General features: G+C 38.0%; 1 protein-coding gene across 1 annotated transcript; it reads left to right on the plus strand.

The window, feature by feature from the left end:
- The first annotated feature begins 21954 nt into the window (after positions 1 to 21954).
- LOC140170744 (uncharacterized) lies at positions 21955 to 48839 on the plus strand. The gene is made up of 9 exons (XM_072193973.1): positions 21955 to 22095; positions 25346 to 25479; positions 30635 to 30797; positions 34026 to 34076; positions 39443 to 39639; positions 41042 to 41176; positions 42487 to 42577; positions 47168 to 47296; positions 48583 to 48839. The coding sequence occupies exons 2-9, from the start codon at positions 25366 to 25368 to the stop codon at positions 48837 to 48839; spliced, it is 1137 nt and encodes a 378-aa protein (XP_072050074.1). The 5' UTR covers positions 21955 to 22095; positions 25346 to 25365.
- The last annotated feature ends 19081 nt before the right edge of the window (positions 48840 to 67920 follow it).

Genomic DNA, 67920 nt, shown 5'->3' on the forward strand with positions numbered 1-67920 from the left:
GTTTAAATGGACAGTATGCCTAAGAAACAAAATAAAAATATAGACATAGTTTTATTTATATAATATATAAACCTATAGCCTATATTAATTTTACGTATTATTGATTTCCTCTTGCCCAACCTTTACCAAAGTTGCAGGTAGCTAACGAGGTAGAATTCCACGATCTGAGAGTAAAAAGGAGAGCACACAAATAGGCCAAATCATTGATTTGAGAGTCTCTCAGATGCGCTAAAACGTCGATCTGAGAGTCTCTCAAATGGGCTAAATCATCGATTTGAGAGTCTCTCAAATCGGCTAAATCATCGATATGAGAGTATCGCAGATTCAATGGGTTATTGATTTTAGAGGAGGAAGTACACGAACGGATCGTTGCTCCCGGATATGGCCCCATCAATGGTCTGTATTAAAGCATATCGCGACTATATAAAACATTAAATTTCAACTAAATAATTAGGTGCAAAGTTTTCAGAACATTTTTCAGTTCAACTTTAAAATTTGTTCTTTTGTTCAATAAGACTTCTGTTGTAGTCGTTTAAAATTTCGCACGTGTGATTTGACCAAGCTTTCCTTGTGTTTACGATAATATAGGCTATAAGCCTATCATAAAAATGATACCCCCGATGATACCACGTAAAATAAAAAAAAATGAAATAGGCCTACTGATATCATTGACGGCGTATTTTAAAGCTATTATATAGCATAAATATTAAATAGGCATTAAGAATTTATTTGCATCTAATTTCAAACATTGAATCATGTGTTGGAAGCATTGTATAGGCATATAATAGCGTGCAAAAAACAAACAAACAAAAAACAAAACAAAACGATGCACGGCTTCAAGTTGAGATCCTCAATAATTTTATCACTATTTTTTTCATAGACTTCCGTTGCAGTCGTTTTGGAATTCGTATGTGGTTTTTCGGTCTTTCGTCATTCCACTCTTGATGAAAATAGATCTCGAAATATTTGAATTCTGAATTTGAGAAATTTAAGAAAGGAGTTTATACAAACAAAATAATGCATCAGATCGTGCCTCTGTCCTTAATACCGAGTTGCCTAATTTGTTCATAGACTTCCGTTGCAGTCGTTTTGGAATTCGCATGTAGTTTGCAGACCGAATCAAGTTGGTATACTGGTCACTTTTGAGAAAACAAAATGGACATGATGGACGAGCAAACAATCTTTGTCAAATGAGCTAGATATTTTTCTCTTTGCACTAAATTGAATAGATACAAGGAATATCGGATCTCTTTATTTGTTTCTGTATTCCTTTCTTTCTTTTTCAGAAATCAGAATGTCATATTCATATTCATATTCAATTTATTTCCATCAAAAATCACAAACATAATAATAACACTAACGACTTAATGATAAAAACAAGATGGAGGAGGTGCAATGACTAAAAGCAAAAGCCTGAGTAAATGTTGCACCACCTGACAATTAAATTAAAACACTCATTGCAATGACAAATTGCAAATATTTTAGTCCATATTGTTATGAATTCAAGTTTTAACTTCAACACTACACTATTTTTCGCTCACCTAGCTCATGACACTAGCGTCTTCAGCAGATGGTGATGCTGTGATGATATATCTTGATATCAACTGAGATATCATCACATCATCACCATCTGCTGAAGACGCTATAATCGGACTAGTGAAAACGTTCCCGTGGCGAAAATAAGTGTAGTGTTGAAGTTAAAACTTTAATTCATTTTATCTACCACTAGGCCTACGTATGATTCAGTACCAAAATAAATATAGGCCTACATCTGGCGCAACGCTTGTAGGCCTAGTTGCCTTTACTGTCATGTTACCGTATGTTTTTCAAAAGACAAAGCAAAAACAAAGAAGCAAATCGACTTGGACCTTTCCGACAATTACCATGATAATTAAAGTCAGTATAATTATGCATGTCCATTAATGGCGTAGATGAGGTTCATGCAGGTAAAGTCAGAGTCTCCCACGTCAGGTTCTATGCTTCATGTCCATGATCCGGGATTGAGCATTATGCGCACCCCTAAAGACCCCCCTGTTTTTTGGTGTGTTTTTTTGTGTGTGTTTTTTGTTTTTGGCCCGTTTACCCCACCGTATGAGACCTCATATTACTAGTGCCCTCCCCGACACCATTTTTAGGCAAATGCTCCTAATACATGAGATTCATGCAGTCTAGACCATAATTTCACAACCAGTGTCATGTGATCCTCATGCATATTTTTTGCACCCAATACCCTACTGTAACAACACTCTGCTCCAAAAGACCCAATATTTAGCACCTGACCCTACTGAACCCATTTTATGATCTTCCGTCGAAAGACGTATAGGCCTACCCTTACATCTGCCCCGAAAGACTCGATTTGTTGCCCCCCCCCCCCCACGAAAATCGAATAGCCTTATTTTTGATAATTTGTGTTTGTTCGACATTATCCAATGGATAGTAAAACTTTTGCAAAGCAGGATACACAATAAAAGAGCAAAAAACGCACATGTCACTAAAAAGACCAATATGCACCATGCAGCATGTCAAGATAGGCATATAATCCCCGGAGGTAACATTTTCTTCGGAAGAGGGGGTCCCAAATTTACAAAAAGTCGGCGTCAATAAAATTGCCCCCCTATTTTTGCAACAAAACTCATATAATGACCCTTCCCCCAATTCTCTGTATAATTGGGACCCCACCCCCCTCAGAAGAAAATGATGATAGCCCCCTTGTGTCACAGGTGATCTGCGCATATAGTCAGACATCTTGGTCGTTTGACCATGGTCATAGGGTGAACTGAAACAAATTGACTCTGACCTACTTATTATATTCAGCTGAACATTGGAGTGGGAGAATCTCAGACTATTTTCGAACATCTCCATAGACCTCCAGTCCTTTATATGCATGCGCTCTGCATTATGCATATGATGCGCAATAATGAAGTCCCAAAGTTTCTTATTAATTTGCCCACCAAGACCATTTTGGTGTAAAGTCTTCACTGACTGCATTTTTTCTCTAAATTCCTACTATCGGAAAGGCCTACTATTTGCTGGATTTACCCTCCCCCCCCAAAAAAAAATCTTTCACAAATAAGACCAAACATTTCATAGAGGGATTTTCAACTAAGCATTCCCCCACAAGACCCCTATTTTAGCGCCTAGGACTTTCCATCATGGTAGTTCATAGCCACCACCACCACTCTAATGACCATTCTGTAATGAACAGGGAGCAATCCTGCTTGAGTATCTCCAACAGATTAATGATGCTTCTAATGCTGGTATATCACTGGTTATTTAAGTCTTATGGCCTAAATTTCATGACGGTTTATGGATGGATATGCCTCCTCTCCTATAAATCAAATGATTGAAAACATTTTGTGCAACTCGTTCTTTTCCTGTCCACACGCATAACCTTCCATATCTAGGTATATCAAATACCCAGATTTGGAAGCATAGTATAAAGTGGATCGGTTTCATGGTCAGGCTGTATAGACCCGGGGGGGGGGGCCCCCCCACTTTGGAAGTGGCCCCTATGTAGGGGTGTTAAAACCCCCTTTTTCCAGCATCGCTGTCCCCCAAAGAGCCCCTATTTTTTACGAACACATGCTCTGTCACCCGAAGAGCCCCTATTTTTCCATTTGATCTGTCACCCACAGACCCTTACAAGTTCAATTTGAACAGCAACTTTCATTTTTCACTGATTTTGTTACTTATTTTGAAAAAACATGAAATTTGAAGCCATTTAGAACTAGAAATTCGATTTTCGAGGTTTTTGTGGCGCTGTTTCGGCTCTCACCCAAAGATTCCATTTAAAAAAAAGGTCATGTTCTCACCCAATGACCCCATATTTTTTACATTTTGCTCTCACCGAATGCCAAAAATCATGCTCTCACCCAATGACCCCATATTTTTTTTACATTTTGCTCTCACCGAATGCCCCTTAGTGCGAAAGTGCCAGCCCTACACCTATATCCATTTCATATTGAAGTGCCCCCCCCCCGGGGCTGTAGACAGTAATAGCATCCATTTCTTAGATAAAGTAAGATGACTTTCTTTTTCAAATTAAAACATAAAATATATTTCTTTCTCTCTTTCATTTTGTCTTTCAGTGACTTTCTTTTAATTTTATTCCACATTTTTTAACAAAACATTGCTTTGTCTTTTTTAGCGTGTTTTTTTCCTTTTTTTCTAAACACTATCCATCAATATACTCAAACATGCTCAGCATTCAAACATGTTTAAAAAATGATTGCAATAATGTGTTTAGCGATATATAGGCCTATATACATTTCATTTTAAACTTCATATAACTCGTTATTTTTCCTGCTCACGCGCGCACATCTAAGGTCTTCCATATCTGGGTATATCAAATACCCAGATTTGGAAGCCTAGAGGTGGATCGTTTTTTTATCTTTGCAATCAAATTTGTGCCCATTTGTTTGTACTACATTATGTAACTTGACTATAATGCTTTCAAAATCAAAAAGAAAAATTGAAACATCTCATTTACTTTTTGAATTATGAATTTTTAATTAATTCCGGCAAAATGCCATGTTTGAGCATTTCCGAAACTACAACTTTGGTTAATTACAATGATTTTTTTCAAACATAGTGACCCCAAAACAGTTCCTTTTGGTTATAATAGTTAAAGAACATTCAAGGCTACTATTATACATCAAAAAATTATTTTCCTATAATTTTATATTCATTTTAAGTACAGATTTCCGAAAATCCCCTAAGGATTTCCCAAACAGGAAATATATGATATCACCAGAAGGGAAGGTGGTATGAAGATCAAACAACCACCAAAATGTGTATTTTTGCCCACACTATAATGTCATGCCAATAACTTAATTTCAGCCAACATAATAAGAAATGAAGGGCACAGAGGGTACCTGCTTTCAGTAATAACCCGGTCTTAAAACTTAGAACCGTGCACTTTCTAATAAGGAATTCTTCTGCTTAGAATTCCTAAGTTTTATCTAAATAGCCTATGTGTTGAAACCTTATCTTGGTTTCTTTGTGAAATATATATGTAACCTAAGTATACTTTCAGGTAAAAAGATATTCGGTACTTTGAATATCTAAGCAAAAGGTAATACCAATCATATCTGTCTTTTTGCGTATTGAGAACCGTTCATTCTTTGGTTCTGAAACCTATTCTGTCTCTTTTTAGAAACTTGGGGTTAATGTTAAGATTTTCTATCTTAACTTATTTATTCATAATAAGCCTAACTTGGCTTAAACATGTTTATTTATTTTTGTTAAGATTTACTATCTTAACTTATTTATTTATTTTATAAGCCTGACTTGGCTTAAAAGTTATTATTTATTTAAAGCTTTAATTAAATTTAAGTAAACTACTTAATTAATTACATATGACAACTGTCAAAGTCTCTTTTTGGAAGTTTTGGTGGCTCTGAAAAGAGCCGTTTGTTTTGGGCTTTACTGCCGCTTATTTTGGCCCGGCTTATTCTGCCAGGACCGTTTCTTCTTCTGATGTTGAGGACGATGTTGATGATGACGGGGCCGTTTACTTGGCCTTCTGGAATCTTCTTGCCGTTCTGATGACTTTCTCTTCTTTGAAGGTCGCCTTTGCTTAAGAAGCTCTTCATCTTTCATAAGCAGGTTGGCTGCTTCTTCATCGAAGTAATTCACCGTAAAAAGTGTTATAATTTTAATGGAAAGCATTCCATTTAATAAGACGCTAAGAAGTTAGCCATCTTCACGTAGACATACGAGAAATGGCGAGAAAACAGGAAGCGTCTATGATTGGCCAATAAAGCGAGCTACGCAATTGGCCGATCTGACCGTCCAATCAGACATCCGGGTTTACGGGCCAATCAGAGTGCAGCGGATAGACGATAAATAACGATGTTTTCAGTAAGAAACGTCATTCGGTATTTAGTACCAGAACCAGCAACATGGAATCGGCAAGCAAGCATAGCAAGCCAAGCTCATCATCCACCAAGAAGAGAGACTCTCTTTAGGTGACAAACGTCAACTTTCTCCAAGCAAATCAGGTCCTAGTCAGGACTTGGTACCGTCGTCTGCAGATCAAGCGCCTAAACCTAGCCAGGTTAAGCAATCTTCAAGAACACCGCCTCCATCGAATCCAAGTCAGGATTCACAACCAACACCTGGACAGAGAGTCCGGGAAACTCCCGAAGTATTTCTAGTAACAAAAGAGAACCTATCAAGGATAGCACAAACCGTAGTGACTGACGAGCTTCTCACTATTGAGAAACAAGTTGTTGCTAGGGCAATCCTTGAGGAAAAGAAGCTAAAGCTTCAAGCAATGGTCGAGAACACGCGGGAGATACCGCGTGAACTCAGTGCAGTTAGAAGTTGGCCAGGCTTAGGCCCACTCTATAAGTTCTCAGCAAAAGCTAGACTAGAAATCGACGAGTTGGTAAAAGAGCAAGACCGCAAGTATGTGGAGATGCTACTGAAAGACTTAGTTGGGGTAGTCATCCCAGAAGCCTACAAAGATTTGGAGGACGCACTGGAGTGCTGTAGAAGAAGAATCAGGCGTAAGGTCAACGAAGAAGAGGCGACGGATACGGTGAATTACTTCGATGAAGAAGCAGCCAACCTGCTTATGAAAGATGAAGAGCTTCTTAAGCAAAGGCGACCTTCAAAGAAGAGAAAGTCATCAGAACGGCAAGAAGATTCCAGAAGGCCAAGTAAACGGCCCCGTCATCATCAACATCGTCCTCAACATCAGAAGAAGAAACGGTCCTGGCAGAATAAGCCGGGCCAAAATAAGCGGCAGTAAAGCCCAAAACAAACGGCTCTTTTCAGAGCCACCAAAACTTGCAAAAAGAGACTTTGACAGTTGTCATATGTAATTAATTAAGTAGTTTACTTAAATTTAATTAAAGCTTTAAATAAATAATAACTTTTAAGCCAAGTCAGGCTTATAAAATAAATAAATAAGTTAAGATAGTAAATCTTAACAAAAATAAATAAACATGTTTAAGCCAAGTTAGGCTTATTATGAATAAATAAGTTAAGATAGAAAATCTTAACATTAACCCCAAGTTTCTAAAAAGAGACAGAATAGGTTTCAGAACCAAAGAATGAACGGTTCTCAATACGCAAAAAGACAGATATGATTGGTATTACCTTTTTGCTTAGATATTCAAAGTACCGAATATCTTTTTTACCTGAAAGTATACTTAGGTTACATATATATTTCACAAAGAAACCAAGATAAGGTTTCAACACATAGGCTATTTGTATAAAACTTAGGAATTCTAAGCAGAAGAATTCCTTATTAGAAAGTGCACGGTTCTAAGTTTTAAGACCGGGTTATTACTGAAAGCAGGTACCCTCTGTGCCCTTCATTTCTTATTATGTCTAATAAGAGACAGAATAGGTTTCAGAACCAAAGAATGAACGGTTCTCAATACGCAAAAAGACAGATATGATTGGTATTACCTTTTTGCTTAGATATTCAAAGTACCGAATATCTTTTTACCTGAAAGTATACTTAGGTTACATATATATTTCACAAAGAAACCAAGATAAGGTTTCAACACATAGGCTATTTGTATAAAACTTAGGAATTCTGAGCAGAAGAATTCCTTATTAGAAAGTGCACGGTTCTAAGTTTTAAGACCGGGTTATTACTGAAAGCAGGTACCCTCTGTGCCCTTCATTTCTTATTATTCTTATTATCATTATAGTTGATATTATTAAAGTCAGAAAATGACAAGTAGAAGTAGGCCTAGTTGAAAGTTATCTTAAAGGAGAAAATAAAATAGAAATAAAAATAAAATAATTACCCCGGTAATTATTTTGAGATTTTCAATTTTGGACACGGGCGGTAAACAGGAAACTAATAATCAAGTGCGAAGGGCCTAATGATGAATAAACAAAAAGTATAACTGCACCTGAGAGGGTGGAGAAGGAGGCGGAAGCGGAGGTGTAAAAGTAACCATTCATGTACATGTACGTACAATAATTAAATAAAATGCCGACTCCCGTCAAACTGGTTTGATAGTTGGTTGTGGTATAAAGAAAATAATAGATAATTAATAATTAAAAGTCACCTCGTCCTATTTTTAAAATCTTGAACAGTAAACTCGGTATCAATTGTGAAGGGCCTTAAATAATGATTGAAAGGCATCGATCATGATTCATGAAGTGTTAAATTGAATGAAGTTGACAAAATTTGTAAAATTTAAAGAAGTTGATATTTAATTGTTCGATATTAAGGGATAACATCTTTACTGTTTGGATTCACTTTGCATAATTATGAATTAGATCATAAAAATATCGGAACTTACATTGTACGTCGTCGTCATGGTCGTTGGTTCTCATCGGCAGAGTGACGTGAGTCAGTCATTCATGTCATTCAGTAAGCTTACGACGCCTTTGCTTTGGTTGTTGAAACACGGAACTTGCGATAAAGAAACCGCATTCTTTTTCTTCCCTTTTGACAATAGTACTACACCGTCCGTGATCATGATACAATTTAATTTTACCTGTTGACGTTGACTTCGACTTGAGGTATAATTATTTATAAATTGATATGATATTTTTTAAATTTGAACTTTAAAAATACGAAAATCGTCTCGTCGTTTTCATGCAGCTCGTAGGAATAATGAATTGTCACCGGATATGGTGATGAGGGCGCTACCACTCTCATTTGGCAGAATTCTTCGATCTGAGAGTACTCTCAAATGAGCGATTTTATGGATTTGAGAGCTCTCATATTGGACAATTCTTCGATCTGTGAGTACTCTCAAATGAGGGTTTTCCTGGATTTGAGAGACTCTCAAACTGGACATTTCATCGATTTGAGTGCTCTCAAAGCAACTCTCAGATCGAGGAAATCCTTTGCTCACATAACTCAAAGTTGAGTTAAATTGTGTTACATTACATTACGAAGTTACACTTTATAGGTAACCAAATGAGAGATGTGTAACGTTAATACCACTGAATTACATCATAATTTTCTTTTCCATGAAATAATACATTTTTTTGGATTTCTGAAATGGGCTCGCCCTAGTCTAATTAGGTCTAGGTCTCTATATTTTGTTATCTTGGTTATTATTTTATCCTTCTTTTCCCTCATTATTTAATTCTGTCTTCCTTCTTTCTTACCTTTCCTTCTTCTGTCTTTGTTTTGTTTTCGTTTCCTTTCTTCTTTTTATTCTTTCTCACTTCTTTCTGTGATCTGTCGTTGTTATTTATTTGATTGATTATATTAATATTTTTTCAGTTTCCTTTATTTTTAATTTTTTTGTTATTTCACTCTGTCTTTCTTTGTTTATCTTCATTTTATTCCTCTTTTCTTTCTTTCTTAGTTTTCTTTCTTTCTTTCTTTCTTTCTTTCTTTTCTTTCTTTCTTTCTTTCTTTCTTTCTTTCTTTCTTTCTTTCTTTCTTTCTTTCTTTCTTTCTTTCACTCCTGAACTTTTTCTTTCTTCATTTATTTCTTTAGTTATTTCTTTCCTTCTTTTCTTCTTTGTTTATCTTTCTTTCTTTTACAACAATCATTGGTAAATGGCGATGAAAACACGGTACTCTCGCGTAGCTGAACTTCTTACCAGCGCCTGGCGCACACTCCACGCAGTTTTTAGTTTGACGCGCGCGTGGTGGCAAGAACTGCGAGGACAAGATTTCACAGAAATTCAGTTAGAAACGAGTGCGTACAAGACGCGTGGATTATACCCCTTAAATGGTCTAGATATATGTTGCGAGCGCAACGAGCAGGAAAAGTTGCATATTAAAGCGTTTCCGTACCGTTTTCCTAAGCCTTTTTAGAGCGTTTTATTTAAAAGGCGCCCCATGAATGCGTGCCAAAATCGCTTGCCCCCCCAGGCTCGCCAAAATGTCTTGCCCCCTAATTTTACCCTCCCCAGGGCTCATAATTATTGCACAGCCCCTTATAAGCAAGCAAGCCATGGATTTATTTCAGTCATAAACATTGCACAAATTTTCCCTCGAATTTGGTTATCTCTCTCTCTGTGTCAGGTGGCGCTGTGTAGCGCTGCTGTGGTCTTCACAAGAGTACGCCATCTCACTCGATCTGATGCCAAGTGCGTTGCACCTTGCATTCCCTGGTTAGAAACCAGCTTCACGTCATTAGTCCAAGATGTTGGTGGACGTCCTCTTCCTCGTTTGCCTTCCATAGCCCCTTGCAAAATCTGTTTTTCTACACCTCCATGTTTCCTGACAATATGGCCAAAGTACTTCAGCTTTCTCTCCATTATGCCGCTTCTGATGGTTAGACTAGTACCAATCTTGTCGAGGATCCAGGAATTTGTTCTCCTGTCTTTCCATGTCACTCGTAGAAGCCTCCTGTAACACCACATCTCAAAAGCATCTACTCTTTTCCTATCATTCTTGGTCATAGCCCAAGACTCGCATCCATAAGTGGCAATGGAAAACACAGTTGCACGAAGTAGGCGTACCTTGAGGTCAATGGATAGGCCTCTGCTTTTCCATATGCTTGACATGCCCTGCACAGTTGTCCTTGCAATAGCCAGTCTTCTCTTAATTTCAGCTGTGCTGTCACCACTGTTGTTAATCATTGAACCCAGATATTCTAATTGCTTCACCTCCTCAATCTGCTGTCCATCTATCACAAACTCATCACTTTTCCGCTCTCTGTCTACAACCATTATTTTTGTCTTCTTTGTGTTCAGGAGAAAGTGTTTTTCTTCGCTGGCCTCTTTGATGCGCTTCAAAGATCAATCAGCTCTACTCTGCTGCTATAAATAAGAGTGGTATCATCGGCGTACCTCAGGTTAGTAATTCTTGTACCGCCAAACTTCACTCCACCTTCAAACCCCTCCAAAGCTGTTCTCATTATGTCTTCAGAGTAGATGTTAAATAGGTTTGGTGATAGCACACAGCCCTGTCGTAAGCCTCTTCCAATCTTGAACCAATCTGTGTCTCCACTACTTGTTCTGACTGCCGATTCTTGGTCTTCATATAAGCAGCTGATCAGATCCACAAGATGACTTGGGAAACCCATTTTTTTCATAGTTTCCCACATCTGAGGGTGGCTAACACAGTCAAAAGCTTTACTGTAATCTATGAAGCACATGTAAAGAGGAAGTCTATGCTCTCTGCATTTCTCAATCACATTCCTGATATTGACAATTTGGTCCCTAGTACCCCTTCCTTCACGAAATCCTGCCTGCTCATCAGCTATTTCTTGCTCCATTTTGTACTTCATTCTCTTGATGATGATCTTCAGAAGCACTTTACTTGCATGACAAATCAGGCTGATGGTCCGGTGATTGGCACACTCTTTCAAATTTCCCTTCTTTGGCAGTGGAATAAATACTGCCCTGCACCAGTCTCTCGGCCATTTCTTCTTTTTCCAGATGATACCACATAGACGCCACATTAGGTCTATCCTTCTTTCCCAGTTGCCTTCCACAACTCAGAAGCTACATTATCAATGCCAGGTGACTTAGCATTTTCATTTGTTCCATGGCAAGCTCAACTTCAGATCTCAATGGTGGAGGTTCTTCCTCACTCGTTTCACACTGTACATACGCCTTGTCATCTTGTGCCTCAAACAGCTGGGAACTATACTGAACCCATCGCCTTTTGATGTCTACACTTTCGGTAAGAGTGTTACCTCTCTCATCATTTATAACATCCATCCTGTGAGTCCACTTCTTGGTAAGTTCTTTGGCAATACCAAAAGCTATTTTTGAGTCACCCTTACATCTTTCCATTTCCACATTTCCTTTCGATGTAGTTTCTTTTGTCCTCCTTAACACTTTTGGCGACCTCTTGGTTTAAGCGTGCCCATTCTTCCTTTCCTCCATCTGCCTTTGCTCTCTTCCTGTCATCAGCTAGGTTTAAGGTCTGCTGAGAGATCCACAGCTGTTTCCGTTTCATCTTTCTAGGGATGTACTTCTTTGCTGTGCTCTGGACTGCTTCTTTCATGTCTTCCCACAATTCATTTGGGGTCTGCTCCTCTTCATTAACTTTCAGTAACTCGTCAAACCTGTTCTTCACATCTACTGAATATTGAGTGGGAATGTTGTCAACATCATACCTGGTAGGTGGTGCATTGCCTCTCTTAGCTCTCAGTTTTAGTTTTACTTTGGCTACAAGTAGCTGATGGTCACTACCACAGTCAGCGCCTGGTCGTGTCCTGACATTTTGGAGTGATGTTCTCCACCTCTTCCTGACCATGATGTAATCGATCTGGTTTCTTGTTCTATCTCCTGGGCTCATCCAAGTCCACAGTCTCCGTGGATGATGCTGAAATAACGTGTTCCCAATGACTAGGTTATTAGCTTCACAAAATTCCTCCAGTCTGTCTCCACGTTCATTTCTGATCCCAAGTCCATATTGGCCTATACACCCAGTTTTCTCCTTCATTTTGCCAATCTTAGCATTCCAATCCCCCAGTACGATGAGTAAGTCTCTTCTAGGTATACTATCCATAACTCCTTGTACCATCTCATAGAAGTCTGTCATCTCGCTCTCTGATGCATCTGATGTTGGTGCATACACTTGTATGATAGATACATTTAAAGGATGTCCTTGCAGTCTTACAGTCATCACTCTTTCATTTATTGGATTATATCCCAAAACACACTTGGCTGTGGTTCTTTCTATTATGAAACCCACACCTCCTCGTTTCCTTCCAGTATCTTTTCCAGAATAGATGAACATACTTCCATCATCTGTAGTGAACCTCCCTTGACCAAGCCACCACAACTCTGTTACTCCTAGGATCTTAATATTGTTTGCAACCATCTCCTTCTCCACAACTTCAATCTTTCCTCCTGACATACTGCGTACATTCCATGTAGCAATATTTATTGGCTTCCTTAAAGGGGTGCTGTTCCTTTCCTTCCTGGGACCGTCAAGAACAGGACTTCCTGTAGCAGGCTTTAATCCTGATCTGTCATCACCAACAGGTGTACTCTGAGCAGCATCTCTCTCTTCCCCAGTAGCCATTGACGTATCTTCCGGCCTGCGGGTCGCACCTTCCGATACCATCGTTTTCTTTTGACTTTGTACTCTCATGCTTACATTCAAGGCCAAATAGTACGGTGGGTGGCCAGGTCCTTCCGTACCAACAGTAGAGGGCCATTCCTGAGTTCTTACAGTACTAGCCTCCTCTTGACACAAACCATCTCCCTGGATGCCAGATATGAGCTTTGTGTAATTGTGTTTTGTCGTTGACCATACGGTTGATTCCTCCGGCGCAACACATACATCAATGCTGTTGACCACTGACGACTATTTAAACCATAGCTAGTATTCGCTATTTACCCATAGCTGGGTTACAGAAGGTTCACCCTACAAAAGTGTCCCTTCCTACTGCCTACTCATACCACACTGGCGAGGTAACATGGTAGAGGCTGGATGAGCTCCGAGTTGGAAGAGAGGAGTTCTTGAAGTCAGCTCTTGCTGTTATACTGACAGGGGTCTCAGCGCCCCTGAGAATCCACATCCTACACAAAACACTATGATTGGGACAGCAAGAAAGAAAGATGAAGAGAAGAAGTAAAAGTCACAACACAAGCTGGCACCCACACTAGCTTTTACCCGACAAAAGGAAATGGATGATGTTGTCCGTCTGTGGACAACCTTTTAGTCCACAGTCCGGATTTAATTTGACAGTATCGCCCATTTCCTGATGCCCGTGTGGGGTTACGCCGCGCCGTCACCTTCACACTGGGGATCTGTGTCCTGTACCGCCAGTGTGATATGGGTTATGTGCCCATCAGTACTGGAATTCAGCGCCTTTACCCTAGTATGTGGTTATGCGTCACGCTATAATATTTTCAAGTATATTTAACATGCCCGGGTATAACATATTGAACTTACATAACTCACATAGCTTATTGTATTGTACTACTACTACTAGTACTAGGGGTCGACGCAGAGGATGATTTAAGCACTTCCCAGCAAGTCTTGCGGTTAGCACAGCTGTGTGAGTGAACATGACACCACTGCTCGCCCACTGCATACACACGTGCATGGTTAAATTTGATTTTGGACAGATATATTTACAATAAAACCACCTTCAAAAAGTTGGTCGATTTCACATTTTATGTTATCTACGGAAGGTGTGAATTATCCTTCATGCATACATCACTTTAGATCTGAAATCGACCAATTAATAATGACACACGGGCAATTCTAAAACAACATCTTTTGCACAGAGTTCAATGGGATTTGAAAAGTAAAGTGGCAGTTGAAACTCTAGTGATAACACTTTTACAGTGCATGATGGGGCTTCCTTAAATCATCCTCTGGGGTCGACGTGTCGACGTGCAGTTCTTGAAGTTGAATAGCGTGGTTTATACATGCATGACCCGCTTAAACTTTGCATTATTCATTCTTCTTTTGAAATCTAAGAATAACTTTTGAAATGAGTCCATTCCTATAACAGCCCTCAAAACCAGCATGATGCAGTCATGTCTACAGTAGAATTCACCACGACCTTTGCAGGATTTAAACCCCATTAAAAGCTATTAAACCAAGATAACACTAATTGAAAATAGCTCAACTATGTTAAATCAGATCTTCTCTGGTTAAATCCACACTACACATGTTTCTGTTTTACCTGTGCAATGAGCAATGAGCTGGTATTATAGTTTCAGTTGGGTGAACGTCACTGTGTGAAAAATAACCGGCCAATATTTAAAGTGCTCTCTGAAATTCTAGAAAATATAGTTTTGTAACATGTCCTAAATTTTTAGCTAATTTAGGTGTTTGGAAATATTCGCACTTTGGTGTTTTAGTGTATGTTATAGGTAATAGGGCATTGCCTAGTTAACTTCACTGTGTGAAAAATAACCGGCCAATATTTAAAGTTCTCTCTGAAATTCTAGAAAATATAGTTTTGTAACATGTCCTAAATGTTTAGCTAATTTAGGTGTTTAGAAGTATTCGCACTTTGGTGTTTTAGGTAGGGTATGTAAAGGACAGATAACACCAAAATATGAAGAAATTATTTCCAAACCGTGTTAAGTCTGCAACCATTATGTTTCTCATTTTCAAGAATGCTGGTTAACAATATGCAGACTATTGTCTCATTTCGTAAACAAAGGCCCACACAGTATTGTTACCTTTCGTTTGCTTTATAATCGTTCACCCAATTGAAACTATAATACCAGCTCATTGCTCAGGTAAAATCGAAACATGTGTAGTGTGGATTTAACCAGAGAAGATCTGATTTAACATAAAAAAAAAAGCAAAAAAAAAAGCGTAGTGATTTATAGTGCGCTACGCACAGGCACAACGCCTAGACGTTGATCCACAAGCCTCAGCACACTTTACAGGTTGTCGCTGACCACTACGGCCCCACATCATTCCATAAACCATTTAACAACAACTCAGGGACTTTGCAGCTTCAAGAGCGCACACCCTAGACATTCCACAAATAACCTTCGCAACCAGGATCAGCTCCCCGAGTTTCGTACGGGTTACAACGAGACAATAAGCAGTGAGTTCCTTGTCCAGGGAATTTCAAGCTAACTCAATTTTTCCACGAGAGCAAACTAGGCACCGTCAGGGTTCGAACCCGCAACCTCTCGCACAATAGTCGAAAGCCTTATCGATTGAGCTAAGTTGAGCTGTTTTCAATGAGTGTTATCTTGGTTTAATAGCTTTTAATGGGGTTTAAGTCCTGCAAAGGTCGTGGTGAATTCTACTGTTGACATGACTGCATCATGCAACATTACATACATATCGTTATGAACACGGCAGAGTGCCGAATACGCAAAATAGCTGTTCTGAGTAAACGGCGTTTGAAAATATTGGTACTATTCCATTGATCCTTCTAAAAATGTAGAACATTCGTGAGCACTCATTTGAAATGTATATTATAGAAGTGAGTGTACACGAATTATTTACAATACTTGCATGTTCTGAAACAATCGATATATCCCTCAAAACGCGTTTTAACAGCTATTCGGCTTTATGCTGTAGCCAAAATGTTTCTACCACTGCGCTGAGAGAGGTCGAATACGCTTTCAACTACGTGTAAACCATAGCACGCATTCTTGATTTGGGACTTTTGTGTATAAATTACTGGTTGTCTTAAGGCTATGTAGACTTAACTTGCTATAAAAGTTATAAATAGTCATCCCTGTAATATTTAGCAAAAACTCGAGGATTTTAAAGCAGAAATAACAATATTGACCTATATTTTGCGTATGATTTTCCAGGATTTTCCAATTTCACGGGGCGCACTCACATTATTAAGCCACAGCAATATCATGTGGGGAATGTTTGTACTTATTTTGGTATCACTGGATAGAAGATACCTACAGCTATACGTTGGTATCAAATATATCAGTATAGGACATGTAATATAGAAAATTCGGGGTTTTCCGCTATACAATACTATAGATCAACCTGATTTGTACAACTAAGTATACGATTCGTCTCTCTGCCGAATTCATTTATCGCAATTAGGCGCGATTCGTCCAAATCAAAATTTCAATAACGACATCGAAGAGTAAGATTTACCATTAATTTGTGGAGGAAATAAAAGACAACCTGAAACATAATCATAAGCATACAAAACTCAATTTACTCAAAATGCTCGATTCGTCACTCTGCCGAATTCACAACGATATGTACCACTACGGCCATCATCATCCTTGACAAGATAGCTCATGCTTTTTATTTATTTCGCGTAATTTTTTTAAATTTATTTTTGGGTATATCATGCACATTTTAATATTTTTATGATTTTTTTGTTTTATTTTTTACCTAATTATTTTGTGGGGGGGTGCTCTTATATGTTTTTTCATGTTCCTTGTATCATGCTTGACAATATAGTTTATGTTTTCTTATTCATTTGGTTCCTTATGTATTTCTTTATTTATTGTGTTTATACATAGATATTTAAATATTTCGGAGGCGAAGGAGCGTTGCGATTTCAATGTGTTTATATCACTATAGCGCCATCTATAGTTTGATATATTTTTGCGGGCGAACTGGTATTGGAGTGAAGCGTCTCGAATTCATCCCAATTTCATTCTTTGACTACCCAGAATTCCCCGTGCCGTGTAAAATTACAATAAAATGGTAAACACCAACATGCTGTTTTTTCAAGATTTCTTAGGAATTACATCGATTTGACGCTTCAAATTGCAGGATGGTAATGAGAAAAGTACAGTGGGAATTTGAATGTTAACTTTTACATTGAAAACCGCAAGTCACAAGAATCACATATCGAAACAAGTTATAAAGTCCTTGGAGATATTCATCAGGACTGTTCATAGTACGGTAGATTATTATTTGTAAATTCATACAACTAGTCCGAGTAGATTCCACTTACATGCAGACGTTTATGCTATTGTGGCAATGGCGATCTGTGTACAGCTAATGTTTTCTGCTGCTTAGCAACGGAGTTGCCAGTTGATTCATATCAAATTTTAAAGAGAATTGACCATTGCTCATTCTAGTGACTCTGGTATATATATGGACAATATAAGTGTGCTTTTTCATTTAATGACATAAAATTTCAAAAATATTGTAAGGAACACTTGAGGTTTGACTCTTGAAACCTACATTTTGGTCAAAAAATGTGCTTGGATAGATAGTTTTCACAGATTTTCCACATTCGCCTTGCTATAACATGGAATTGGGTTATCTGTTGACCTAGCGACTAAAAGTGTTTTAGGGGGATGTGTTAGCTTTCATTTGATAAAAAAAAATCTGATTGGATGAAGGGTACTCTTGAGGTTTCGACAAAAACCAATCAAAGAGGCCCATTTTTTAGCTAGAAGCTTCACAGCTCCTACATTGCTATGCACTCAACCGTGCAGTGTAATCAAAGACTGTGGTGGAGACACTCGCTGCTTGTTGTTCTTTGGAAGCTCTTGGGACGAAAATGTGTGCTCAGGTGTATCGAGGTGGAAACTGTGTGCATGATGGTTTATAAGAGAATCGTTTTTATATAGAAACCTTTCCATAATGATACTTCAGAAATCAGATCGTCAAACACGTGACTTAAGCATGTTAAGTTGTATTGCACCTCGTCTCTGTTCATGGTGTTAACCTGCTTCCTAATGGTGATTGCTTCCTTGATCCATCTCTTATATCTGTTACTCTCTTTGCCTACGATCCTTCCAGTCGATGACATGGTTGTTTTCTACCACATGATCTGTAATGGCAGATTTGTAGACAACTAGTTTTTTTTAATGTTATCACCGATTTTCTCTGCCTCAGTTTTGTGTTCATTCAATCACTTTCCTGTCCGTCTCCCCGATATATGACAAATCACAGTTTTTGCATGGAATAGAATAGATGATGCCTGTTGAGTTATGTGGTTCCCGCTTGTCCTTAGGATGGACCAGAAGATTGCGCAAGGTGCAATGTGGTTTCATGGCGGTGGCGATGTTATGTTATACGATTTAAAAACAATGGAAATACGCTCCGACACATCCTCCAAAAATATGGCATAGTCTAGCAAGCAAGAGACGTTTCAAACTTGATGGCTGAAATACTCGTGAATCATTGACGTAGCCTATAAACTATCGATATAATACTATACTTATGTTGTACGTCTTATTTATACGTCCATGTGTAAAGCTAAGGTGATGTTCAGCCGATCGACCTCCTTAAGGCTACATGCTCTTTTTGGTTGCAATTTTTGGCGGGAAATAATCCCGCCAAAAAATTAAAGTAATCTGTTCCCACAACTAAATATCATAGTCTAGTCAGGAAATTAATGATGCCTCTGGTAGCTTAGATCATAACTTTCATTATACTTAGTTGCAATTATCCCAGATAATTCTTGATTTGTTTTTACAGAGTTTTGAATTGTCGATGTTTTTGATCAAAAAACATCACTCGGTGTATTTTGAAACTCGAGTCATTAACTCTTCTCAAATTAGCCCCAAATCATAATTTATTATATGCACGTGTAGCAAACACCAATGGGAATAATTGGACGTTATTTGCGGAGCCTAAATTTGGTTTGATTTTATTTCACAATAATTCTAGGTGAGAATTTTGACCTGACATTTCCTTTTTGGATTTTCAATTTAAATTAATTGATATGTGATATTTTGAATAAATAAAGAGTACGCTTACCTTTCTGCAACACTTCCCGGTATCATTGAGCATCTGCTGATAGCCAACATTTTAGCTGAAAACAGTCCTTTCTTATCATTTTAACAAAATAGGGTTCAAAAGTACGTACACTGCGCGTATATTCTGGCACAGCGAGGTAATGAAGAGAGCTATTTACGGTGGGGTATCTATTGTAAGCTATTAGGGTAGGCCTATAGTATATCTTCCCGCAAGTGACAAGATGTGTCAAGCAGGTGCATACATAAGGGCGGTATATTCAAACGATATTGTCTGGATCATTGAGTATCGATTGCGCACGTATACACGGATGTGTGTGGTCCTCCCCAGGTTTTGACATGAATTACAAATGATGTCGTGAATGACCCAGAGTTTTCATTTTATTATTACAAAATTAATCGTCGTTTATCACGAGTCCTAAGAGTCGTACCAGTTCAATTCATCAAAATTAATTTGTATTAAATGAAAAACAAACAGACAAGTAGAGTCATATGTCTTTCTATGACTGTATTCCTACCAAAATCTGATTTTCAATACACTAGAAACGTGTTGATATGTATATCTTTGAAAATCGCCGAATGTTAAGCACAGTCACTGTGGCACAATAAGCATCCTTAGCATTCATAGTGCCTTGGCAGTGGTTCGAACCCTGGTGAAAATTTTAGTATTTTTTATTCTTTTTACTAATGCGCTGTGCCGTTTTTCAAACACGCCCTGAATGAAATTGATGGGCAAGTACCCTTAACGATCGATGTTACACGCATTGACGATATAGGCGCTGACAAGAAATATCGATTTTCTTTGTTTTACCTCATTTTATTTGGTTCCAATTTTGAAACCTTACATGTAAGATATTATTTTATCTAAGTTTATCCTTAGGCCGATATCTTAAGGGATCTGGAATGAGCGTTTTGAGCGTTTCGACAGTATTTTTGTGGGACATGAGAGCACATCAGACCTATCGAATTGCATTCTGAATACGAAGAATGTCTTTCTGATATCAAATAATTTTCATTTTTGAAATTCACGATATAATACAAATTTTATGACAAATTATTAAAATTTGATATTTTTCACATTTTTGATGTATAACAGTACTCGAACTAAATTTTATAAATCTAATGATATATTCTTAAAGTGTATGTAGCTGGGAGGAAAAGCCGACGATCAATTGAAAATTTTGACCTTTCATATTGAAGATATGGATTTTTTCCCAAAAGACCTTATTTTTTTTGGTATTTTGGGAAAAAAATCCATATCTTCAATACGAAAGGTCAAAATTTTCAATTGATCGTCGGCTTTTCATTCCACCTACATACACTTTAAGTACATATCATCAGATTTATAAAGTTTACTTCGAGTACTGTTAAATATCAAAAATATCAACTTTTAATCATTTGCCATAAAATGTGTATTACATTGCGAATTATTTGATATCAGAAGGACATTCTTCGTATTCAGAATGCAATTCGATATGTCTGGTGTGCTCTAATGTCCCACAATAAATACTGTCCAAACGCTCATACCCCACCCCTTCATAATTATGTTTCCATATTTGATTTATTCTTTCAGTATTCATCAGCCAGTGATCCCAATTTGAGAGTACAGTCGTGTTCTATCTTGGACTATAGGGACTTTAATGGTGCTTTAGGTATGTACATAACCACACCAATAGTTAGGGTGTGCAAAAACAATTGAATACCTGAATACGGTCCAAGTCCATATTCTGGTCGAATTTATTAGGCATGGAAAAATATTACCTCATACAAGCTTAGACCATCGAAACATATTCGATAGTCTAGAGTGAACAAACTTGGTGCTTGAAAAAAGTTAGCCACGCGTGTGTATGGTTCAGTGCCCCCGAGAGTTTTTATGGTTAGAAACTGAATGATTTATAGGATTAGGTGTTCAGATAGGCATACACAGCACAGTGGCGTAGCCAGTTGGGGGGGGGCAGGGGCCGTCGGTTCATGTAAGGCAGTCGGTAGACGGAAGGCGTTGGTGAAAAAAAAAATGGGTTAACAATAGACTATTTGTTACCCAGGGTGTCAGAAAGAAGGGGAGAATTGTATAAAAATGATGAAAAATTATGAATTCTACATACAAATTGTGTGTTTTTATGTTAGCACCTATTATCCTTTTTTTTATTTGCTCTTCACTTTTTCAAACCATGCAAAAAAATTTTGGGTCAACAAGTCACAACTTCCGTCGGCAAAAAATATTTCCGTCGGTACATTTACAAGTTGTGCCCCCTCGGTTCCAAAATCCTGGCAACGCCACTGACACAGCACCTGCTCACGGATTCACTTACGCAGGCGCTTTTTCTTCTCAATGACCTCTGACCCCCACCCCATCTGAGTGTTATTATTTTGCAATTGAAGATTGTAGTGGAAGAAGTGCCTAAGTGCACATAGTTAGTACTTAGAAAATGTAGGTCGTATTCTCAGATAAAAAAAAATGTGGATCAGAAAGTTCCCCCTTTTCGTTTGAAAGTTGCATTATTAAAGGAAGATTTCGTGATCCTAGCATCCTCTTTTTATGACATTTTTCAGTAGATATCCACGAAAAAAGCTTGTTTTGAGAAAAGTGGGGGGATGAGGCTGTGGATCACGAAATGCCCTTTTAATATGTTTTGTGTCATTTATACATTAACATTATACAAGTATATTTGAAAACAGGAATGATTTGATCTATGAAAAATATGAAAAAAATGGTCTATTTTATTCTTAGAATCATTTCTGAACACTTACGCGCTTCTTCCACTACTGTAGTCTTCAATTGCAAGTTTAAAATCAGTTGGAAATCAGATGGCAACCCTAACCAAAAACAAAACAAAGTCAGTTCTAAAACAATGGAACTTTATCGCAGCTCAGTCTTTCTTTCTTTATCCAGATGGTGTATGCCCTAACCCAATTGATGTACCTGAGAACGTTGATGAAAGACCTGTCCAGCTCATGATATCGTCATTGAAGACTTCACTAAAAACTTTGGTGTCAATATCACAGGCGATCCAGATACTGCTGGCGAATATACTTGTCTCAGGATCAAATACAAGCTCAGTGAACACTGTAAATATCATTGAATAACTCTCACTATGCATATGCTAATGCTAACCCTCATATACAATGTAAAAACCAGGGATTGTTGCAATCTCCCCCACATAGGGTCCCCATTGATATACTAAAGCAATCTCCCCCACATAGGGTCCCCCATTGATATACTAAAATCGTCAACGTATTTACCCTAGGAATTTACCACCAACTGATTTGGGCTTAACCCTAACCCGCCTGTATACTACAAAATACTACTTGATACATACTGCAGTTACTGTCCGTTTTCCTATACACAATACACAGTGCTCTTTCCCATTGACGCGTGACCTTTACAAATAGCCCTACGTTAACAGTATGGGGATATGACTAGTTAACGTCGCTGTGTGAAAAATAACCGGCCAATATTAAAAGTACTCTTCTAAAGTTCTAGAAAATATAGTTTTTTAACATGTCCTAAATTTTTAGCTAATTTAGATGTTTGGAAATATTCGTACTTTGGTGTTTTAGTTAATGTTATAGGTAATAGTACATTGCCTAGTTAACGTCGCTGTGTGAAAAATAACCGGCCAATATTAAAAGTACTCTTCTAAAATTCTAGACAATATAGTTTTGTAACATGTCCTAAATTTTTAGCTAATTTAGGTGTTTGGAGAGGGTCGTACTTTTGTGTTTTAGGAAGGACATGTAAACGACAGATAACACCAAAAATATGAAGAAATTATTTCCAAACCGTGTTAAGTCAAAAATCATTATGTTGCTCATTTTCAAGAATGCTGGTTTACAAAAAGCACGACATTGTCTGATTTCGTGAACAAAGCCACACATAACATTGTTTCCTTTCGTTTCCTTTATAATCGGTTACTCAACTGAAGCTATGAATACCAGCTTTATTGCGATATCGCACATGAAAACAGTCACTTGTGCACAACCAGAGAAGATCCGATTTAATCAGTTGAGCTGTTTCAATGAGTGTTATCTTGGTTTAATAGCTTTTAATGGGGTTAAGTCCTGCAAAGGTCGAGATGAATTCTACTGCAGACATGACTGCATCATGATGCGCTGTGCATCCGGATCCGACGTGGTGTGATGACGCAATCGCCCTAAATGATATATAGGCATGGTTTCTCTGGCCAGCGAAGCTCAAGACCCGTGGCAAAGTGTCGCCAACCCAGTGGTTGGCATGCGAGGGGTCTCGGATTCGAATCCCACCCAGAGCAAACAACTTCTTTCTTTGTTTTCTCTCTTTATTCCTTCCTTCTTTCCCTTCCCGTCGCCAAAAAGCCCTTAGGCGGTTAGGGTTAATATACCATAGAATTACATCTATATACAAGCATAAATGCCTCAAAATGAGGGTGTATTTTCTTTCTTTCTTTTTTTTGACCAGAGACGAAAGGCAGACACCCTCCACAAAAACATTACAATATAGATTGGTATTACAATAATACATGTTTTTACAGCAGTCTGTATCAGTAATATAGTTGCTCAAACTCAAAATAATGCGTTTGTGGAGGATGTCTGCTTTTCATCTCTTTTGTCAAAAACAAATCAGGTACGTCGCAAGCGGGTGCCCCACTTGTTTTGCACTTTCTTGAAGCTTTGGGTGCCAAACTGCTTCTCACCTTGCTATGCTAAGACAATCCTTAACACATTTTAGCCTTTATTTGTCCTACCACTTAAAATGTACACAACAAGTAGGCCTATACACCTGGGGGTATCTATACATATACAAGGTATACAAAGATGTGCCGCTCTGTACTATGATCAGCTCTTTTAAAATAGGCGGAAATTATTTGGTTTTTGTTACTGCGCGAGTCAATAAAGTTCCAACTTATGCACGCGTAAATTCACAAAAGCACGCGTCTTCACGCAAAACACAAAGCGCAGTTCACGTAACTGCTGCGCCAAGCTGTGTGTACGCCATTCTATATCAATCCACGATGTTATGAGTCCCCGCCTATTAAGAGATGATCAGAGTATAATGGGTATCTTTATTGCAAGAAATCCCTAAATATGGGTCCCGATTTGAGAAAAAAATCCCTAAACATGTGTCCCAATTTGAGAAAAATTGGTGAAAAACTGTTAACGCAGCCATTTTTAGGCACAAGAGTCCGACACAAACATAAGTCCCTGATTATTGGTCAACTGTTTTTTAGGTTATAAAATCCCTAAATATGTATACTGTCCACAGTATATTGGCAAACCTGCTGCAGCTACGTAAAAGTTTCTTTGAGATGTTAATATCCTCTGCAATGATGACATTTTGGGGTAAAATTGTGGTTGAAATCACAGGAAAAAGTATGTTTTTCAACATGAGCTGAACTCATACCGTATTGAACATTTTCACTTAATCCCTTATGAAGAATTATTCTGTGTTTTAAGTTCTATATCTGTACCAAATTTGGTACATTTCCTAAAAAAATAATGTATGATTTTTCCATTATTATTACACAGTACGGCTGGACGATACAATGGTGATAAAACATTCATGTGTTATGAGGCAGTTGCACTGTGAATTACGCAATACAGTTTTCGTCCATTTAATATAAATAATATAAAATAATATAAATGTCGCACCAAAACAAGTCAAGCTATCTCAATGAAAGTAACAGAATAAGTAGGTGTCTGACATATGTGCCAATGTATTTCACATATTAAAATTAGACTGTTCATTTTATATTTGTAATATTTTTTTTCAAACACTGTATAGATCATTTGGGGACACCCTGTATTTAAAGCCATATTGTAACATTTGCTGAGGATGATGTATTTAAAGCCATATTGTAACATTTGCTGAGGAGTATGCCCTCAATATTTTTCAGAATTCTGTTGTTCATACGAATATAATGTACTTTATTTAACTAACATACCCTGCAAAAATCAAGACTGTAGGTGCTGTAGTTTTGTCAAAATCCGAGATTTTGAATAAAACGCAGGAACCATCGTTTAATTATTACGATGAAAATATTAATCAAATGTGTATGCGATGTTCATAAGACAGTATGTATATGGCATGCGGGAATCGTACTGTAGCAGGACCAACGGAGTGACACGCATTGGCGTTATCAGCACTTGTAGTAAATTCCAATTTTTTTTGCTTTACCCCAGTTGTTCGGCTCAAAATTAAAAAGGGGACATATTTGACAATAAAAGCTAACAGTTTATGGAAAGTAAATACTAATTTTTTATGGAAATGTAATAATATGGCTTTAAGTGCACCTTATTATCTTTAACCTTCAAATTATTCAATATTTGCCTTGTATTTCAGTTGCTAACAAAATCAAAGGTATGCAGTTTACGTTGCGAGGCCGTAATTCTGCAGACCTCAGCCTGTACTTTTGTCAGAATCATGATCATGGAGGAAGCACTGACTACTATGCTGTCCAGGACTATGTCAATCAGGTAAGAATGGAATTCCAAATGAGTGTTATTCTGTAGGGGCTTTGTTTAGAGCAACAGGTGTTTCTGAAGCCCTCAGGGCATGGGCGTCAATCCCAGGGGGACGTGTCCCCCACCTTTCAACAAATTACCAATTTTTGTTCTTTTCAGCCACTTTTGACAATTTTGGCTGATTGTTGGCGCGCTCAGGGTAATCAAGTTTAGTTAGGGGTGTGCCACTGAGAATTTGAAAGTGGCCCCATCAATATTTTCCAAGAAATTTGGGCCTCTTGCTATACTAAAATTCAGTTTTTACAACTTTTCCTCATTTTGGGGATGGAAATTTAAAACATTTTGGCTACAGTGAAGCAAAGTTGAAGTAATTTCTGTAAAAAATGACTAAAACATACAAATCATTTAAAACATCATCTTAAAATTCTGAAGAGGGAATAAATTGAGCTTATTTTAGCAAAAAAAAGGCATGAGACATACAAATCATTTAAATATTATCCTAAAATTCTTAAAAGAGAATAGTTATAACATATTTTGTCAATTATCAACCATCTTTTAATCTGGTACGACGCTATGATCAATCAAGATTCTCATGGATATGGGATGTAAATCTTCAGTGGTATTCACGATTTATAATATTGTGGTATCAATGTTTCTCTTCATGTACTGTAAACCCTGATTTTATGTTTCTGCGACATGAAATTTGTACAAAGTTTGCAAATGAACTGCACTTGCAAAATTCACAAATTTTTTTATTTTTATGGTTACATTTCGATCATGCTTTATTCCCTCCACTTTCCACACCACGCCAATTTGAAGAGGTTGTGCACCAGCAGGTCGCCTCCTCAACCTCTGTAATTTTGTGCTGTTTTATATGGTTTTTGTGGAGTATTGTTGGTATTCTGCTATGTACAAGTGTTTATTATAGACTGCTCCATCTACTGATGATATTTATTTGAACTGGATCTGCTTTTGAAGTAAGAAATTATCTTTTAAAGTTTCTAAAATTTGATGGACCTCAGAACTACCTAGACTACAGTATAGCATACAGTTACTGTTAACCCTTTCTGCACTGTACTAGAGCCACTTCAAACTCTACTCATGCTTGGTAAGCCAACTTTAATGGGAACATCAATTATTTAAAGTGACTGTTTACAAGAACTACAATAGTGATGCTGACCTGCTGGTTTCAAGTACTTGTAACTCTATTGACAGTTTCTCATGGTGGTCAATATGTACAAACAACAACATATGATGAACTATGGTGTCCTTTGACTCCTATACAATATACTGTGCAATATGATCTGTGTTATGTTCATCCCAGATTTCCAACCCTTATACATCAGAGCATAACAACTTCTGGTTTTTAAAAGCACGTATTCCATACCACCATAACTCTGATGCTACTTTTCATCTCCGCCTCCTTGTTGCTGGTGATGTAAACCCTAACCCCGGACCTGACCAATGTCCATCACCATCCCAAACGTCGAACTTTGGCCATCGCATTACTTATGATCGTGACAAACTACTTGAATTCAAAGACTATGGAAAATCCACTCATATCAACCCTGATGTTTGGAAATGTCTTAGATCTTTAAAGATCAATTCCATGCCTGTAACTCATAGAGGAAAAGGTCCCAGGATAAGATTCCGCACAGATTCGCCAAATGAAGTTGAGCCTGAAAATAACAACGTTAGCCAGGACACCGGATCTCCACAAGGAAAGATGATAGAAACTGTAAAATAAACAATATTAAAATAAACAATATTGACTCTGACGATGTTTTAAAACCTTTTCTAAGAAGGGTATTCACATTATCAATCTCAATGCCCGTTCTGTTTGTCCCAAAATGAGTGAATTAAAACTGATTGCATCCAATACTAGAGCCAAAATAATTACTGTCTGTGAAACATGGCTGGATGATTCAGTCACCGATAATGAAATCAACATTCCTAATTTCTCTGTTATCCGTAAGGACCGTAACAAAAATGGCGGCGGTACCTGCATCTACATTCATTCTGATTTGGCATTTAATCCCAGGCCTGATTTAGACATTCCCAAAATGGAAGCTATTTGGACTGAGATTTTGCTACCAAGATGCAAACCTTTTATTGTTGGTTCCTGTTACAGGCCTGAAAAGCATTCGCAATTTATCAACAATCTTGAGAATGTCCTTTCAAAATTGCCTGCTGATTCTGAAGTGATTATTTTGGGTGATATGAACATGTGTGCTTTACGTAAAGACCGAATTTACACCAAATATGCTAACATGTTGCACTTGTTTGGACATAAACAACTTATTCATACCCCAACTAGAATCACCCCTACCACAAAGTCTGCTCTTGATCACATTATATGTAATTATGACAATGTAATCAGTCAATATGGTGTGGTAACAACTGGGTTAAGTGATCACTTTTTCACGTACTGTACAAGGAAGCCACCCAAAGCAACATTCAACGAACATAAAAGAGTTAAAGTAAGATCTTTAAAGAATTACAGCAAGGAATCTTTTATTGATAAGTTGTCTGAAACTGACTGGTCTGAAATATTGTTATGTAACGATGTTGATAGAGCTTGGTCCATGTTTTGTAACATATTCTTGAACACTCTTGACTCTGTTGCTCCTCTAAGGGAAGTTCGGATTAAACAACGCTCTGAACCATGGATGACAAGTGAGATTATTGATAACATCAGAGAAAGAGACTGTTTGCTTGCAAAATTTGATAAAAACAAGCATATGTCTGAGTATTATAAAGAGTACTGTAAGTTACGTAATAAAGTCCAAAGAGAGATAAGATCTGCTAAACAACAGTACATGTTGCATAAGATTGAGGCAAAAAAAAATGATTCTAAAAAGCTCTGGAAAAATCTCAAAGAGCTTGGGTACCAAAACAAAACAAAAGACTCTACCAATATGGTTTTAGATATTGATGGTAAAAAGTGTTTTGAGAACAAAGAAGTTGCTAATCATTTCAACAAATTCTTTACTGGAGTTGCTGCCAAACTTGTTGGTGAGCTACCTGAGCCAAGTGGTCTTTATGATGTTAACTCCAACAGGTTCCAAAGCTATTACAGTCATATCAGGAATGGATCCTTTGATCTCCATGAGGTCAGTGAGACCTTTGTCTATGATGAGCTAACCAATCTTAACATCGATAAAAGCACTGGCTTAGATGGCTTGCCGGCTCGTTTTCTGAAAGATGCTGCAGAAGTCATTAAAACTCCAATTACATCTATTATTAATCTCTCTATCAGGACTGAAGTGTTTCCAAGTGAAATGAAAATTGCCAAGGTCAAACCATTATATAAAAAGAAGAGCAGGTTGGAAGTAGGCAACTACAGACCTGTTAGTATTTGGAGAAGGCAGTGTTTGTACAATTTAACAGGTATCTCACGGAAAATAACATCTTATTTAAATTTCAGTCAGGTTTTAGAGGTAAATATTCCACAGACACATGTCTTATCTATCTTCAAGATCATATCAGAAACCAAATCAGTGCTGGTCTGTTTACTGGAATGGTGCTTCTTGACATCCAGAAAGCATTCGACAGTGTTAATCACTCTATTTTATGTCAAAAGCTTACTGCTCTGGGAATGAACTCCACTAAATGGTTTGAGTCATATCTGAATTGCAGATCTCAGATTGTTAATGTTAATGGCTCAGACTCCAACTCTATGGCTTTAACATGTGGAGTTCCACAGGGGAGTATCTTGGGTCCCATTTTGTTCCTTTGTTACGTGAACGACATGCCCAACTGTGTTGACTGTATGCTCCTTCAGTATGCAGACGATAGCGCTCTTTTGGTTTCTGATAAAGATCCGTTGAAAATTGGGCAGCAGCTTAGCAAAAATCTCGAAAGCTGTAACAAATGGCTCATAGATAATAAACTTTCTCTCCACATGGGTAAAACAGAACTCATTCTTTTTGGAACAAAACGTAAATTGAAAAATTGGCAAAATTATACCATTGAGTGTGAAGGGCATGTGCAAACAATTCATGCTACTCCCTCAGTCAAATACTTAGGCCTTACTATTGACCAGTGCTTGAATGGTGACGAAATGGGTCTTGGTGTCATAAAAAAGTAAATTCTAGACTCAAATTTCTTTACAGACAGGCAAAGTTTCTTGATCAAAATATCAAGAAAATTTTATGCTCTGCTCTTGTACTTTGTTTGTTTGATTACTCTATTTCTTCTTGGCATGCTGGCACACATAAGCAGATGAGTAAAAGCTTACAAATTGCTCAAAACAAAGTTATCAGATTTATTTTAAATAAGAATTGCATGTATCATATTACAGAAGATGATTTTAAAGATCTTAATTTCCTTAACATACAAAATAGGGCTAAACAACTCAGGTTGAACCATGTTTTTGATATTTTTAATGAAGTTGGCCCAGACTATCTTAGTTCAAATTTTACCAGAGTTTCAAATGTGCACCAATATAGTACTAAAAACAGTGCTCAAAATTTTCGTGTTCCAAAATCCACTACCATCACTTCTGGCTCTTTTTATTATAATGCCATTCAGGATTGGGCCAGCTTACCAAGTGCAATCAAATCAATTTCTAATAAACCAAGTTTCAAAAGGTCTGTAAAAACTCATCTTTTTAACCAAATTTAGTTTCTAATGATTTTAATCATGTTTAAAGATTTTATTTTGCTTTTAATATTCACTTGTATATATATTTCTTTGTATGTTTTATATGTATGTATGCCTTTTGCCCTTCTATGTATAAAGGACCCCTTCGGAAATAAGCCTTTGGGCTTAAAGGGCTATCCTGTGATATCTCCTTGCTTTGGTTTTTGTGTATTATATGTTATTTATCTTAAAGCATTTTATATCTATTTACCTTGTATTGTTGTATGTGCAATATGGAGATACCGAATAAAATCAAATCAAATCAAAACCACTTAATGTTGGGAGAACATGAATAATTCACTTTACCCCCCCCATGCCCCCGGAAAAAAAAAAAATTGTGGTGCCGCCACTGTGGGTAGGCAAGTCCCTCACCCTCAAATACTCTGGCTGTGCCACTGTCAGTGCATGGGGCCCTCCCTCAGGTCCTTGCTCTTGCTTTCAAGTGATAGCTTGGTAAAGTCTTCAGAGGTAAGAAACAGGGGTTCTGACATCATAACTTTAACATCTTGTCATTATAATACAGAAATATGTTGCCAGGGAGTTCATCTATGAGTGTTTTTGTGGCATCAAACCAGGAGCTGGATATGATTTCATTATGCGGACACTTCCTGTAGACTACAGTGTTGCAGGATATCCCCATGATACAGCAGTGGTCAAAAACTACCCATATGATGCTGTCAAGCCAAGTAAGTCATCTGGTATAATTCAATCTTGAGGCTCCATAACTTGCTCATCTATCAATCAAAAGTTCTTTAACCCCAGCGTGCTTGTACTCTCCACACCACTCCACGCCATACATAAATTCTGCCAGTCACATTTCCCCAATATGAAATTTTTTAAAAGTAAAATTTTAATTTTACTTCATTAAAGTTTGGCGGAGGCGGGGTTTGAACTCACGGCGGCGGACTGCTTTGGATACACTATGAACCCAGCGCCTTAGACCACTCGACCACTTGTCTTCTTGGAATTCATTTGATATTTTGAAGATATATAATCGCAACTTCAACATAGGCCTACCACGTGACAAGCAAAGGCAGAAAACGTACCATATTTTGGAATTTTATTTGCCTAAAAACATTTATGTGTATTATTAGCGCTCAATTATTGTTAACTGCGTGTTTTATACAAAAAAAATCCAATAATAAACATGATAACTGGGCGTCTGTACGGACAATACATTATATCGATTTTGACACGTGCTTGTGTCTCAGTACATTTCCATGGTCAGTAAAATACTATAGAGGAAAACCTACCATTTTCTTGTATACACGTTCGATGTTTTTATCAATTACATAAAAAATCCATTTTAGACCCCAAATGTTTTTTCAGGAAATAAAAGATTAGATTACCATAAAAACGAAACAGTAATCTTTTGCCGGGTCTAATGTAATATTCACATAGGATTTTCAACGTTTTTTCTATCCTTATTTTTGCTCAATCAAAAAAATATTTTGGCGTATATTAAATTGAAATAAAATTCTCTGCTTCTTAAACGACATCAAATGTGCCACAATTGGGTATCACGAATCGTTATATATGATGTGCAGTTAATATTCATATTTTCTTTTATGCAGAGGATGCTTCAGTTTTGACAGGAAAAATATTTTCTTGAAAACCCTCTCACTCGGTTATTTTAAAAAGGTATCCACGCTTCCCTAGAATGTGCAATAAATTAGCATTAAAATTTTTCTTATTCTAACAGCAAGCGTTTCTAGAATGTATTATGGCGAAATGTGGTGTATGTACTCTCCAAAATTCTCGCTATTCACAATAAGGGCGCCGCCAGCGGTTTGCGATGTAATCGTGATGGATCATGGGAAAAGGTCGACATCCAAGTCCGCGCAATACGAATATTACCATGCTATTACATAGGAACACGTGACAATATTTTTTAGTTTGTCAATATAACTGTATTACACGCAAATCGATAGAGAAAAAATGACTTGTGCACATTTCAAATCACATTATTTAGTATTATTGCATATCGATTCGCGTGTAACACCTTTATTTTGACAAACTAACAAATATTGTCAAGTGTTCCTATGTAGCATGGTAATATTCGTATTGCGCGGACTTGGATGTCGACCTTTTCGAATGATACATCAAGATTACATCGCAAACCGCTGGCGGCGCCCTTATTGTGAATAGCGAGAATTGATTGATATTTCAATCGTTTGACTTTTGATGATGGGAATCAATCTAAATGGATTAAGATTGATTTTATGATTGACGGGTTAGAGATAGGGCGGGTTACTGTAGTGGCCTTCTCATTCGCTTCTCACCACTGTGGCTGGGGTTCAATTCCCCACGGTGCCACATGTGAGTTTGGTTGCCGATCCATGCTCGTCCTCGCAGGTTTTTCTCTGAGTCCTCCGGTTTTCCTCCCTGCGTCTAAAATCGGACCTCTTCCCATATCCCTGTCCCGTCATATCCGGATGGCATCCCTTGAATTTAATGAGTACTATTGGGTTTAGCTAAAGCCACGATTTCTCCGTGATACGGAAAAACAGAAAAATTCACAGAATTCAAGGTTTGCTCACGGAAATTTGAAGATGCCACAAAATAGTAAAAATTGTGTAAAATGTCTAACTTGTGTGTTGATTTGCAAAATAAAACAAAGAAAAGTGATTATTTAGCAGTAATCAACCATTAAAGAACCCATTCTAACATTAATTATAGGCCTACAATGCAAAATTCTGGCCATACTAGAGTAAAAGGTAAGACAAAATACACTTTTAAAACATGTTTGTTTTAACTTTTCGGTGCTTTATAGTGGAAAATGGAAAATCACGCAAATCTTCCAATTTGTAACACGGAATTTGAATTTTGTAACACAGAGAAATCGTGGATTTAGGTTTAGCCTGGCTTCGGCCGAATGTTATAAATAAATAAATAAATAAATTTTGAAGACTGGGTTCACCATCCAATCAAGTGTTACTCCTAATTTACTGTCGTTTAACTGCCAAATGGTATATGTTGCATTGCCTGGAACGAGATTTCAAACTTTTTATAGTAAATATTTTCAATTGGAATGGATGTATCCCTAATTGCAATCATCAAAAGATTGAAAACTATGTAAATTGATTCCTTTGACTGAATATTCAAATGGATCAAATTTGTTCACGACTTCAATTGCTAAAAGATTGAGAATCACTCCTTTGTCCTGATTAAAAAGACTGAAAATTTGGTTACGAGTCAATAGTCCGAAGTGTCACTAGTCCAAAATACCCATAACTTAGCTATAAACCCTAACCCTTACCATAACCCTAACCTTCACCCTATTCCTGACCTATAACCTAAACCTAATCCCTAAACATAACCCTAAGCGTAAATCTAATCCTATCTGATTACAAATTAGACCATGTTCACTGAATAAGAAATGACAAATAATTGGCACAAAAGAGGATGTGTTTCATCTGGGTATGATACATTTGTTATATAGGCTCAGCTTTATTAGGGTGAGATGTGGATTAGCTATAGTCGGGGAACATGAATATATTTTGACATAGGTCTCACCATGCACAAGTTCCTCTACTATACTTTGATCAGCTCGTAATTGGCGGTCTCTATAACATCGCGGATTAATATCAATATATTTTATTTTGAGAATTGTCTTGTGACATCTCGCCAGAAGCATCACAAATTATTAATTCAAGTCCTATACTTTGTCTACTTTCTTTAACACAAAATATATAGACCAGGCAGGTCAATTAATAGCACTCTTAACGTGGGTCTACTTTTCGGCGTAGTGGTAAAAGCTATAACATTTCCCGGCTATTACGAGCTGATCAAACTATAGAGATAATATACATCTCACCCAAGCTTGCATAGTAACTAATAGTATTGTATTCAGTCAGGACAGAAATGACAGAGTCTACAGCTTGAAAAACTTTTGTATTGTTTCACTTATACAGGTAGTTCTGAGAAAAAACCTGGAGACAAACGTTGTGAATGGAGCCCTGAAGGTAAAATATGGATTAACAAGCTTATTATTTATGGGTATGAAGAACAACAGCGATATGTACATGCAGTTCTTACTGGACTGCCGGTGCAAAGGACTGCACATTTTTGTTTGCTGCCCTGCCTGCCTGCTATATCCTATCCCAACTTCAGCTGATTTTAAGATTTAGGGATGGAATCAAAACTCGACCAGCGGTTCAGTCCGGTTATCATTGTTTAGAACAATTGCAACTACAGGATGGAACTGGACGGAACCGGCGGTCAACCGGTGGTTGAGTTTTGATTTTGTCCCTTAGCAGTTTGTCACTCAAACCTTGCTGACACAGGCAACCACCTACAACCTTGGCGGAAATTTGTTGCCACACCTGCACGTTCTGGTGTTAAAAGCACGCAATCGGAGCCAAATATGTGATAGTTCCGTATTATTTTGTATAATAGTCGTAAATGTACATGCAGCTTACACTCGCCCCTTCCCCACCCCTCATTTTTCAATGTTGGGAGACTGTAATGTAGAAATGATGACGATTTTGTCCAAATCAACATTGCAATAGGGGAGCGGGGAAGGATGTTGGCCAATTAACGCTCAGGTGTGGCAACCTTTTCCGCCAAGGTTGTAGCAAGGGGGTGACACTAAATTCACGGTTGTTCTATTAGCAACGCAAAACCTATGAAAAATTCCGCTGGTTTACTAGCTAGAAAGTGAGGCCAGTTATCGATCCGTTATGAATAATTCATGTTCGACCCTTGGATCATGTTAATTGATATTGGCAAATAACAACGTTGTTAGTTTTGCGAACTTTGCCTGTTCAATGAGAGTATAGCGCGCCCTCAATACATCTGGGCGCAAACCAGGCGAAAACGATCCAGTTTAATGAAATGGCGGACGGATATTCCCATCAGGCACCAGTGATATGTTTTTTCAAAGAAAGTCTACTAATTTGATATGAAATGACATTTTGCAATAGCAAAGTCAAAATTAGGACTTGAGGTCAATAATATGAAGGAAATACGTGACAGAGGCAAGGTGTGAAACACAAGTAGTATTTGAAGTTAAAATAACCTTTGATACCCGACCTGACCTTCCATAGCTTTCTATCATGGCGCCTTATTCGTCTTTATGTATTTCTATATGCTCTCAAGTAAAATAAAATACCAATATGCACTAAGCAGACAGAATGTTACTTGGCTCCCAGCATGAATTATTGATTTTATACGGAGGTAAAGAAATACACAGTTGCCTGCAAGCCGTGCACCATACTCCAAATACTTCGGTAAATCTGAATAATGGTCACATGTAGACATATCATGTGTTCGGGAAATCACGTGGCAACATTTTAAGATTTCAGACTTGTTTACTAGTTAAATTGTCATTTGTACTGTTGATTATTTATCTTTGTTAATTAATATATATTTTAAATGCTGATAAATCGTGGTTGGCTGCCCATATTATATGTTAAATTCAATGTTTTATGAATATAATTCTACCACGCAGAGGGGGTCACACAGCATAATTTCACACTACACGATTTAGCTAGATTTGGAGCTCAGCGCTTCAAATTCACGTCAATTTCAAAGTTTATACACTTAATATATTTAATATAATACTTATTTTTTGTTATAACAAACTGGAACACGAAATGTACTAGCTTATTACCTATACAGAAAGGGGATTTATACACATTCACTCAGCAATTTGACATGCCTGGCGCATCAAGACATTCTCTGTCTGGATAACATGACTGTCGCCCTCAATACGTCTGGGCGCAAATTTAAATAACAATACGCTATTTACATATAAATGCGGCTTCATGCTAATTTCTAGTGCCGCTTCCAGGCCTATTCCGTGGTTGTAGTTTGCTTAACTACATTGTCCATTCAGTCAATATATTGAAACATAGGCACAGGGGGATGACACTCTATTCACGTGGTTTCTTTTCCAACGCTAAAAGATTACGAATTTTGGTGGTTTGTAAATGAAAAGTGTCCGCACTATCGATTGATTACGTAACTGTTATGAATAATTTATTAGTTTTTCAATGCAATCGCCTCGACCCATTAATACATATTATCTGTATTTATCAAAGTACTTGGAATAGCAATCTGGTGAGTTCACTGAACTACGCCCAAATACTGATGGAGTTTTAATGGCGCTAATCCTCTCCATACACAGATGAACAAATACAATAGGAGAAGGTCAACACATATGACCTCCTATATGACATGTTATATGAGATCTACAACAACCTGAATATCATAAAGATCAGTGTTCGTTTGTGCATATGAACTGCATATTTACAATACTAAATATTACTCGTTATATATTATGTCAAATATTGGTATTATGACAACACGGTATATACATTGTATATAAAACGACTAATAGATCCTACTATCATGGCGTCAGGTCATTGGTTCATCATATCCCGTATGTTTCTTAAAATTCATTCATATTTGAGACAAATTTCTGTGCCCATTTTATAGGCGTACAGGTGGATCCGGGTTTTTTTTGTCATTTTCATTTCTTTTTGATGAAAGAATTAAGGTTTTCCACTGCACGGAGGCCACTATGTGATACTAATTTAATGCTATTTGTAAATGAATGCGGATTCCCGGTTGTTGTTTTTCCACAGTGTGACAACTGTCCACCCATCCAGACAACATCATCACATAATAAAACGTCTGTATTTTTACGATGAGTAAATATTAAACTGAACTTTGCCTTGGAACATTGTGTAAGACGGTGTAAGATTTTGTGGGCGCCCTCAACATTATTATCCTCTTTGTATCCGTAAATGACATGGCATAGACTGTGTGAATTCTATGAAGACTAGGGGCCTACTTATACATGGGGTCATATCCATGGACACAAGTAACGATAATTGACAACACGATACGCGACTGTATTTAGGGAGGCTAACCACTAATAATTAATAATGCCGGGTAGGGCCTACTCTTTGGCGACTCGTGTGGGCAAGGACGCTTAGGACGGTGACCAAATGAGTCTCAAATTTCACCGGCGAGGGGCACTCAAGTATGATAATGTAGGCCTATACCCAGACAAACGAGAACCTAGACCTATGACTTTGGTTCGCGTAGTGAAGCCGACGCTGCTTAGCAACGACTTTGATAAGGACGCATACCCGGACGCAAGCAAGCAGATATGTTCGCGTCTATGGAACATGTTGCATTTGACGCGAGCGATAATGGCGCAACAATCACGCAAACGAGCGCGTCTTTCTCTCCAGACATGAACGCTTATTTCTCCGCGTCCGACCACCCGACCAAAATCACCTTGGATACGTGGCTTCACCTACTGCCACGGTCAGGGATGGGCAGTTATAGGTCTAGGTTGGTATGTCTATGGGCCTATACGCATGTGTGGCCAACTTTTTTAAACACCCCCCTAAAACGAGTTTTACCCTACCAGCAAATTTAGGATCAATAGGCCTAAGCTAACTTAATACACTAAAGGAAGTTTTGGATGAGAAAACGGACATTTTGATGAGAAACGGCCAAAATGGTGAGAATTTAAATTTTCTCATTCTTTTGGATGAGAAACTTCCTGGTGTGTGTGTCAATCATTATTGTCTTATTAAAATCCGGGACTTTGGTTGACCTGTGCTAGACTCCAGCACATGTTAATGACGCAAAGACAGTTGTGGTAACACCATGGTCGCAGACCTGCAAAAAAAGCTCAAAAACAGATAGTAATGAAACCAGTTTTATTTTCCTTGCTCTAGCGAGTTCACAGAGAAGGTGTTTCTAGTACAATGCAGCGTCGGACTCTAGCTGAGAGCGTAGCCTGAGTCCAAACGGACTCCAAGAAGGGCTCTCCATACACAAATGAACAAACACAAAGGAAAGTAGTCTCCTCCGTGACCAGCTTGATTTCGATGGAGCGAAACCAAATTGGCTGCAGAGGAGACGGGTAATTTTGCCATGCAAATGAGGTGAGTGCCCTCTCAAGAATAACTACTCTCTGCATAGGCAGTTATACTGGCCAGATTTGCCTAGTAAGGTCAGCAAGATGTTTTCTATAAACAGCAGCTTCATATGAACATGGAAGTAATACACATGGAAGCTGGTCAAATACTACATCAAAGTGAGTATCATACTTGCCGCGATACTGAACAAAAGCAGTACAGTTGAAAGTGGAACAATTGAGTCATCGCATGGTCAACGTGTACCATGTCTAAAATCAAAGTTCCCGCTTAAAAATCAATAGCAGTATGAGGTCGTTTCCTAAGTCTTGACAATGGGCTGTGTTATATTACCGCAGTGCATGACTAGTTTTATGAACACAAACAGATTTTATAAAATCCCTACGTAATGGTCAGAATGCTATCAGTTTAATTTATAGAATTTTATTAAAAGTATGTAATTATGTGAAAACCTACCGATTAAATGTATATATATGCTAGACTTTCAGATAGCAGTTTTAAAACAGAAAATGAAATGAAATACAATTTATTTTACGCAAAATGTAAAGATAATACCCGACTCTGGAACATTCTGGTCAACAGCAATTTCAGGCAGCCCAGGCACACAAATAGATGCAGGATTCATTTTATAATGTAAAGCATGTGCCAAGTGCGCATATCAATTATTACCGCTAATTAGCGGTTTAGACGTAAATGCATGATTTCCAATATTTTGAAGTTTAAGAAAATCTGTAAGTATAGGGTAGAAATCGATATTTTGAATGGATTTCTGTAATTATGGATTACAAATCTAACATCCCTGTCACTTTTTTCCGAATAAAAACAACATACTTGAAACATAATCAAGAAAAACACGATTTTTGCTCAAAATAATAAACCTTTAAATAAACGAACTGGCAACAAAGGCGGCAAGTCTGATCCACATCAAAGACACGCTGACTACATTGTTATCACAATAGCTTGATACGTACCCTGTATAGAATGTTACGTAAATAATTCAATAGGTGTTGGATCGACCAGCTTCCATGTCTCTTACTTCCATGATATGAAATATAAACTTTGATGGATGAGCACCCCGGTGAACACTTGGTGACAGAAAATATTGATAATGAAAAGTGTAGGATAACTTGTGCCTAAAATTCATACAAATATCTTGTACACCTAATAATTTTCAATTTCAATCATTGTCTTGCAGGTTTGTGGCATCCAAAATGCATTAAACCAAAGCAAATAATATCAGATGGTATTTATCGCAATATAGAAGTGACCTTTGACCTTGCTCCTTTTGATTTTGACCATTATAAAGTGCTTGTTTTTGGTGGTGATGGGAAGATAAAGGATATAACACTAATGGTTAGTATAATATGGAAACATGGTTGTGTTATATTACTTGTGAGTTTAATCTTTTATGCGATGATGAATTTTTCCAGGACGGTGGCGCCCTAAATGCCAAAAAGCTCAGCAGGTTCGGTCGGGGAGTTATGAAACTGTGAAAATAGAATTTGATCAAGCACCGGAAGAGTTGAAATCATTTAACAGATACAAAGTGTTGCTGTACTATTTTAACATAACCAGTTGGACAGTTGGACACTACACTTATAGTGGCAATATACTAGACATGACTAAGGTAAGCTTACATTCTGGTGCAGTAAATATGTGTACCCCTGGATAAATGCTAGTATTTGTAGGAGCAAGCATTCTTTGGCAAGCCACAAAGCATACCTGCCAGCAATAGAACAATAGAAAATCTGCACACTCACAGGGGCATACCCAGAAACATTAGACCCCGTGGTGCACCGTAGCAAGAAAAGCCCCAAAATAGACTGATGTCACATGTTTGAGACATAGACCCAGGGGTGCACACACACCCTCTGCACCCCCTTGGATAGGACCCTGGTTATTGATTTGGAAAATACCCTAAAAGGTGATTTAACATTAAAAATTGATTTAGATATTCAGATGTACATTGCTCATGCATATTGGGTTATTTTTGTTTTACCCGGGGTTTTACCTAATTTGTTCTCTGAAAGCTTTGAAAAATCTGATTGATCAGATTTTTTGGAGTTTCAAAAATCTGAAAAATCAGATCAAATCTGAACTGTTGGCAGGTGCACATAAAGGGAGATGCAAACAATGTTTGGTGTGGTGAGAGTGTCAAATGAGTTTGACACACGGGCCCATGAAAGGTATAGGAAAAAACGCTTGAATATACAAAATGTCTGTACCATTGAACAAGACCAGGTGGACGATAGGAAACTGGACTTATCAAGGGAGAATTGTAATCATTAAGCTAACAAGAGGAATATTAGGTAGCGTATAAGCATTATTTGGTACAATACACAAGAGGATGGGCAAGCAATTCTTGGTCAAAGGGTGCAAGTGATTTTGGCACACATTGGAGGTGCACCTGTTCAATGCCCTCCCCTAATAAAGGTTCAGGAAAAAGATATAAAAATGTTTGTATATGCAAAATATCTTGCTTATTTCACTTGCATCACAAAAGTAGACCCATTTAAGGTTTTTAATATGGTTTCCCAAAATGAGTTTGGAATTTGAGTTTTGAGTCTTTGTAAAAGAAAATAGGAATAACATAACTTATAGAATATCCCGTAGATACAAACCTGTAAGTCACAGACTTAATCTTTAGTTACCTTACCATGCTGATCGAGAAGATGTAAACACCAACATGGTAATTGTGCTTGCACATTGGTTATTTGTTTACAAATAGGCATGTGATAGAGAAAATATTTATATGAGGTATAGTAAAATAAATAAGACATGCTTATTTTCTGGAAAGTAGTGAAAACTACTGGTACCGAGATGTTGGCTGATTTTTGACTATCGGGAAGTAGTCAAAATCAGCAAACACATAGTAGTTTCCACAACTTTCCCCAAAAGCATGTTGTATTTGTCTTACAACATGATCTAATAATGTACAATAATAAATTAAATACATCAAATCACATGATTTAAGTAATTGAAATTTGAAGGAAAAATCAACTTTTCTCACTTTTTTTTGTTCTTTTCAGCCTCCTGTTGGTTTTAATATCACACATGGAAGTTGCACGCCAGAGAGTAACTTCACCCTGACAATGACCCTTAAGCTTCCAGAAATGACTTACAATGAATACAATGACATTCATAAAAGTTGCTTTATATCTTTGGTAAGTTTTGTAGCATGTATGAAAAAATTTTCTAAGCCAAAGATATAACAGCTAACACAATTCTGTATCTCGTCCTTTAAAACTACAACATTTGGTAGGAGAAGCAGGCCAGACTGCAATGGGACATTCCAAAATGTCACCACGGTGATGTTCACTGATCTTAAGGATCTTAATGCTTCCAATTGTAATTGGATCATCGAAGTCAAGTTACTTTATCCTATCAATGCATGTGTGTTATATTTGCCATGTCAGCAGTTTCTACCCACTTTACTTCAATATAGCCAATAAAAGTAGTTTGCAAATTTCCCGCAAAAACGGGTTGTATTTTCGGGTGTGATTGGTTCAATTTCAGTGTTTGTAACCACAAAGGTACGTGTTGACATATCGGGGTAAGGTAGGTTTCACGAAAACTTGCGACATATTTCGATGGTATTTTTAAAAACTCAAAGTAGGCCATGGCATTTAATTTTTCGCTGCTTTGTATCAGTATAGATTGTTACTTCAAATACGAGCCATGTTCCAAATGAATGCACGTCTGGTTAAGAATGAGCAACATTAAATATCAAAAATATTTCACCTGCGACACAGTGTTTTGACCATAAATCCCTCAAACAACCTGCCGTAGTTTAAAAAAACATTATGAGTGTAGTGTGGTTGTTTATACAAAAGAAAACAATTGAAGTTAAAGCATTCGTGAAAACTAGAATTCAATGTGTGCGACACGATTTTTTCCAAGTACTGCTGATTTATCGGTTAACCGGGTTTGACCCGTATGGGATGCAGTTACTTTCAGCAGGGTTGCACTTTCCTGCTTTCAGGGACCACTTTAGTCTAGATTGGGGTTGGATCTGGCCAATTGGAATGTCGTGTTATTGGAGATTGGTAATAATATTGCTAATCTCAAGATGATTGGCTCATCTTTCGTGGTAAAACTTTAGCATTTTTGCTTTACTAGTTGCAAGCTTATCTAACCAAAAAAACCCTGCTTGGACGCGGATGGGAATGATCTTCGAGGTGGATGTCCAATGAAGATGTCAAAACCATTTTGTATTATAGGTAACAGTTTAGGTTGTTACACTGTTACAGCACTTGGAATTTTTTCCCAGATGCATGGTCGACTATGAACATTTCAACTATTATAGGTAATTCTTATTGTTTTCAATAGAATTGTTTTTTTATCCAAACATTCATTTGTTCATACTTGGCTCATTGTTGGGCAAAATTATACCCAGTGTTTTAGCAGTGTTTTATTTTGCAGGTGTTGTAAATTGTACTTAAGTCCAATTTATTATACTTCATTCAACCTTCAGGTGCAGGCATTGCCAACATACAAAACATGCCGTTTAGACGGTACACGAACAACTTGTCCGGTGTCTATATCATCTCCATTTTGCGTGATAGGTAATGATTGGTATTTTTGTATGTGGCATGAGAGATGCTGACCTTATAGATGTAGCTAGTCACTCTGCATGTTTTGTAAAGTTTCTTTGAGTAACGATAGAATAGTGGTCGCCACCACTAACCATAAACCTAGCCCTTATCTCTTAATCCTAATCCTAATTCTAATCCTGACCATAATAAATTAGTACCCCTAACCTCTAATAATCCTAACCCTAATATCAATTTGAAGATGACTATCAACATTGCTGATCATGCTATAGACATTTACACAGCAAAACAAAAACAGTGTCTAGATATTTAAAACACTCTCGATTAAACAACTTGAAAACCAAAATCAGATATGACATGTTGAATTCTTAGATATAATGTTTAGTGTTAAAACATGTAAGACAAGTGTTCAATCGCCAGACACTGCCCATTGGGCACAGGGTTGATATAATAATGTTGATTATGTCGCAATTTCAACGGTTAAAATTGTTTTCATCAAAGTCAAATCGACATTGTTTCAACATTGACAGTCAGTCGTGAGCACGGTCGCTAATGAGCTGAATCGGCTAGTTGTGAAATGAGCTTCTCGAAGAATCTCATGGTTTCTCGCTCGCAATCCGTGTACAATAATTTAGACAAAAACACACTCAGCACTGGCTGACCTGAAAGATAAGGTATATACTGTCATCTGTTTTCTGAAAAACATTTCAAAATTGCTTCCAAATTGCTAAGGAGACATGTACATTTAATTCAGTGACAAAAAACGAGACCAAGTTTGCTTTATTTTTGTTGTTTTGATCATTTAAATGACACTAACTTTTTGTTCAATTTTTCCAAATTGAAAACCTTAGGCGACATTCGTCTACCTCCCTCCGATTTACCTAATCATGAACTTTTTTGACTTCATTTTCACGTAGTTCACATAATTCCGCTTCGTTTGGTATATTTATAGGTATGTGTTATTTAGATTAAGTGTCTAAATTGTTCTTCAAAAATGATGGAAAAATGCGAATTTTACCGAATTGCAGGCCTTTCTCGTGGTATTTTTTGTGTCACCTATCAATCAACATTCGGGTTGTATGCGCCCTAACACAAATACCGCGCCGGCGCGCGGTTAACTTTGCGTGACGCTCGCGCTATGCAAGTGGTGTACAGTGTGATACGCGTTTAAGTTCGCCACAGCATAAATAAGTAAACAAAAAGTTTTAAAAAACCTGAATATTTTCAAAGCTCATTTCCCTCTTCGCCGACAACTGTCTACCTCCCGGGTGATTTACGTCAATTTGTACAACATTTTTGTGGCATTTGTGTACAAAACCGTTTTATCTTTCATATTTGTGATTTTTACGATTGTGTTATTTTAATTACAAATACAAAATTAAGTTTAAGTATGATGCTTTTTTCCCAACTTTTTACTGAAATTGTTTAGTTCAAAACACACGTTTATTTTTCATCTAAATAATCTTTGATTTCCTTCTTTTTTGTGACATGCAAGTTCACTAGTTTGGAATGCTAATTTGAGAGAGTGATAATTTTTCGTGTTAAAATAAAGAAATTAGAGCTCTTCAAACAGGGAAATGTCATGGGCTGATTGTTCTCGAACCTCATTTTACCTTCCCAAAAAAGTGTCTACCTCCTGGTCGATTTACGCCAATTCGTACGGATTTTTCGAGATATTTGTATTCAAAACCTTTATATCGGTCAGATTTTTGAATTATACGAATGTGTTATTTCAATTACCGCAGAAAAATGGAATTTAATACTGTGTTTTTTCCGACATTTGTACTGAAATGTGCTAGTTCAAAACACACGCTATTTATTCATCCAAATAAACTTGGATCTACTTCTTTTTTTTTTTTTGCAAGTTCATTGGGTTGGCATGATAATTTGAAAGTTTCGTAATTTTTCGTGTTAAAACAAAGAAATGGGAGCTCTTCAAACAGGGGAATGTCATGAGCTAATTAGTATGCATAATTGGCCACGGAGCATTACGCGCACTGGTTGTTATGCATATTTACTTTCACACAGAGCAGCGTTTGAGCGTGCTCACGACTGACTGTTGATGTGTGTCAGCATTTCAAGCTGATATTGACCAAATTTCAACCGCATTTCAACCCGATATCAACTTCACGTGTTGGGTTCAAAATCAGGTTCATGATCAACGAGTTCATGAAATCGACGGTGATTATCAACCTGATGTCAACCATTATATTGAAATGAGGTTGATGATCGACGAATTGAATCAACATAGACTTGTTAACTTGTGTACTCAGGGTGTCTTTACCTAGCTTGGGGGTTTACACGCCAGTTAGGTACTGTAATGCTATTTGGAATGCTTCCTCTTCTGGCAACAAATTCAAAATGCTACGTCACTTGCACATATCACGGAAGTATATGGTCAGAACAGAGATCAAAGGTAGAATGAGACTTGCCGCTGGAAGTTGATTACCCAATTGGGTAATAAAACCACCCCTTGCTGCAACCCAGTCACAACTCTAATTTCACTGACCTCCAAGAGGTGACGTCAGCCACTACTCAGATTTCACCATGCAGAATGTCCCTGTTGTTGTGGATATAATAACGTGCAGATGATGAACATGATTTAAAAAAAAATATAACTGGTCGGAAGTTAATTACCTAGCTGGGGGTTTACATCCCCAGTTATATACCTCATCTAAAGATTCCCGCCATCTGATTGGTTAAAAGAGCGGGCATAGTTTTGACTATGCCCGCAAAAATAACTATTCCCCTGGCATAGTTCTGCGTGTGCTTTGTTCCTAGCGTAAAATGATATTACGCACGCGTTAATGTTTTCGCGCGCTATAATTACTCGGAAATCGTCTGTGCCGTTCGCATTGAAACTATTACTTTCTCTTTCCAAAATCGATGCTTTTAACCAAACAGATGACAAGAATCTTAAGATTTGGTATATAAAACAAATATGAACTGCTTTTTATTCGGGGTATGGTTAAAATTATGGGCCCGCGGTGATCTCAAAACCATGACTATGCCCCTCGGCTACGCCTCGGGGCATTGTCATGGTTTTGAGATCACCGCGGGCCTATAATTTTAACCATGCCCCTCATAGCCAGTCAATATTGGTATACTAGGTAGTGTAATGCTATCCGATTCTGCTTACCTAGCTGGCGGGTTGCATTTATCGTTGATACGTATGATAAGCACTAGTGGCACCTTCCTGTTCAGAGGGTGTTAGAGGGCGTCATTCCATATTTGTCTGATAAAACAACATTATGTCTGGTTAATTCAATACTTTCGCTGCTCGATTTCTGCAATTCCATCTTGGCAGGTGTCACTGCTTATCAACTCAACCGTCTCCAACGAGTTCAAAATTGTGCAGCCCGTCTTATTGTCAAAAAAAGAAAGCATGAGCATATTACACCAATCCTCATCGAGCGTCACTGGCTGCCCGTCGAATTGTGTATTCAATTTAAACTTGCTGTACTGGCTTTTTGTCACTTCGATGGCACTTTACCACCATACCTGTCATCTGCGCTTTATACTTATCAAGTATCAATGTCTGGAAAACGCACAGATAAACGTCTGCGTGTATAAGATTTCGTTTTGAAGCATTAATGTGTTGGTAGCCAAACGGTTGATTACCCTAAATATGTGGGTTAGGTTTTACAATCAGGCACGCCACCATTGTGCATTTTTCCTTGTATGATAAACTCTGGTGGAACTTTCCTGTTAAAGGGTGACATACCATGTTGTAAAATTGCGCCAAAATGTGCGTATGTTCAAAATAATGTTATTTTTTTCTATCCCTAAATCAGCTAATCCATGTAGTACAGCAGATCCAGACGTAACCAAGTGTGGTGAATATGGGGAGTGTCATCCCTATGGAGAGAAATATAACTGCACATGCAGTGAGACCCACATGTTCAAAAATGGAACATGTTTAAGTAAGTCTTTCAGGCCAGAATTATAGTTTGACATTTTGTGTGCGTTTTGTGACAACCATAGAGGCAATTTTACCGCAGCGTTTTTCTCATGGTTTTACGCAGCGGCAAACATCCAGAAGAAAAAACTAAGCGCTGTAACAAAACTTTTCACTAGAGCAGAAAATCACAGCCAAGAACCAAAAGCTTGTAATGGAGAACCAAAACAATCAGTAAGTTTTAGGGGGTTTGCTGAATGAGAGAGTCGTTCACTGTAAATACTGCCCTTGTCAACAGAGAACAGGCAGACATCGCCTATCTGCTAATGTAAGAGGTTTGGTGGCTCTGAAAAGAGCCGTTCACTGAAGACGGCCCTATGTCAACAGACAAGTCTATCCCAAAATTTGGAGAACCGAAAATAAATGCGAATAACGGCAAATGAAATGCCTGGAAAACGCACAGAAAAACGTCTACGTGTATAAGATTTCGTTTTGAAGCATTAATGTGTTGGTAGCCAAACGGTTAATTACCCTAAATATGTAGGTTTTACAATCAGGCGCGCCACCCACGAATTGTACATTTTTCCTTTTATGATAAACTCTGGTGGAACTTTCCTGTTAAAGGGTGACATACCATGTTGTAAAATTGCGCCAAAATGTGTGTATGTTCAAAATAATGTTCTTTTTTTCTATCCCTAAATCAGCTAATCCATGTAGTACAGCAGACCCAGATGTAGACAAGTGTGGTGAAAATGGGACGTGTCATCTCTATGGAGAGGAATATAACTGCACCTGCAATGAGACCCACATGTTCAAAAATGGAACATGTTTAAGTAAGTCTTTCAGGCCAGAATTATAGTTTGACATTTTGTGTGCGTTTTGTGACAAACATAGAGGCAATTTTACCGCAGCGTTTTTCACATGGTTTTTACGCAGCGGCAAACATCCAGAAGAAAAACTAAGCGCTGTAACAAAACTTTTCACTAGAGCAGAAAATCACAGCCAAGAACCAAAAGCTTGTAATGGAGAACCAAAACAATTAGTAAATTTTAGGGGGTTAGCCGAATGAGAGAGCCGTTCACTGTAAATACTGCCCTTGTCAACAGAACAGGGAGACATCGCCTATCTGCTAATGTAAGAGGTTTGGATGCTCTGAAAAGAGCCGTTCACTGTATACTGCCCCTTGTCAACAGACAAGTCTATCCCAGAGAACCGAAAATAAATGCGAATAACGGCAAATGCAATGTCTGGAAAACGCACAGAAAAACGTCTGCGTGTATAAGATTTCGTTTTGAAGCATTACCCCTAACACCAGTAAAAACCACAAAATACCACAATGAAAAATTCATAACATGCATGCATCCCAGGGTCTGCGATGACGCAATCACCCGAAGTGTGATATGCTCACGGAATTGCTGGCCGGGCAGCAATAACCCGAGCAGCTACCGGTCCGCGGTCGTTCGCTTGGCATGCGAGGGGTCAAAGGTTCGAATCCCGGGGGGTGCCAAGTCCAAAATTCTTCTTCTTCTTGAAAAAATCGGATCTTCTCTGACTTCCGATACCAAAAAGCATGGGTCAGTGTTAGGGTTAAAAAGATGTATTTTTCCAGATTAGAGTGTCCATTACCCCTAACACCAGTAAAAACCACAAAATACCACGATGAAAAATTCATAACATGCATGCATCCCAGGGTCTGCGATGACGCAATCACCCGAAGTGTGATATGCTCACGGAATTGCTGGCCGGGCAGCAATAACCCGAGCAGCTACCGGTCCGCGGTCGTTCGCTTGGCATGCGAGGGGTCAAAGGTTCGAATCCCGGGGGGTGCCAAGTCCAAAATTCTTCTTCTTCTTGAAAAAATCGGATCTTCTCTGACTTCCAATACCAAAAAGCATGGGTCAGTGTTAGGGTTAACGTGTTGGTAGCCAAACGGTTAATTACCCTAAATATGTGGGTTAGGTTTTACAATCAGGCACGCCACCCACGAATTGTGCATTTTTCCTTGTATGATAAACTCTGGTGGAACTTTCCTGTTAAAGGGTGACATACCATGTTGTAAAATGGCGCCAAAATGTGTGTATGTTCAAAATAATGTTCTTTTTTTCTATCCCTAAATCAGCTAATCCATGTAGTACAGCAGATCCATACGTAACCAAGTGTGGTGAAAATGGGGAGTGTCATCCCTATGGAGAGGAATATAACTGCACATGCAGTGAGACCTACATGTTCAAAAATGGAACATGTTTAAGTAAGTCTGTCAGTCCAGAATTTTGTGTGCGTTTTTCAGAGTGGTCAGACCACCCCTGGCAAGTGTTTCTCATCAGTCTATCATTGTTCTTTGACGTTGAAATAGATCATTTCAAATCAAGATCGTAAAAGTTCGGGAAACCCAGGTGCAGTGAGCGGTATTTATTCAGTAAGCTAAGGGATCAAATGGTCGAACACGAACAGGAAATGTCATGAATCAAGGTACGAGCGAAATTACAGCTTATTTAACCAATGTTAACATGAGGTCATCAGGTGAAATATTTCCCTAACATGAACTAATACCTCCGTTATTTGGCACTTCACAATATGACAGTAATGGAGAGAAAAGTGCAAATTTTCGTCATTTTTCGGCAACGTTAGATTTGGACAAATTGACGTAAACATCAGTCTCTTACACGAGACATATCCCACGCTTGATCGTGTCTTTCATGCAGATTTGTGTTCAGGCTAAATAGTTGGCGTTTGTTTCTGATATCCACCATAAATAGTAGCGATTTAGCGTATGTACGATGGAAAATATAAGTCCAATTGTAATACTCAATTGTCAACAAAGTTAATATCGTATCATTTTTGCCATTTGACAGTGGATCCCTGTTTCAGCAACCCATGTAATCCTGATAGTGACGTCATCGGTAGCACCTGTATAATACAAAGACCCACAAATGGTGGCTATGGCTATACATGCAAATGTAATGAAGATGATGGATATATACTCACTCAAGATGAAACAACCTGTGTTGGTGAGTAATTTCGTTTTGGTTTGTTTGGTTCTGCTTTTTGTGTCGCCTGAACTATTTCTAAAAAGGTGGCGTCATATGTACAGATGTTGAATTCAGATGATGATGTGGTCCGGAAGACTGCTGAAAAGTCCCTCAAACTGCACATGAGAAAGAAAAGTTAAAGAAATGATGCCGGTAAACATGGTAAAAACTTTGCTGGGTATGAAACTGATGAAAATGGTATCATCACAAAAAATATTCAGACTTGCTTGAGCAAGTCAGCCTGGGTTGAGTTAAACGAGATCTGCTCAAAACTAGCCATCGAGTTAGTTAAATCAAACAACGAAAACTTTGCGTATGTCATAAAGGCAGGTGAAACTGTAATGGTTTGTCACAAAGTAATTTATCATTTTATCATAAAGAAACTGAACTAAGCAACTGGAAAAATCTTGAATCACAGGGAAGACTTGCGGACCTCGAGAAAGCAGATTATGCATGTTCGATGGAGCATTTAAAAATGGCGATTTAAGTGTCGACCTGATTAAGTTTATCACCAAAGCTAGACTCCAAATCGCTGAATCAAATTCATTGCTCCATGTAATGTTTCCTCAGGTCAGCAAGTCGTGCCCTCTTTGCAGAAATCCATATGATACAATTTTACATGTAGCAAACGGCTGCATGCAATTTCGTTACATTATTACATTTCAAGACACAACCGAATCGTCAATATCCTTGAAAAGGAAATTAAAAAATACAACAGGTGTGATCAGGTGGTGTATGACGTGCAGTCCCTAAATTCAGTAAATTTTCATCGTCAACCGTGTAATTGAATGGGATTATTTTGAAATTTTAAAACGCTTGAAATATCACAAACAAATAGGCCTAGGGTCAATACGCCTATTCTCGGTCACACGCCTATTCTCGGTCAGTTAGCGTATTGAACAACCGCTGACGATCGTTGCTTTAATTTCAGCCGTGTCTTCCGAACGAATCATTTAGCCGTACCGGTGCTGCAGGTTTTGGTGACTTTTTAATATCACGACAGCACAGTTCACCTCAAAAGATAGATTTTGAGATGGTATGGTGACCTGAAATATCGGCATTTAAAAAAAATAACGACGTCATTTAGGAGGTGATATTGTAATATAATCAGTGATGCGAAATTGTACATGCATTTTAAAGCTGTAATTTTAACAAGTTGATCCATCTGCATCGTAAATAACACCATAGCAAATGATTGGTGTTGTGTTTATGTAAATTCCCATAGAAACAGGGGTGTCCGAGAATAGGCATACGAATTCCGTTGGCATTCCTATTCTCGGTCAGTGTTCCCTAGTATGAGCTATGTTGACATTGTTGTTGCCATGTGTCCTACAAATGATCATGCATGAGCACATGAGAAGTGTTGCATTTTGCTCAGCAGGCCTATAGCCATTTGTCGAATACAAATGTGTGATGATAAATTATTTGTGACCGCCCGCCCCTCCCCTCCTTTACCCCTTACCCATCCCCTACCCTGTCGTATTTTCGAGCTTTTTCGGTCGGAAAATTGGGTCAACAATGTCACATTTCTGTTGGCAAAAATGGTTCCTGCCCTGGTCCGAGAAAGGCGCTATAACTGACTTGCGCAGATAACATACACTCCCGGGCATACACTATCTCCTCGGGCCTACACGTGCTATTAGCGCAATTTTGTCATTACTTTATATACATGTTAGCACAAATAGCACCGCTATTTTCATGGGTGTGCTATTTGTGCAATTGACAGTGTTATTTTTTGAGACATTTTGGGACATTAAAAATAGCTTTAAATGTTAATATATTATTAGCGCAGTTATCATGGTTATGCTATTTTTGAGTTCTCCTATTACTAGGGGTGTTATTAGCACTGTTGTGCTATTCTTATGGTTAGACCTTATAGCGTGCTATTAGCGCTATGGTGCTATTCTTAAAATGGTTAGGCCTTATAGCGTGCTATTAGTGCTATTGTGCTCTGGAAATTGTTTTGGCCTTAGGAGGCATATAGCGCGTTATTATCGCAATAATGTTATTTTTGAATTCTTGTACACTTGGAGGGGTGCTATTAGCGCTATTGTGCTATTCTTAAAATGACCTCGACCTTATAGCGTGCTATTAGCGCGATTGTGCTATTCTTCAAGGGGGCACAACACTAACTCCTTCCGCATTTAGTGTAACCTTGTATAGTTCCGGTTAAAACTAGCGCCTGAGCAAAATGTGTCAGCCTCTCGTGGGTACTAAATTCAAGTGAATCGTGCTTGTTTTTATGGGAACAACAGAGTAGGACCTCAACATTAAAAATCTATTCAAAAATGTTTCAAATCGATTGTGAATTAGTGACAGGCTGTCGGAATAATATCAAGGCCGGAACTGGTAAGGAGGCGAAATTGTCGGCTGAAATTCGTGAGGGCGCTGTTTAGGTGCCCGTAGCGCAAAAATGTGACTTTCATCGCTTGGATGCTAAATTGGTCAATTTGGCCGCCCCTAAGGTATGTTGTCCTCCCCTCCCCCGTAGTTACGCCACTGATCGATCTGCAGTGGTATTGATACCAAAATGAATTCATTTTCATCAGTAAAACGTGAGTTTTGGTGATTTGTATGTCCCCTACCCCTTAATATTGTTATTATTTTATGTTGCTACCCATGGAAATTAACCCTTTTTTAACATTTTATGTCTATCTACCTGACAACTAATGGTTTTTAAAATTGCTTTTAAAATTGCTTTTAAAATAATTACTAGAAAGTTAGAACAACCAATTAGCTACATATTGATACCAAAATGAATTCATTTTCATCAGCAAAACTTGAGTTTTCGTGATTTGTATGTCCCCTACCCTTAATATTGTCATATTTTACGTTGTTAGATATGGAATATTAACATATTTCTCATATATTATGTTTTACTACCTGACAACTAATGGTTTAAATGCTTTCAAAATAATGCTAGAAAATGAGAACAATCAAATAGCTACATATTGATACCAAAATGAATTCATTTTCACCCGCAAAACTTGAGTTTTGGTGATTTGAATGTCCCCTATCCCTTAATATTGTCATATTTTACGCTGTTAGACATGGAATATTAACATTTTCGTATATTTTATGTCTATCTAGCTGACAACTAATGGTTTAATTGCTTTTAAAATAATACTAGAAAGTTGGAACTATCAATTAGCTACATATTGTTACCAAAATGAATTCATTTTCATCAGTAAGTCCTGTGTTTTGGTGATTTGTATGTCCCCTTACCCCTTAATATTGTCATATTTTACGCTTCTACACTTGAAAAATTGATATTTTTTTACATTACATTACTACAACTAACAACTAATGGTCATTTTGCTTTTAAAAAATTACAAGAACCAAATAGCTATGTATTGATGCCAAAATGAATAAATTATAATGAATAAACATCGAGTTATGTTGGATTGTACGTCCCCTACCCCTTAATATTGTCATATTTTACACTGTTACACATTGGAAAATTAACATTTTTTCACACTTTATGTAGACCTGATGTTTTTTCTGTTAAAAATAATACTGGAAAGTTAAAACAATCAATTAGCTACATGTTGATACCAAAATGAATTCATTATTATGAGTAAAGGTTGAGTTATGGTGGTTTTATTTCCCTAACCCTTAATAATACCATATTTGACATGGTTATACATGAAAAATTAACCTTTTCTCACATTTTATGTCTATCTACCTGACAAATAATGTTTGTTTTGCTTTAAAATAATACTAAAACATTTGAACAATCAATTAGCTACATATTAATTCCAAAATGAATTCATTATCATGAGTTGAAGTTGAGTTATGATGGTTTATATTTCCCCTACCCCTTAATATTGTTACACGCGCTGCTACATGTGGAAAAGTAACTATTTTTTACTACATTTTCAGTCTATTTTCCTGACAAGCAGTGGTTGATCTCACCCCTCACATATTAATATTCAAAATATTACATGAATGGTAACTTACCAAACAAATTTTGTTAATGGAACTTATATAGTTCAGCTGAGTGACATATTAAGACACGTAAAACACCCGAACCCCGAACCCTATACACACCCACCCCCACACCCACATAGGCCTACACACCCCACCTACCCCAAACCTACACAACACAAACCAACATGCACGCAAACATGCACTTATATAAATAAATATTTGAACCAGAACATCAATGTTTGCCTAGATATGCTTGATATTAAAAACAAAATTAAAAAATGGAGCTTAATTAATTTTGAAAATAGAAATAGGCACAATAGTAAAATTTGAAGCCAGTGCCATAAAAACACCCACCCTACGCATTGTTGTGAAAAATCTGATTTTCCACTAGTGTATGGACTGGCCACTTCAAATCATGATCTAATGAAACCTAGGTTTGCTTTCAAATAATACTAGAAAGTTAGAACAATCAATTAGCTACATAGTCATACCAAATTAAATTCATTATTATAAGTAAAAGTTGAGTTATGGGAATTTATATCTCCCCTACCCCTTAATTTTGCCCTATTTTTTGTGATTTTATGTGATTATACGTCCATATATAAAATGACCTGTAAAAAAGTGTTACCACAATTTGAGACCACTACCTACTTAGCAGTGATCTAGAGGGTCCATACTAACTACCTATGGTGTCAAACCTTGTATGTAGTGGGGTGAACGAACTCCTTATTTAGGGCCTTGTGTGATCTTGCTCCTGGACTAGTCGGGCGTGCCACCGCATTCCGCTGTGCGCTCCCACAAAATAGGACCACCTCGGACCCCGATCGGATGGTACGAAAATTTTTGCCAATAAACCGTTTTGAAAGGATCGCTCCTTGTCAATATATCTGAGAATACTGCACACGTATTTTATTATGGGTTTAAGTTATCAAAACCGCATCATACCTATCAACCAGGCTTCCAAAAGAGAATGACCGAGAATAGGTATAGAAAAACTATGCGGTGACCGAGAATAGGAGTTTAGTGACCGAGAATAGGAGTTGTCGCCAACTTTGACCTTTTGACCTTATACTTCCAATACAAGTTCAATGGAAGATGTCATGCAGGGTATGTTAAACGGGGTGTTGTGTGGAATGCACGTTCCCATATAGCTAACTTTTATAATCATTTACGCAAGAAATAGAGCGGGTTGTTTCTTAAGTGACCGAGAATAGGCGTATTTACCCTATGTTGATAAATAATATAATTACAAGCTAAAACCGTTGGGGTTCGATAATGAACCCCACAAAACTAACCGAGTACATGGAAAATGCCATACGGCCGGGCGGTTTCACGAGTTGCCGGCTCGATCATGTCATCCGCCGCCTGGGTGTGATATCTACCGTGAAAAGATCATCTCGAGTGCCCTGATCACGAATGACGATGATGAAATTGAATTCGCAAACATCTTTCAGGGCATTCAAACAAGAAAACCGGACCTATTTCTCATTGATCATGAAAACATGAAGTGTTTCATTTTGGAAGTAACTTGTACTTTCGATGCTTTCATTGAGAAAAGTTACAACACAAAGTTCCAAAAGTATATCCCCCTTTGTAACTTTGTAACATTGTGCGGATGTGATTGCAAAATCCTTGTCTTCGTGATTGAGTCACTCGGTCATATTCATCACCGTTTCCGAAGTGGGTTGAAGAAACTTGGCTTCCCCAAACGTGTTGCCAAGTATGCTTCTGTCAGTTCCATGATTGGAACCAACATCATCTGGAGACTGCGAAACAGGCTCACCAAAGTCAATTAATTCTTCCTGTTCATTTTCATGTTGTTTGTAATTTATTCATGTAATGATTTATAATGCCGCTTTGGTGGCCCAAAGGTATTTGTTCATTATTAAATAAAAAATTCGTATATGTATGCATGTGTGGGGTGTAAATGTATGTACATATACAAACCTCCCATATCCTGACCTCTTTTAAAATGTTATTGTCAAATATTTTTTGAAAACATTTCTTTGCCAAATGTTTTGTCAACACTTAGTTAACATTATGTTAGAATATTTGCAGTTAGGTATCAAGAAATGTTTTTGAATGTCATGAAAATGTTTTACACCCTTTATATAACCCGCCATTTAAACGTTTTCTGACAACCTTTTCTAACCTTTTGGGAATGCTGCTCAAAACAATATGTTTGCTGGGTAATCAGGTCCACACCTAGATACAATTAGAATGAGGTCCAAGACAGGTTTAATCTATATTAGGTTAAAGGTGGTAATACATACATTAATCACTGGAATTATGTGTCCATTCAGTGGACGCACCTTGATTTCCCACCCTAAAGAAGATCATCACTCGGTCACCATAGTGGAAGGTCTTCATTGCTGTTTTCTGAAATTCAGGGAGAGTCTTGATGACAGTTCATTTGCCAAATGAAAGTACAATCATAGGCATATATCATACAATTTTGATAGCAAAATTGAGGTAATCCATCAAGTGAAGAAGGTTGGTGGTAGGAATGGGACTGTCCTTGGATTGTGTCCTGTACCCTATTCTTAGTGGTGTCAAGCTGCCATTCACAACAGAGGGGTCAGTTAGCTAAAGCAACCATATTGTGGTCCATGCACGCCCCACAGTGTCGACACCCTATATTATAAAATAAACTTAATACTCCGTTGGTGAGCGACGGGCGAGTGGTATTTCACCGAACGAAAGAAAAGGAGTTCTATCTGATTGGCTAGCAATCGATCGCTGGATCGCTCAGTGGTGAACTACAAACTCAAAATGGAGCGATGTATTCAATTCGATTGAAATCGATATTCTATTATTGATGCAGATAAAGAAAGTGGCATTGTGTGTATTGTATGACTTGTGATTTAATTTTCTAATACAGGTGTTCCTTTATAGAATTGGAATTCTCAAACAGTTGAATATATCACAATTTATATTTTGAAGATCAAAATCGTTGCTTATAAAATGCAGTAAAATATATCCACAGCAAAATACCGGTCCCCGCTAATTAGTGTATTTAATTCCCAGTTAGTGTATTAAAAATAAAACCTGGGATTTACCTGACAACAAATCAAATTTTGTTGTAATAGAAATATCATATGGGATACTGATCATGCGCAAATCGTAAAAACATAGAATAGAAACTGTGTGGCAGGCTCTGTGGAATCTCATATCGTGTGTAAAATGGTATGCTTAGCATGAGTCGCTCGGCATATCTCGAACAAGCTGTTGAAAAACGAGAGGATTCATCGTACTATCATGGCAATTTTTGACACGAAGATATAGGGGTGATGACGCTATGCGCCCTCCAGTTAGTGAAACATATTTTAGAATTTTAAGCCCTACCTTCATAATATCAGGTTTGCTGGTGATCAATGATATTGAGCCTTCACTGAAGAGTGGCTCACTTCCAGCCAATGCTTGGTCCCATCATGGCTGGATAAGGAGGTGGATGGGGTGCGTAGGGGTGGGGGGGGTGTGTGGGTGTGTGTGGGGGGGTGTATGAGCTAATTTGATAAATTTAGTAGAATAGTTGCCAATCTAAAGGTATCACAGCTAGTAAACTCAAACTTGGTAGCAATGATCAGTGGATGCGGAACTTATGGTGATCCAAATGATATTGAGGTCAAGGGTCATCTTGGGGTCAAATGAGGTCAATTTGCACAAATACTAAAAAGTAGCAAAAACCTGCTTTTTTCGCTAGTTACGCTCGCAAAGTGGACCTTTCTGGCCTTTGGTGATGGGGGCGACTTAAAAACAATTTAAGTGAACACACCTTTCCCTCTGCTTCTACAGTTGATCCATGTTTTTCTGAACCATGTGGTTCTGGAGAGTGTATGAAAAGGGCAGATCCCGACAATATGAAGTCTATGGAATGGGCATATTCATGCAAATGTGATGAAGGATTTATAAATGTCAACACAACTCATACTGCAGTTACTGTCCGTTTTCCTATACACAATACACAGTGCTCGCACCATTGACGCGTGACCCCTACAAATGATCTACGTTGGAAGAATGGGCACTTGGCTAGTTAACATCACTGTGTGAAAAATAACCAGCCAATATGTTAGCTATTCTCCAAACTTCTAGCAAATATATTTCTCTAACATGACCTAAAATTACAGCTAGGTTAGATGTTCAGAAATAGTCGCACTTTTGTAAAATATGAGTGAGGGCAAGGCATAGCTAGCCAACTCCCCGTGTTAATTGAATGGAGATTTGACCGAAAATATTGGTATCGGACCGCTCACTTCTGAAGGATGCCACAAAAAACGGTACAAGCTACATTTTAACTATTCTCTGGCAATCATCATGATGAGTTTCTTATATAGTATGCCGAAATTGGGTACTCTAGGTGATTGACAAATGGTCGCACTTTTCTGATAAATAAGTGACAGTGAACATGAAATATCAGCGCCCATAAACCCAAGTTAGTAGCTAGTTAGTGGAGGCCGTCACGGGACTGATTATTGATTATTGAAGTGCTTTATTAATAGATACGCACGATTTAGGGCAAGAAAAACAAACCGGGATACTTTTGGAGACATCATCATCATCATCATCATCATCATCATCATCATCATCATCATCATCATCATCATCATCATCATCATCATCATCATCATCATCATCGACATCATCATCATCATCACTTTCTACATTTTTTCTAAACAACATAGGGCCTACCGTTTTAATAAGATTTTTTTCTTGGAATGCATGTAACTATAATTATTGTTTAGAGCGTGATGAAATAAAACATCACGATTTTCATCACAAAACAAAGTAATAGGCCTACAAAAGAAATACATTTTTCAAGAGTGATTGAATAAAACATCACGATTTTCATCACGGAACAAAGTAATACATAAGACATTGTTTGTTTGATTGCAATCAACCGCGACAGTTCGTCTCACACACATAACAATGCACTGCGATCAAATAGGTTGATGACAACATTTGATTGAATGGACTGCACTGCGCCATGATTACGTGCACCGGTTCAAATCCTTTGTTTGGAGCCAATCAATAATTTCACGTACAGCCTCTATGCAAATTAGAGTTTACACACGCTGCAGCTGGGGTAATCGACCGAAGCTTGTTGCCGTTAGTGATCGAATGCATGAGCTTATTTGCTTTACTGAATCGATTTACTGGATTAATTTCCTGTTAACTGGGTTTAATGCCACAAAGGTCGAATCGCCTTTGCCATGGACCATGACTGCATCATGTTGTAAAGGTAAGAATAATAAAACTGGATCATAAAGTAGTCAGGGGGAATGTGGTTAGCCGTGGAATTTGAATGATTAAAACCTCCCACCTATCTAGGTACCGTACCCTTAGAGCAAGAAAGGTCTTGATGGAAAAATCTGACGGGTGGCAGAGGGTGGCCATTTTGAGTTTCAAAATGGCCACTGTTTTGATATTTATTTTTACTATAACCTGAGTTGCAAATATACTATGAGGCTAATTTTTGGTGGCAATACCCACATTTCCAATACTAACGAGTCCAGTCGACACGGTGCCAGATTGCTAGCCATCAATTCAAGACTTATGACTGGATTTGAATGACCTTTCCTCAGTCCCACTGTGTAGGGTCTAATTGTTTGAGTCAAGTAGCAGTAGGGTGTGGTCTTCGTTCCACTGCCAGACTTACGGATTTTTGATTTTGTTGACTTGCAGAGGATGATTTAAGTACTACCCAACACCCCACTGGGTTAACCAGCATAGCATTGCAGTGTGAGGAAATATGACACCACTGCTCTGCTACTGCATAGAAGTGCATGGTTAAATTTGAAATGGGACAGTTATGTCAAAGTTATCCACAGAAGGTGTGAATTATCCTTTATACACACGTTACTTTTGTTCTGAAATCGACAAGTTGTCTTAAATTGTAATGCTCCCGCCGCCACTGACGATCTTAAACCTAACCCAAAACTTGGCCAATTGAGTGTACATGCCCTTCCTTACGTTGAGTATGGGGCCTCCAAATTATGGCCTGGCCCAGGGCCCAAAAAAGGTAAATCCGGCCCTGCACTCGAAATGACTATTTTTATTGCAACACCGGATTTGCTTGATCCATAATAACGTAGAAGGCATGGCCATTTATATATCAATAATTAGGCCTATATATTATAGTCTTTTCAAAACCTGCACAACACCGTCGAAAATATATCCAACTTGTTGAGGTCGAGTTTGGAATAGGCCACACTCTTTACTTTGAAACCTGATGATTAAATCTGCTGTTTCTTTTCATTTTTTTCCACTTGTACAGATCCTACAGTGAAAAAGAAGGGTCCCCGTTCTACCGAAATCTTAATTGGATTATTTATCATGGTAGGCGCCATCTTGTTAACACGGTTAATCATATTATTAGTAGTATCATTTCACTGTGGAGTTCTTCCGGGTGCACAAGGAGCACGTGGAAGAGAGATTCAGAAAGGCACGGGACCAGGTACAAGTACCAGCTACGGAGGAAACAAAGGGCCAGTAGTGAATGTTTGACGATGCCTCAACTACTAACTCTACGACTGCCAGTCATGGTCTTACACGAATGAATCATAATCCAAGCCAAAATGTCTATTAATTGAACAATAAATACATCTTATAATATATTATTTCTTATAGATTATTAGCTCCCTAATCATTGCTAATTGATGTTCACAATTATTGTTGATTACACAGCTATGTCTCCAAGTGTTACCCTCCATCCTCACCATCCTGATTTCCTTTCTGATGCAAAAAGCTTCATTATAAAGTGCACTTGTATTTTGTATTTTGTATCTTAAAATCCTTAGAAGTATTTCACTTTGATACATTAACATTAACATTATGTTCAGTCTCCAAAAGTGAAACTTAACATTTTATAGTGCTACATGTATTTCATACGTGGGTTTTATGATTCACAATAGTCAGTCATTTTTCGGCATAGAACAATAACATTAAAAACAAGTTAATACAATTTGCTTAATTCTATAATTATAATTGTATGCCATGTTTGATATTTTGCCTTTTTGATTTTGTCTTGCCAAACCCTGCCTGAGTTGGTTTTTAAGTTTAGATTCTTGTATTATTTGTTGTAGTTAAGTTTATAAACACAGTTGTCAAAGACATTATTGTAATAGTTTTATATCTTTTTATAACTTTCATATGTTAATAAGTGTTAATAAATATGTTATATTCAAAAGCAAACAATGTCTACGCTTTCATTTAATGTGGACTGTTAAAGTGGACATTTTCACGCCATTAATTTTACATAATGTTATACGCTTATACCCATAATTATTAAAAACCGTTTCCCCCTATTTCAAATTCACAATTCGCAACTTTCCCAATTGATTAATAGGCCAGTAAAATCAGCTGAAAAGGTCAAACAAATTGCAACATGGAATTTTTTTGCGGAAAACATTTCTATTAGGTGCCCTTATCAATATACTAAAAGTCTACCAAAATCAACCTCTGCGAAATATGGATAAATCGATTTTTTTCAAAATGGCCTCCAAAATGATTAAAATGGTGGACAAAATATAGAAAACGGACTCACTATGTCACTTATTAGTAATAGTAACACGAGTCGTATGTTTCAAGCCATGCTTCGAGGGTCTGAAATAAGATTAATCACTTTTCCTCACTTGTAAGTTTTCAAAATGGCCGCCAAAATAGCTGGAACGGTCATTATTCCATCACTAAATATGGAATTAAATAATTAGCACTTGTAAACACAAACTGATAGTTTGGGCCCACAAGAAACCCTCTGTACCACAGAAAAAGGTTTTGACACCCCCAGAGGAACGGGGATGCCCGGTATCACCAAACCCTAACGACATATCGCCCCACCAACGCACGTTTCTTGTGACCCTCTACGTGTGAACGTATGACAATCTTGAGGGATGGAACGCCTAAAACGCGGGTCAGTCTCAGTTCGTGAGAGGTAAGTATTATGTGCTTGCGTATCTCCCTCTCACTTCTGAGTGGGGTAAACACTGAGCAACTCTACTTACCTCCCACGATCTCTTTGATACGCGCAATGTACCCTCTCAGAGCCCTGACTGGGCGTGACGGTTTCATGGCATATACCCGCAATGAGAACCAGGTCAGGTAGGCACATCGGTTAACGAGTAAAGTCAGGGCATGATCTGGTTCTTGTCCAGGAACCGAGCCCGAGGAAGGATAGAGACTACCCCAGTGGTGAAGCGTAGGTGGTGCTCGTCTATAGACAGAACATGTACATAACTGACCAATGTCGACCGCAGGCTACTGCCATCAAGAACACAGTATTGAGTGTCAAGTCTTGCAACGAGAGAGGTCCTCCGTGGGTTCGAAGGCCTTGGGTAGATACTGCAACACCAGCATGAAGTCCCATTCTTGAACCAGGGAGCGAACTGGAGGTCTTTCTGTCACCATGCTCTTAATGAGGTCCGCAAGTGCTGGACTCGATAAGACCGTCACATACCCCACCTCCCCCCAAGTCATGATGAATCGCTAAAATGACAGTATTAAATGCTTAAGCGGTACGAGGCATACGGTCCCCGTGGTAAGAAAATCTGTGACTTGTAGAATCGGCGAAGTCGCGAATCGTAATTCTGTCTAGTTGACTGTTGCCTTGCCTTTCAGCAAGCGCAGCAACCGAATATTAATGGCCCGCTGTCTGGATGGACTGGCGGAAGTACGCCAAACAGTCAGGTGGAGGTTGTTAATCACCTCCATATGTACCTGGTGTCGGTGGCGTGGCGGAACTGTGAGAAGATCTACGCGGCATAGACGACTGACTGGTTCTCCCACGAGAAGATCCAGGAGGCGGAACAATCCACTGCTTGGGCCAGAGAAAGCGGCTCAGGAGTAATCAGTTCCAAGAATTCGCTACCTCCAGCAGAACCAAAAGGATCATGGCAATGGGAGGGAAGGCATTATACCGAATATGCCCTCCCAACTCTCCTGCATGGTGTCCCGGCCTAACGCCCTTAATCCCGGGTGAAGTATAAAGGCGGAAGCTAATGGTATGGGACGATCTAACCTCTGAAAGATGGACCGATACATGCATACTACTGAGTGAGGTGCCACTCAATTAGACAAGAGAGATGAGGACTGACCCACCCCGACAAGCAATCGGCGAGTCAACCCCGTCCGAAGCTCCGTACCACCTCCACTGACACTACAGAAGAAGGGACACTGTCTCCCTGCAATTCTGATAGCTGGGACTTTTGGTGCCCCCTCCCTGTTGATGTAAAACGCAACGGTCATGCTGTCATACTGAGTTGATTTATCCACCAGGAGAGGCAGGATTGGAGCTGCCGAGGGACCGGAATTATGAGGCTCAGAGGATGCCGCCACGCTTGCAACTGCCCGAGGAAGTATAGCTGTATCTCCACGCAAGTGGCAGCTCCGAACGCTGGCCAGCCCTAATAGGCGAAGCCACACCCGAGTCTGAACCGATGCCGCCTGCCTGATAATCAGAGCGCATAATCAAACATCAGCGATCCTCAAGCCGATGGGAGAGACCCGGACCCTGGCGAAGTATATCGTCGCCCCCAGAATTATTCAAGTGGAACAGTAAAAATAAGTTACAGTCATATTGCAGTCATGCTGACAATTAAATCACCTTTTCGAATCACCCCTGATTTATAGGCCTTTAGAATCGACCCTGTAGCTCTTTGTGGGAGAAATGTTTGACAACGTTGTATTGAATGTTATATTAGGACCGTCCATCTAATTACCATTCAAATATTTACTCTAAAGTATCCGATACACATAATACGTGGATCATAACTTACATATACTATTTTAATACTGATTCAGCTTCTATGGTGAAAAGTTGATTGCCCTGTCTGTATTCACAACTCATAATGACGGTATTTGGGGGCCATTTTGAAATTTTGAACAAAAACTACGCAGACAAATAAATATTTATGAAACGGTAAGAGAATAAGAGCATTTGAAGGTCAAAATGTCACCCAATTCCCACATGGACACTCATAAAATATTGATATCACAACTGTCTATTTTTTACGACATTTTGGCTGCCATTTTGAAAAAGTCAATTTTACACATCTTTCGCAGAGGTTGATTTTGGTAGACTTCGAGTATGTTAAAATAGAGACTTAAGAGCAACATTTTCATAACTAACATGTACTATTTTAATACTGATTCAGCTTCTATGGTGAAAAGTTGATTGCCCTGTCTGTATTCACAACCCATAATGAACGTATTTGGCGGCCATTTTGAAATTTTGAACAAAAACTACGCAGACAAATAAATATTTATGAAACGGTTAGGGCATAAGAGCATTTATAAGTCAAAATGTCACCCAATTCCCATATGGACACTCATATAATATTGAAATCACAACTGTCTATTTTTTACGACATTTTGGCTGCCATTTTGAAAAAGTCAACTTTACACATCTTTCGCAGAGGTTGATTTGGGTAGACTTTGAGTATGTTAAAATAGAGATTTAAGAGCAACATTTTCCGAAAATAGAATTCATGTTGCAATTATTTTGACCTTTGGAGATTTTGGGGCTGATTTTTACTGGCCTATAACCTATACACAAAAAGATTGTTATGTTAACAGAGCACATCGGTGTCCTTTGTCTTGATTGTGTGTGGGGGTGTGTGTACACGAAGAACGCATTTGGCTTGAATAGGAGCTAAGTGCAACTTTTAAAAGTTAAAATCCTACTTGAAGCCACTTAAACGCCCATAACTCGACCAAATGATATCGTAGAGCAACAAAAGAGGTATCAAAATGCGCAGCAGAAAGCTGCGCTTTATATACATTAAATAAGTTTTTGCTATATATTTCAGTTCCCGATAAATCTGACCATCTATAATCGTTTCGATACTTTATTGGTTGAGTTTATATGGCCGGGCTATATGGATGTGCTACACACAAGGACAGTGGCTCAGATGAGACTCCACTATGCAGGTTGACACTTCCCGGCAAAACTACTTCATGTGTGGACACCTGATGAGCTGTTGTCATTAATGCCATCCACGACCAACTGCCATCCCGTATAAACCAGAAACTTTGCGGGAAGACCAACCTGGGATTTTGCCAAGAGGACGACCAACCTGGGATCTTACTATCTATGCCATCACTATCACTACACACTGTTCCATATCCTAAACGGTTAACGGTTGCAGCTACTCTCTGCAGAGTGGGAGATACAACTGGCGACACGAACGGACCCTGAAGATAAATTGATGGATAGTCGATAGATGGCTTGAGGCCCTTCATCGAAGTGGCAAATCAGAAGACTGCACAAATGATTTTCTGTGAAGAGGTGTCGCATGTCATGGTGGGCCAAGAGGTGTCATGTCATAATTGGTCAAGAGATCCTGGTGGATCAAGGGATGTAAGGGTGGTTGAAGTGATGTCTTGGTGGGATATTGTGTGTTATGGGTGAGTCAAGGGACGTCAGGATAGGTCAAACAGTACGTGTAATGGTGGGTTAAAGGGGGCCATTACTAATGGAGAGTCAAGGGTGTCATGTTGGCCATGGTGTGTCAAAAGGCTAATATGGTTGACCAAGTGGTGTCATGTTGGGTCAAAGAGTTTTAAACGTCGTAGCAATTCGAATACTAGTACTGTAGTAAGCTCCACAAGTTTATTTTTGCTACTACTATTAACTGTAAGTAAACAATCTATTTAATTTAAATTCAGCCTGCACCTAACACAAAAACCTCACAGTGCGCCATCATTGTGTTGCATTTAGCTCGTGTGTGGCATTGCGACACAACTTTAATTGAAGGGATTCCCCGTTATTATGAAATTGACAGCTGTTAGAGATCCTTGTGGCATTTCGCTCGTGGGCATTGCCAAACAGCTTGAATTGAAGGGGATTCCCCGTTAGTATGAAATTGACAGCTGTTAGAGATCCTTGTGGCATTTCGCTCGTGGGCATTGCAAAACAGCTTGAATTGAAGGGGATTCTCCGTTAGTATGAAATTGACAGCTGTTAGAGATCCTTGTGGTATTTCGCTCGTGGGCATTGCAAAACCACTTGAATTGAAGGGGATTCCCCGTTAGTATGAAATTGACAGCTGTTAGCAGTGTGTTCATATTGTGTGGCATTTCGCGTGTGTGGCATTGCAAAACAGCTTGAATTGAAGGGGGGTTCCCCACCATTATGAAATTGAAAGCTGTTGGCAGTAGCTAGATCATTGTCAGACCTGATCATTGCGTGGCATTTCGCCCGTTAGTATGAAATTGACAGCTGTTGGCAGTAGCTAGATCATTGTGTGGCATTTCGCTCGTGTGGCATATTGCAAAACATCTTGAATTGAAGGGGATGAAATTAACAGCTCAGCAGTATGATTGGCAAGTTGATTTTATTAGTTTGTTGTAATTTTTTGGACATTCTAACATTTTCTGTGAATTTCCAGCACTGAGATCGTAGAGACCTAATATGGAACTACAGATTACTGGGTGTGTCATTGTTGAAGAGTCGAAGAGTTTTCATATTTTTCATTACCATGCTAAAAGGTGACTCTTCAAATGATCGATGTATTTCTGAAGAAATCGAAAAAAAGAATTTAGCAAAATGTCACCTACCAGGGTTTTGTCGGTATCCACGGGATGAAGCCGGGATGAATTGTATAATGGTATGCACTTACAACAAAAAATAAAGCAATACATAAGGGGCGAAATAAATGAAAAGTACGAGGAAAAAATATAAGAAACCCTTCCCGCCACTAAAGAATTGTTAAAAATAAAATAAAGCCAAATCATAAAAATGTGAAATGTGCATGGTATACACAAAAATAGGGGGAATTACATAAAAAACACGAGTTATCATGTCAAGAATGACGTAGTGGCATGTACAGGGTGATTTAAAATGAACTGTACCCAACTTCAAAAATTAAAATTAAATACTTACCGACATTTAAATAATTTGTGTTTGTAAGCTATAACGGGATAGTATGTTTCCTATTAATGGTGAAAAATCATGTCTTTACCTCTAATGGTTTTGAAGAAAAGTACATTCTTAGAAAACACACCAAAACGATGTTGCACAATTTTATTCAAACTATCTGTTATACAGCATTTTGCTCACTCAGCTGCCCTCAGACACTTTCAGTTTAACATAAATTGCGCATGTTTATTTAAAAATATTTAAAAAAAAGATGAATTGATAAATAAATACAATTAAAATTAAATACTTACCGACATCTAAATAATTTTATATTACAAGCTGTAATAAGGTAGTAGGCTATGTTTCCTATTATTGGTGAAAACAAATCAGGTCTCAATTTCGAGTATATGGATATTGCACCAGCACCATTTCTATTTGAATTCAAATTTCCCTCTACAATTTCAAGTCAACGGGTCCTTCGCTTCGTTCTAACATGTAATCTTTGGAAACCTGACATTGTAATTGAATATTATTGATTTAATAATGCAAAATAATTTTTTTAATTTGTCTTGGTTTTGCTGGTAGATGCATTTTGTTACTGCGGTAGAGAACACTGATAAACTTACTTCCGTGTGTTGGTCTAAAATGGGATGATAACTTGAAAATGCGATATCTTCTGACTAAAACCACTTATTATCCAAATTCAAAATTTCTACTACAGAACACTGATCACTGCTTTCTATGATAGTATTTTTGATATGTATAATATCCGCAAATATATAACAAAAATTGGGTAAAGTTGGGTACAGTTCATTTTAAATCACCCTGTATAATGTTAATTAAGCTTAATTAGTATGAACGTGTACTGTTTCCATCGGGATATGCACTAGAACGGGAACACGGCACGCACTGGCAGTGTTGTTTCGGGATGCCGGAGACGGACCAGAATGCAATGAATTCGCAACGTATTGGCTTGCTTATTATGCTAATTATTCATTCCCGTTTTCTCACATAGATGCATGAAGGGGACGATATTCGACATTGTTTATAAGCTTGAAGACTTCATTCCCCTTTAAGCGGCTAGGATAGTAAGTGAGTCTTCTCTCATTTTGCCTCATTAGTTTGGCTAAAAATGACCAGAAAACTTTCCTAAAAAACAGTACTGTTGTTTAATACTAATAAGGATATCCTTGCTATATTGTTCATGGTCTGGCATGTTACACATGCAATACTGCAACTTCAGGGTCTGACATGGCCTATTTTTAAACAGAAGTGGTCTCGAGATGGTAACATTTTTCCCGACACTCGCGGAAACGCTAGAACTCGCGTGGTTTAGTATACAACCAAGCTGAGTATTTAATATGTCTACATTATAAACTGAAAAATATATGTGTCGTGGGATCAACCCAAATGAGTACAAATACTATAATAATACGCTACAATATTCAATATAAGATCAATATGACCCTCCGGTGGGAATGTGTTTTCAATTTTTCAATAAGTTAATTTTAGCGACAACGACTCGTATTGTGTTTATCATTTTATGTACGTATTAAAAATATGAATGAATTGCTGCACGTAGTATCATAGTATGAACGTGTACTGGGGCGAACTGGTTGTCAGTCAATGTAATGGTATGGCGAAA

This window comes from Amphiura filiformis, chromosome 15 (assembly GCF_039555335.1).
Source record: "Amphiura filiformis chromosome 15, Afil_fr2py, whole genome shotgun sequence".
NCBI lineage: Eukaryota > Metazoa > Echinodermata > Ophiuroidea > Amphilepidida > Amphiuridae > Amphiura > Amphiura filiformis.

Coding starts and splice junctions, on each gene's coding strand:
- LOC140170744 (XM_072193973.1), top strand. CDS start 25,366: ATGCAGTTTACGTTGCGAGGCCGTAATTCTGCAGACCTCAGCCTGTAC. Junction 30,798..34,025: donor ATATGATGCTGTCAAGCCAA/GTAAGTCATCTG, acceptor TCACTTATACAG/GTAGTTCTGAGAAAAAACCT. Junction 47,297..48,582: donor CAAAAATGGAACATGTTTAA/GTAAGTCTTTCA, acceptor TCCCTAAATCAG/CTAATCCATGTAGTACAGCA.